Raw genomic sequence first — 72,089 nt, 5'->3', positions numbered from 1 at the left:
TCTTGCTGCTTACAATTATCTCTATCTATAATGAACTTGGCCCAGTAGTTTCAGTTGAAAATGCTAGTGAAAATTTACAAATTTTATGAAAATTGTTAAAACTTGACTATAAAGGGCAATAACTCCTTAGGAGGTCAATTGTCCATTTTAGTCATGTTGACTTATTTGTGAATCTTACTTTGCTGTACATTATTGCTGTTTACACTTTATCTCTATCTATAATAATATTCAAGATAATAACAAAAAACGGCAAAATTTCCTTAAAATTACCAATTGAGTGGCAGCAACCTAACAACCGGTTATCCGATTCATCTGAAAATTGCAGGGCAGATAGATCTTGACACTGGTAAACAATTTCGCCTCCTGTTAGATTTGCTCTTAATGCTTTGGTTTTTGATTTATAAGCCAAAAACTGCATTTTACCCCTATGTTCTATTTTTAGCTGTGGCGGCCATCTTGATTTGATGGCCAGGTCACCGGACACATTTTTTAAACTAGATACCCCAAAGATGATTGTGGCCAAGTTTGGATTAATTTGGCCCAGTAGTTTCCGAAAAGAAGATTTTTGTAAATGATAACCAAGATTTACGAAAAATTGTTAAAAATTGACAATAAAGGGCAATAACTCCTAAAGGGGTCATCTAACCATTTCGGTCACTTGACTTATTTGTAAATCTTACTTTGCTGAACATTATTGCTGTTTACAGTTTATCTCTATCTATAATTATATTCAAGATAATAACCAAAAACAGCAAAATTTCCTTAAAATTACCAATTCAGGGGCAGCAACCCAACAACGGGTTGTCCGATTCAACTGAAAATTTAAGGGTAGATAGATCTTCACCTGATGAACAATTTTACCCGGTCAGATTTGCTCAAAATGCTTTGGTTTTTGAGTTATAAGCCAAAAACTGCATTTTACCCCTATGTTCTATTTTTAGCCGTGGCGGCCATCTTGATTTGATGGTCGGGTCACCGGACACATTTTTTTAACTAAATACCCCAAAGATGATTGTGGCTAAGTTTGGAATAATTTGGCCCAGTAGTTTCAGAGGAGAAGATTTTTGTAAAAGATGACTAAGATTTACGAAAAATGGTCTAAAATTGACTACAAAGGGCAATAACTCCTAAAGCGATAAACTGACCATTTCGGTCACTTGACTTATTTGTAAATCTTACTTTGCTGAACATTATTGCTTTTTACAGTTTATCTCTATCTATAATAATATTCAAGATAATAACCAAAAACAGCAAAATTTCGTTAAAATTACCAATTCAGGGGCAGCAACCCAACAACGGGTTCTGTGATTCATCTGAAAATTTCAGGGCAGATAGATCTTGACCTGATAAACAATTTTACCCCTTGTTAGATTTGCTCTAAATGCTTTGGTTTTTGAGTTATAAGCCAAAAACTGCATTTTACCCCTATGTTCTATTTTTAGCCATGGCGGCCATCTTGGTTGGTTGGCAGGGTCACGCCACACATTTTTTAAACTAGATACCCCAATGATGATTGTGGCCAAGTTTGGTTTAATTTGGCCCAGTAGTTTCAGAGTAGAAGATTTTTGTAAAAGTTAATAACGACGACGGACGACGACGGACGACGGACGACGACGGACGCAAGGTGATGGGAAATCTCACTTGGCCCTTCGGGCCAGGTGAGCTAAAAAGGGGACGAAGTCTGTATAAATTATTATTGGAATTCAAACTTGACATTCAAACTTTGGAATCTGTTGAAAAGAAACCAAAACACTGAAAAATTTTTGATGTTAGGGATTATAGTTGTCACATCATTTTCAATGTAAACAAAGGAACGCTATCATTAGGAATAAATGTTTGTTTTTCTTCAAGTATATGTTCATAAGTGAGGGGGCAGGACCTTTTTCGGGACTACTGCAGTTTCAGAGGAGAAGCATTTGGTAAAAGTTTACAAAAAAATACAAATCAATTGTTAAAATTGACTATGAATATGACTTTGTGGATAGTTGTCTCATTGGCAATCATACCACATCTTCTTTTTTATATGAAGGGCAGTAACTCCCTTAAAGGGTCACTTGAAAATTTTGGCTATATCCACTTATTTGTAGCTTGTACTTTGCTAAACATTATTGCTGTTTACACTTTATCTCTATCTATAACAATATTCAAGATAATAACCAAAACTCTAAAATTTTCTGAAAATTACCAATTCCGGGGCAGCAACCAAACAACGGGTTGCCTGATTGGTCTGAAAATTTAAGGGCAGATAAACTTTGACCTATCAAACAAATTTATCCTTGTCAGATTTGCATTAAATGCTTTGGTGTCTGAGATTTTAGCCAAGAATTGCATTTTACCCTATGTACTATTATTAGTCATGTTGGCCATCTTGGTTGGCAGACAGGGTCGTCGAACACATTTTTTAAACTAGAAACCCTAATGATGATTGTGGACAAGTTTGGTTAAATTTGTCTCAGTAGTTTCAGAGGAGAAGATTTGTGTACAAGATAACAAAACTTTACAAAAATTGACAAAAAAATACTATAAAGGGCAATTACTCCTTAAGGGGTCAACTGACCATTTTGGTAATGTTGACTTTTTTGTAGATCTTACTTTGCTAAACATTATTGCTATTTAAAGTTTATCTCTATCTATAATGATATTCAAGATAATAACCAAAAACGGTGAAATTTCCTTAAAATGACCAATTCTTGGGCAGCAACCTTATAAACTAATAGAGATATCTTATAAACTTTTAGAGATATCTTATTAACTTATAGAGATATCTTATTTACTTGGTTATAAAGATATCTTATTTAATATATTAATATATAAGATATCTCCATAAGTTTATAAGATACCTCTATTAGTTTATAAGATATCTCTATTAATTAATAAGATATCTTATAAAGTATGTAAGATATCTCTATAAGTTTATAAGATATCTCTATAAGTTTATAAGATATCTCTATAAGTTAATAAGATATCTCTAAAAGTTTAAAATATATCTCTATAAGTTAATAAGATATCTCTATAAGGTAATAATATATCTCTATTAATTAACAAGATATCTTATTAAGTATTAAGATATCTTTAATGTTTATAAGATATCTTATTTAATTTGAAAGTAAATAAGATATCTCTATTAGTTTATAAGATATCTCTATTATTTTTAGAGATATCTTATTAAGTAAATAAGATATCTCTATTAGTTTATAAAAGATCTCTATTATTTTTTAAGATATCTTATTAAGTAAATAAGATATCTCTATTATTAACTATATAGATAGCACTGTTCACACTGATTCCAAAAATATATGGTTTCTATATACTTTAAATAAGGGAGATATTAGGTACCTCCGGTTTATTTAAGGTCACGTCCGGTCTCAAAAAATAGGTTTATGTTTGCATAGTTAAAAACATAAATACTATCTAGGTACTTTTCTAGGAAATTAGTGCAAAAATGGCTACTTCCGGTCTACTCAAGTTCACTTTCGATTGATATTTTCCAGGTCATATGTCAACCATTAGTTTGCATAGATCCTATGGCTTTATCATGTACCAAGTCGGAGAAATAATCAATTTACCTTAAAATGGATCATTCCAGGGACAATAACTCCTATAAGATGTCATTGAATTATTTCAGACTAAATGTATCATATCTTAATCACATTTAAACAAACGTTTTGCACTATTTCTTTTTATATATTTCCTCAAAAGTGACAGAGGAGATCAAATAACAAGGAAAAGTCAAAATTTAGAATATGACCTTGACCTTTGACCTTAGCTCAATTCCATCTAAATATATGAAGAACCTCAAATCAATATACCTTAGATCTCTATCACTTACCGTTCATGCTATGAGTTTATATATCCCTTATGTTTAATACATAGGGGAAATAACTCTCATATGGAGGGTTTATATCGCTTCGTTCAAAATAAAATAAATCATGCCCTTCGCATGATTTATAACGAGCTATTTTGTAAAATAAATTTGTCGCTTTCTTTTACGGTTACAAAGGAGATGCAGTCACAAGGAAATCAGTGTTAAGGGAGAAAACTCCCACAAAAGAAAAGTATTCGGTTACGCAGGGTGAATTTCAAAGGTGCATAAACTATTCAATATCATATACCAAACATCTAAGCGACATCTTTCGAATCAAAATTCATACGCAAGAAATCAAAGTGGAGGAAGAAGAAAAAAAAATAAACAAAAACAATATTTAATGATTATTTTGAAACACAAATGTATCAAAATCAAGGCTATACAAGTCTATAATTGACATCTTACATGTAAAATTAATGCAAATAACAAATTGTTTCTTCTATCCATATTAAATTTGGACCTACAAACTAATAAAAAAATTAAAAATTAAATATAGTTAAAAGAGAATGCCATTTTCCAATTTGAGAACAAAAGATAAGGACTAAAAACCTCTTATAGTACATCAATATACCATCAAAATATCATATAACATACTTCAATGTTCATCTTGTTTTAATTGCAACAGTTTAAAAAATGTACCCGTGTTATTTTCATTTGTGTTGTATTTAAAAAAAATAATGCTATGTATCCTATTCACCAACATGACATTCAATTTAAAAATTGCATGTGATGCACCAATACAATAATAAACTTTGAACAGCTATATATTAGTTATCAAATTTCTTATTGAATACAATACATGTATTCAGAGGTATGATGGCGCGCGCCATCTTTCTCATATACATTTACGTAAATGAAATGACTGTTTTAAGCAATAAAGATAAAATTTGATAAAACTATTTATTGTCAATTCTAAAAATCTGATTGTAACTCCGACATATCAGATAAAATGTTTTTGTTTGTTTGGATAATAAGAAATTACATGACTTTTTAACAGGTGTCAATTAAAAATAAGATGATAACAAATAAAGAAAACAAACACACATGACGCTTTTCGCCATTTTTATTTTAACGTGTAATACACAGTTTCCATAATTATCCTTTATTTATGTAATACATAAAACATACATTATATTTATTCGAATTACGGCTTTGTAAAAATAATATTTAATTTCCTTTTCCTTTCTGTTTGCTTTGCAAAGGCAAGTGATCAAGTTAATCTTTTTGACCTATGGTGGGTAAAAACGTGTTATACCTTCTAGTAGGTAAACCTCCAATACGTACAACAGTTGTTTAAAGTTCCGTTATATTGAAAAATCGGATGAGCAACCAAAACAAAATAATAGGAATTATGCAGTCGCTGTCAATTGAAGAGTGTTTTATTTATCGCCAAAGATATAGATCTTATCCTGAAACTAATTCCGACCTCTGAGGCATTACAATGACGTCATGAATTGGTTAACGGGTATCCACAGTTACCTGACGACAGACCTTATTTGATGTGTAAACTTCGGAATTTCTGTTAAATTTTATTACAACTCTTTACTTCAGCGAAGTGCAATCATGTTGGAGACCGTATGGTAATTTCAATTTGAGGTTACAATGTACGTAATATTTCCATAACTAATTATGTTTGCACGCCTGGTAAACCATCTAATCTCAACCAAAATGTTGAGACGGAAAAAAGTTTTCTGGCACTTCCTGTTGAGTCTTTCTGGTTCAAAATATCCAAAATAAACACATGGTAGGTCGACTTTTCGTCATTATACTGAAAATCGATGAGTTTTTTTGTAAAATAGGAGAATGTCATGCCATAGATAATTGAATTAGGATTCGTTTCGTGTATAACAAGGACCAATATGATTTAAAATGACATCGGAATGACTTTTCTCCTGCAGGTAAATGTGGCCAGTGCAGTCAGCTATTGACAAAATGACAGTGAAATCATCGAGAAACTACGTATATATCAGTAAATTAGTATTTTTCTAAAACCTTATAAACATAAAATTACAGTTTGCCCCTTTTCTTTACTAATATAATGTAATTAAGCTAAATATGTTATGAAGTAGATCATGTTGAGATTTTCTGGTATCGGTTGAGATATTCTGGAACAATGTTGAGATCTTCTGGTGATTGAAATTTTCAACTACATTGTGTAGCTTAGTATCAATTATACATACAAATGTACAACCGCCAAAATTCATAAACTTGCCGTATATTGTTTGAAATTTCAACTGTCATTTTAATCTTATCTTTTTCAACCGTCATTTTATTCGTGTCTGTATAGTTATGACAGGCAGCTTCTAAAGAGACCTTTGGTTGTAATAAAGTGAATAGACAATAGTGAATAGCTGTGTTTTTTCTGGCGCTGGAGATTACTAGTCTAGCGTTGAAGATTAATAGTCTAGCGCTGGAGATTAATAGTCTAGCGTTTAAGAAGCAGTTTTAGACAGAAGCTATAAAGTCAATAATGTTGTGATTCATATCTCCAGCGCTAGAATTTATTCCTACATCGCTTAACTTTACATCGCAATAGCTAGCTTTTCGAAATCTACATTGCTATACTTTACATTTGCAGTGCTGACGGGTTAACATCATAGTCGGATTTAGGGAGGGCCCAGGGGGCCCGGCCCCCCCTTTTTGGGAACAAAATTTGGTTGCTTATATAGGGAATCACTGAAGCGGGCCCCCTCTTAGGTCAGTCAGTGGGCCCCCACTTATGAAAATTCCTGGATCCGCCACTGAACATCAGCACTAAACTTTATCTATACATAGCTACTTTTGCATAGGTACTATTTCTAGCAATTTCACAAAGTAAAATTTTTAATCTCTGTGTCATTTTGGTATCTTGTGAAGAGTTGTCTCATTGGCAATCATACTTCATTTATATATATATTTATAGTATACAAGGTATTATCCCACAGTTAAGATTTGTCACTCTTTAAGAACGCATGCACATCCATAAAAAAAAACGGACGACTACCGGATGTACAACGGACACTTCATCCGTTGAATGTCCGTTAATTCAAAGTTTTGAACATGCTCAAAATTCTCCACCGGACAGAAGGGACATTGATGGATATCACGGATGTTGAACGGACATGAAACGAAAATTAACGGACGTCTTACGGACATGAACGGATTGTAAAAAGTAATCCGTTTGCGCTATCCGTTAAGGTGTAACATGCAATAAAATATTTGTTATCGTTAAAAAAGAAAAGAAAAAAGTTGTAACATGTGCTTTAATCTCCGGTCACACCTTACCCGATAACGCGAACGGACGCCGCACGAATTCGTTCGTTCCGTGAAACGAGTGTTGTTATCCGTTAGACGTCCGTCCATATCTGTTTCATTCCGTTCAGTATCAACTTTATCAGTCGACGTCCGGTTGGTCCGGTGGAAAAAAATTAGCATGTTAAAAACCTTTAAACGGACGTTCAACGGATGAAGTGTCCAGTAGGCGTCTGGTTTTTTTTGACAATACTCGTCCGTTTTGTGTTCGTTTTATATATGTTACTTGTCCGTTAAACATCCGTTGGAGGTCCGGTAGACAGGTTCACTAACGATCTTTACCGGACATATAAAGGATAAAACGGATGTGAGACGGACATGAACAGAAGGATAACAGAACGATAATTGATTATAAAACGGATACACACCAATTGAAAATCGCGTCAAGAAAAAACAATTATTGGTATGTTGGTTTTCTTTAGTATCATGCATATTTACGGCTTTACGACTACATATATGCGGTATGGGCTTTGATCATTAATGAAGGTCGTATGGTTACCTATATTTGTTAATTTCTGTGTCATGTTGGTCTCTTTTGGAGAGTTATCTCATCAGCAATCATACCACATCTTCTTTTTTATATGATCTTCTAAATCATGATCAGGCAAAGTTATTGGCTTTTTATTCTGACATTTGTTTTCTAATTCTTTTCCACCCCTACCATTTCTCGGCATACTACACGTCCGTTTTATTTGTTCATTACATAACGGACTCCTAACGGATGAACATGGTGTAAATAGAAAAGTTTTGTCCATCCTTTTGGCGTCCGTTCGAGCTATCTGGTAAAGTGTGACCACAGTTTTAAGCAGAACTTGCATGCTAAGCATAGACACACACACATATGTTTATGTTGACCTGCCAGAGACCAAACTAACCATCTCCCACACTTTAGCTAAGTCGATACCTTCATACATTTCACCCAAAGTTATACTCATTTAAAATAGATATGTATAAAGGAGATATTCATTAAACGGAGATCACCTCTACCTGTAATAATCAGAAGGAGAACTGTTCTAGGACAGAATGTAGAACTTATTACCACAGATCAACCTGGAACTGCTCCTGACAGTTCCACCCTAGAAAAGTTTTAGACAGTTCTACCTAGATCTTTGGTCAGTTCAATGACTAGGACAGTTCTACGACTATTCTACATCATTAAGCTAGATGCATAGAGGGAGGGTCGAAATCTCACAAAATATATTTAACCTAGCCGCATTTTTGCGCTTGTCTGAAGTCAGGAACCCATAGTTAGTCTTCGATATCATTATGCTTTTCGGTGATTGTGTGTGTGTCTGTCCGTTCGTTCTTTCTTCCGTCGATCCCGCTTCAGTTTAAAGTTTTAGGTCAATAAAGGTTTCATGAAGTTCAAGTCCAACCAATTTGAAACTTAGTACATATATATCTTTCTTATCTTAATGCCAACATTAGGTTTTTTACTCCAATTAAATGGTCCTCTGAACATAGGGAATGATAGTGCTCGCTTCAGATTAAAACCGTTTGTCACTGTAACGTTTGATAAAGTTAAAGTCCGATCATCTTAAAACTTTGAAAACATTTTCTTATCGATATGATCATTCTAATTGTAATGTCAAATTTGAATAAGGATCCCAATTTGACTTTCCATTGAAGAAATAAGTTCTAGTGGTAGAGGAGCATCTGCGTACTTGTACATTCTTGAGGTTTTTTTTTTTGTTATTTTATTTATTATTTCGATTCGTTTATACTAGAATATGTTTTGGAGTTTTGTGTGACGTCAATTTTGTAAACATTTTTGTTTAGGGTCAAGCTGAACCCCGCCTCAGGGTTTTGGATTTTCGCGCTGTGTTGAAAGCCTATTAGTGGGCTTTAGACTGTTTTCTGGTTTTTGATCGGGTTGCTGTCTCTTTTACATCTTCCCGGTTCCATTCTACATTGTATGTAAACGAAACAGTAACTAATCAAAACAACAGTACCTGTAGAGGGGACCATTAAGTATTCAACAATGAAAAGGTTTATGTACACATCAACCTCCAATTTCTAAAGTGTCCCTAAATTTGATAACATGTGTAATTACATTGAACACAAATAATCACATTACCGCCATCATGACTAATTAAAAAAAAGATGTGATATAATTGCCAATGAAACAACTCTCCGCAAGAGACCAAAATGACACAGAAATTAACACTATAGGTCACAGTACGGCATTCAACAATGAGCAAAGCTCATACCATATAGTCGGCTATAACAGGCCCGAAATGCCAATGTAAACAATTCAAACGAGAAAACAAACGGCTTAATTTATGTCAAAAAACGAACGATAAACCAACTATGTAACACAGAAACAAACGACAACTACTGAATTACAGACTCCTGACTTCGGACAGACACAGCTGTTCAGCAAAGGTTATCAAAAGGTTTGACAAATATTTCAATATAAGAAGTAAGGTCCATGAGTTTTTCATGTTGTCAGGATAACATCCTAACCATTTTCATTTATATTTCTTCACAGGTATTTTGTTGATATGGGTATTTTCAAAGGAAAGCGCAAAAAAGGCTTAAAGCTTGCTTCTGATAAGAAAAGAAAAATTTACAATGTACGACAAAAAAGAAGACGCATTGAACAAGGAAACTTTGTAAAAAAGCATCCATCCGCAAATTACCCGCTGCATACAAATATTAATTCATCTACGTTTACATATGACATTTGGTCAATTGATTGCATGGACACACTATTTACTAGTAATATTCCTTCAACTACATGTAATAAGAACAATTGTTTAGAGGAAGATGAAATCTTGTCAAGCCTTGACTGTTCATTTGAATCGTTGGACATCACAGACGAGGATATAGAAGGACATTCTCGTTACGATGATATTTCATCATTATTGCCAGTTGTATTGGAACAAATGGAAAAAGTTGGAAAGGGTGATATTTTGTTAAAATTTGTAAACCTTATGAATGAGGGTCATTTCCCAACCAACAATATCGCCTTTTCGTTGTTTTGCGATGTAGTCGAATGGTTTTCCAAGGACGATTCTCGGCATAAGAGATATTCTGACAGTACACTTCAGTTTTTTTGGATTGGTCGCAAATTGTTTGGAGGCAGATTTCTTCGTTTTATGTCTGGTATGAAAAATGAAACAGATCAGCTGACAAATGCTACAACTTATTTCGACCCACTTAAATCTCGTATAAATTTTGCATGTCCATCTGAAAGCATTCTTCGGGATTTAAATCCATTTGGAAATGATTTGCCTGTAACATTTGAATCTGGTATTATGGAGAAAATGATTGAATATAAAGCTATTCGTAATGAGGATTCAAAGACGTATGTTCTTATGTTTGATGGGAAAAAAATCAAAAGAGGCGCCGATGTCGATCTGTTTGGGTTTGAAAAAGGCATGACGTTACAACATAGACAAGAGTTGAGAGACCAAGATATAGAAGCTTTACGTTCACTTGAAATATGTATTAACCAAATACAAGAAACAACAAATGATGTGTCCTTGACACCTGAAGATATGAAAGCTAATGTCTTAAATCAGCTAAAGGCTACAAACATTATATTGTCAAGACATCTACACGAGCTGAGAAACCTAAAATGTAAAAAAGAATACGCACTGAGCAAACTGATGGAAAAAGTCGATGGAGTTGATTGGAGAAAATCAAAATTTGCATTTTCTATTGACTTGTGCAAAACAAACTTCTGGAAGATAGAAAACGTAATTGAACAAATAACAAATTTTCAAAAATGCCTTTGCAAAACTGGTGCTTTCGTTAACGGTGTCGGTCATTTATATGCTAAATCGAACATCATCAATCTTGAAAATCAACAAAACTTGAGAATTCTAAAATCACCCGAAAAGCTGCCAAGTAGTGTGAACGTTTCTGATTTAGCCACTGTCAAGCAAAGGTCAGAGAAATGGTTCAAAGAGAGGTCAAAAATGAAAGTGACTGGTAGTACAATATATAGAGCTCTGGGCTGTGATGGTTTGAAGTTTCAAAAAGAACATTTCGACTCTGTTGTAAATGGTATATCACCCCCCGAAGTTTCGCCAACGCAAGCTGCAGCCATGAAGCATGGTACTGACAGTGAGATTCACCAAATTGCAACAATGTGCAGTATAATAATGCCATTTTCCTTTTCAAAACTAGTTTTTTATGAGGAAGGATCTTACATCACGAATAATGTACTGGTTTCCCCAGATGGAAGTCTTCGACTAAAGTGAAAATGAAAATGTTAAAAGTTTTGCTTTTGAGGGAAAGGCTCCGACTGGCAATACTTTCAAACCAGCTTTACACAATGTTGTTCCAGAAAGGTACATTGCACAAACACTTTTTGAACAGAAGGCATTAGATGCAACAGATGGAACTCTATACATGTCTTGGACATCAACTTCATGTACCCTTTTCAAAGTTTTATCAAATGAAGAAGCTATAAATACAATATTACGGGAACTTACAGAAATCTACTTTTGCTACAAACTAAAACGACCAACACGCTCATCACCCGCAGCAAAGCAAATAAAACAGTACATGCAAGAAATAAGCAGAACTGGTTGTATGTTTCTTGGAGAATTTCCAACTGTTCAAGGAAAGCTAGATAATGATGAAACTACCAACGGTACATCTGCACACATAGATCCTATACCTAGCGATGATTATAGAGACAAACTTACTTACGATGAAGTGCATCGGCACATACTTCAAGGCAAAGACACAATCTTAAGTTCTTACGAGATTTTGAGAATCATTGCTTCACAAGTAGTAGTTTACTTGTTGGCCGACCTTGATCGCTTGTGGAAGGAAGAAGAGCCGCATGCCATTCCTATAGCATACTTTTTTCGGGGATACAGCTTATCCATGGATGTTTTTCGTAGCATTACAGAAGAGTGTAAAGATAAATGCTTAGAAAAGGGCATTTACGTAATTGTATCAGCTGCAGACGGTGAATTCCTACCCTTAATAGTTAGGGGCCGAAAAGGAAACCCTTTAACACAACATCAACTATCTAAGGATGTGTGGACGGAAGTATCAAAGCTGTCAAAACATCAGATTCTTCAAAAGCTCAAAGATGCCACAAAGGAATATGTTTTCAAAACGAACCCAATTGCGCAATGAAACCTATCTCATTGCAAAGTAAAAACAAAACCCTTTCCAGAATATGCACCCCCATTAAAGGATGGCAACGCGAACAAAAACCACAAAATAACAAAGTAACTACAGAGGAAAATTGTGAAATCGAACAAATGCTAGAATCAGAAGCTAGACAAACTGAGTTAGAAGAAGAGCAACAAATAGAAAGCAACATCTTCCAAATGAATCATATCAGCATCGATTGTGTTGAAGAGGAGAATCCAGATGTTGAAGTTTCAACAAGTGGTATCCAGGAAAATAAGCCTGAAACCTTGGGTTCAATTCTGTCTTTATTTCCCGATGCAATCAACGAATTTCTAGAATCTCTGCGTGCATCAAACGAAACAAAATGGGGCCGAGTTATTATATCTGATTTAATTCAGATTCTTGAAAACAGCGATTCACTTAAACAGTTTACTGTGAAGGAACTTATTATTTTAACAAATGTTATCAATGCTTATAATACAGGACTAGGAAAATTGAAAACATCAGGAAAGAAAAAAGGTAAACTAATTTCACAACTAATGAACCCACCTGTGAACGAAGATCTGCCTACGAAAAAACGAAAAAAGACGGTTCCAAGCTTACAGATATTATCAAGCAGAGTAATTACAAAAAGAACGTATCCAAAGAAAGTTATGAACTTAGCATTCTGCAATTTTCTATGGGAGAACCAAGTTCATGAATGGAAGAAAAATGCAAGAGTAGATGACAAAGTACCAATATTTGGAGTAGACTGATGATGAATTCGATCCTTATTATGTTCCAGACACTGTCGAGTCAACAGGTAACTTCGAACTTGGGGTATACGACAAAACTCATCTTGGAAGCAACTTAAGGAAAGCGCTATGTCTCGATAAAATAGAAGGAATTTCCAAACATGCATGGGAGAGAGTTTCACATTCATATCCATCAATTTTGAACTCAGTTTTATTAGATGTATCTGAAGAAGGTAAAATTCTAGACCAAATGAAGGAAAAAATTACGAGAAGTTTGTTTACCATCGAAATTGAAGAACAAATGAAAAGAAATCTGGCGACAAGGAAGCGACTTTTTGTCGAATTATTCGTGAGAGTTTATATGTAGCCGATGATAAACCTGGTATACCAGCAATAGAAAGATGTAAAAAACGAATACACCTAATAAACTGGCTAAAACAGGACGTTGACTTTGGAGATTTTCCCCCATACTGTGCTCGGATAAAGGAGTTGTCGCATATACTCTACGAAGGACTTCGAAGCAGCAATGAAGCAAAGATGTTCCTTTATGCACTGTCTAAGAAAGGAACATACTGTGTTCGAGCGCCAAATACTCTTTGTTCTGAATCTTTTTTCAGCACTATGCAAGAGATGGATCCCTGGGGACAGGGTGTGCTTACTAAAGAAGGAGTGGAAAAACATATTTCTGATTTCACAAGCATCACTGCAATGAAGATGAAAAATGATAAGTAGGTACAATTTTCAATTAAATATGGTTTTTTTTGGTTCATTTTAAATTGATAGAGGCACAAATTATCCCTGGGTATGAAAAGCATGGGTGCTTACATATATGTTTAACCTCGTCGTATTCTTTGCATTTCTGCCAAGTGTTGCAGGATCGTAGTCAATGAATTGGTGCCTGTCTTGCATTTTTGGTTTCCTTTTACATAAGCGGCCGTCATTTTTCTCTATGCATTTGATTGCCACGTTTAATTCAGTTTTTTAGGCTTCATTTAAATAAAGTATGGATTTTGTCATTTATTGGAGGCTGCATAAGCACCTGTTCTGAATTGAGAAGTTGAGTTTTATTTTTTTTCTGGATAGAAGGTGATTTGAAATTATACCACATCCAAAAACTTTAACACCTTACCTCATTTTATTGCAGACCTCTGAGACTACACATCGTTACATGTACTAAAAGACGGTTCTTTAAAGAGAATTATCATACATTTTACATTTATTCATTACTTCTTATTTGACCTTTCTTCCACAGACCATTTTATATAAGAACTAAAAAAGATGCAGCATATCCGTCTGTTTCAACTGAGAATGACATAAGTGTAGACGACCCAAATATGGAAGATGACGACCCTTTAAGTTGCTTCTGTAGAACAAATGGTTGGATTCGTTGTATAATTCCAAAGTAAGTTGTTTGTCTTTTTTTTTTTTTATTATTTTAACTCAAATGCAACATTGTCCCCTTTTGTTTTAAAGTGTTGACTAGCAAACCATAATAAGGAAACATTGATCGGTTTGATTTTTTTTAAATTCAATGAGATAACTTCTTTTATTGAATAAACCAGAAGCAGCAAATAAAAGTAAATGCAGGATATTACAAGCCCTATTTGTTTTCTTTTCTGAAAATGTAAAACAAAGATGTCTTATCAAATTCAAAATTATTATCTGCCCTTGATTTGATAGGGTATGATTTTTTATGGAACTGTTAACTAAACTTTATCTTTTTTTTTATAGTTTAGTTCTTAAATTTCAAATTTTATGTATCTATGTCGTACAATGTATATTAAATAAGTCTTGGTAAGATATTGTTAAAGCCTAAAAGTATTTTGAAACATGTCCAGAAGAGATTATCTGTAAAAGATCACACCGGCCAGATCTACCCAAATAAGAAAATACGCACCTGTTGGATTATCATAAAAGATTATATAAAATAATTTCGCCAAAACATGGAAAAAATTGCAATGCCTAATGACTGGATTTCAAGAGATAATTGGTACATTTTTATTGAATTTGAAGAGGAAAGATATCTATGTTCGTATTGGTGCTACGTTTGTAACGTCAGAAATGTTCATCGACGGAACGTTGAGAGAACGTTATTGAAGCCTAAAAAAGTATGTTAACGTTTGCATCTAAATCTTAGCATCCCGCTTTTTGTTCTCTTCTTCTTTTTTCCTTTCTTTCTTTATTTAATCTTATTATTTCAGTGGTGGTTAAATTTGTTTTGGCCTACAAGAACGTAATTTATGCAAACAAAATAACCGTTACGTTGAAAATCACGGAAAAACGTTACAAGATTGCACGGTAACAAATCAGACTAGACATTTCTATTTTCTTATTATTTTTTTGTCTTTCATTTTTTATTCAAAATTCTTTTTATATGAGAAAGACTTCTAAAACCACATCACGAAAACCATACATAAATTAAAGAATAAGATACACAATTGATTTATATTTAAGTTCGAATGTACAACATCTTTACGGAAACGTACATAATTTGTGCAATGATCACACGGTAACAAAATGGACTAGACAAGCAAAAAGTTAAAATTCGATTAGAAAATTCCACTTCCAAACCATATTTTTGTACTATTTGTAAATGGTATTGAAAGCACATTAAGAATATATGTTTTTTTCCGTTTACATATAACGGCATTCTATAAAATTTCTTACCGTAGAATCAATTGTAATTTTAATCCCCTATTTCATATGTCTTTTTACATGTGTCTTTTGAACATTTCAATTCATCTTCTTACTCACATATTTGAAAAAAATGCCCAAAACGTCGGATGCGACGTCGTAGCGAATTGTGCTAAAATTTCGCATAGCATTTCCCACTAATTTGCGTGCAAAAATAAGATATTCTGATTCAAATTACTAAAAAAACTTAATTTCCATGTTACAAGTTACGCTCATATTTTTTGACGTTTTTTTCCCTTTAGGATTATTTGATTTAATTTTATGTTATAATTTGATTATTTCAAAGATATTACTATAAAACTATAGTCTTTAAGACATTACATATCATACCAGTTTTCATTTATTCTAACAGACATGCTCAAATTAGGAAGAAAAAAACGCGGAACTAGTAGGGTTCACCAATACTGTGCGTACCGTCACGTCAAATAAAAAATGTAATACTAGAAACTATAATTCTCTTGCGATGTCATTGTTATCATCATTCTACAATAAAATCTATTTCCATTTCAGAGACCATTTTTTTTACACTAAAGCAAGAACAAGACGAACAAGAAAAGTCAAACCATTCAAGTTCACCAATCTAAATGATCCAGCTAAAGGATATTTACCCATAAGAACACAATATTCGTATCGCATAAATGAGACAAAGATCCTTCCTTCAAAACGCTTAGGATTGAATAGTGTTTAGGTTTTGTGTTTTATTCTGAATTTCAAGTATCAATAAAATTTGTACATTTGTGATATTTTATGACATAATGCCTTGTCCTCATTTCAATACTCGAATGGATGTATAGGTGTTTTGATTTATCTTTGATAGTTTAACTTGTTTAAAGAATATGAATTTTCTTTTAAAAATTATCAAAATAAGAAGCAAGAATTAAGTCAAAGAGATCGTAAGCAAGCAATATAAGTTCGTTTTTTTTTCCATTTTGCAACTACCATATATTGAATATTTAAATGCGGTATATGAAAAAATTTCTATGTTTGATGATAAAAAAAATAACTTGTAGATATTTTCATGCTAATGATTTTTCTATTAAAACTATTGTTTATATAATGATGATTTTGGCCAATTTTAGTTCAAATGGGTTCAGTCGTTTCAAATGAGTAGATTTTGAAAAATGTCGACGGACGAAAAACGGCGACGGAATCCAAATGATGAGATTGTTTGCTATCACTAGCTCATTGAATACCAAAACTATACTGTGTTTTAGAAAAGCATTGACATACTGTTAAGTGTTGATATTCGGTGCAGATGCTTGTATTTTTCAGATTGACTTTAGACGATTTTACTGAAATTGATTGACAAGAAGTTCTGATTAGTTCCAGTTGTTTCTTTTCTTTCTATTCATCTAAATAGGCATCTATTAATATTTCATTTAATAATCATACATCCAGTGTGTCTTTCTATGATTTGATTTACGCTATTGTGTCAGATAAGGTTGAAGATTGGTATCTTTTAAAAACTTTAAACCCGCTGTATTTGTTTGCAATTGTCCTACATGAGAATAATCATGTTTTAAGTAGTTGTCTCTTTTTATGTGGCACATAAATGTTTCTCGTTTTTTTATAAAGATTATTTCGTTGGAATGATTTTACACTAGAAACTTTTGGAACCCTTTTTGTAGGTTGGTGTTCAATGTTGAAGACCGTCCTTCGATCTGTAATTGTTTACTTTTACAAATTGTGATCTGTATTGAGAGTTGTCTCCTTGGCGCGCATACCACATCTTCTAATCTTAAATATATATAAGCGTGGTAGATTTTTTGTGAATTAAAGATTGATTTTTTATATAAGCCGAAAAATCTTTTACTGACGATTTTGTAGAGTGGTATTACCACAAAACATCAGCAATATGGGCTATGTAGATATTTCAGTTTGCGTGTAAAAAAAAAACTGAAAGAAAACAAAACAAAACAGAACAAAAACATCATGTATTCGCTCGTAAATAATGTAATGTAGGTAAATAAAACAATACATAAAATACCAAAAAAAAAACAGTCTCAGTTAAGAAGTATGTAAATACATTTCAAAAATAACAAAAACAAAAATATCTATAAAATAGAATAGGACAACACATGTAAAATAGTAATACAGTAAGAAAATCAAAAGAGATGGAATGTAAAAACAATAACAAATGTAAAATAAAATTGGAAGATGAAAAAAATCTAAAATATTATAACAAATGATAAACAAACAAAGAAAACAAATGCATCTAACACTAGCAAAAAATGGCCGGGGTGCAGTAAAAGCCGTTATCAATATGAGATAAACTATAAAAGGAGTTTTAAAATATTACAATAAAATTTGATAACGAATTTTCACTTGTTCAAAAGGTATGCTATACTTCTAAGAGGTTTGAAATCTGTAAACTGAGTTTGGTACAAATGAAAACAATACTGATACAATATTTTTGTAAAAATAGTATGCAAAGACTTGAAAATGAAGTAAAATGAAAGTTTTTGAAATTCAAGTTATACATTTTTCCTAGAAAAAAATTGTGAATCCAGATTGAAATCTATTATTATGGTTCATTATACAGTATGGGCTTCCTCGACCGACTATATAAGCCGGTTTTGCATTTTGTGCAACCCGGCCATAAACTGACAAAACGATCAAACTAAATAAAGCTTACACTAACTGGACAAAATGTTTATTTCCAATGACTAACTTCCTTCATCAAGCAAGAAATCAAGCAAAATTGCTTATTAATCTCTTTGATATACTAGTATAAATGTCAGTCATTCCTTAAATTCATTTATGTATTCAAAACACGGGCATACATTTGTAGTCACCATCATGCACCACTAGCATAGTTGTATTATAAAGACCTATAAAGGTTAGTACCATGAAAAGCATCCTTGAAGTAATCAGTAGAAAAATACATTTTGTCTCACTTAATATACTATCAGAAATCAAGATCCTACCTAGTAAGTGTAAATTTCATTTTTTACTTGGTATTTTTATGTTACGTGAGAAATACTAAATCTATGTACTTTCTTTGTGTTTGGTTGACATGTGTCTAATAAGAGAGGACTCGTATTTGTACTCTTTTCCACATACAGTACACAGACGTGTTTGTTGTACATTGTGTTTAATTTGTTCATGTCTATACAAATTTCTCTGATGTGTATATTCAGATGTGCATTTTGAACACTTGAAGTTTTTTTCTTGTGTGTTTCCACAGCCTAGTATGTGTTCCTGGTAAGTCCTAACCCAAATAAATGTTTTACAACAATTATCACACTTTAATTGATTACCAAGCTCGATGTGTAATCTTCTACTATGAGCGTTTAGCTGTACTTTTGTTTTAAATTTCAAAAACAATACTGACACTCGTGTCTGGTTTCCCTCATATGTTGTGTGTTTTCGTGGTGAATTCTGGACTCCCTTCTCGTAAAGATTTTATCACAAAAATTGCACGCGACTCCAGTGGTTTGTCCTAAATGTGTAATAGTAATATGTGATTTCAGCCTGGGAGCTTATTCACGAAGCATCCGTTAACTAACGGACCCGTTAACTTAACGGAGACGTTAACGGGTACGTCCGTTAAAATTTAACGTGGTATTCACAAACGTGTCCGTTAACATTGAGATAACGGGTGCGCTATTAACGGATGCGTTAGTATGCACATTAGACGTAATTGATATGTCGGGTGTTTTCATTGGTTTATAAATCGACTCGACACTACAATAATCAAAGAGTTTGTTTACATTTTTATAATAATGGTGTCAACTTTTTCCAGCAGTTGTGCATTCAAGACAATATGCTACAATACGTCGAAAATCTCAATCAAAACAAACTTGTTTAGGTTTAATTCGTTCATTTTACTATTTTTTATATGTTTTATTTGATTTAATAGGCTTGTGATATAAGTAGCGTACACATCCAGCACGAGTGGAATGTCTATTACAAAAAAAAATGTCTCCTCTTATCCACGTGGATACGCTTTTAGGAAGTTCACTGTTTCGCCCTTTATACCGTTCGGTCAACTCTGATGCAAAACCTACCAACGGTATAATGTTTTTCTTATTTTGTTGTCGATTTAACGAATATGAACAACATACCGGTATGCCATTGAGCAATAAGAAAACCACAAAAAAGGACACTCAAGTAAATGGTGCGAATAGTACTTTAAAGTAAAATCAATTTTTACATCGAATGACCGTGAGGACATTTCAGTGTATTCTCGCCACCGACATTTCTATCAACGTGGCTTTCGTTTTTAACTGATAACTAAACGCAAAATAACATTCCTTATCGTTTGTTATACAACAATTTCACAAAAAATAAGCATGAACATTATTTTTGAGAACATCGATAAATAATTTGAAAATGTTTTAATTGTCGTGGAAAATATACATATCAATTTATAACAAATCTAAATTACCGAAAATTTGTGTTTACGCATGATGAAGAATATCACAGGAAAGTTTTCGAGAAAATATGAATGCCTACTCAGATCCAATCTATAAGAAAAATTGAATTATTACAGAAGGGTGTCCACCATGTGCTTACACTGCCCTAATATTAGAGTAGTAAAAATAGAAAGATATACAAATAGATGAAATTATATAAACATGTAACTGTTTTATCCAAATATCTCGATATACTATATAACAAAAAAAAACAGAGTATACTAATTTGTATCACTACAATGTAATAGTTATTACGGTAAGGTTGAAATCCCTCTTATTTATTCATCATCAAAGCACGAACTTGTCTCAGAAAAAAATATATATATGTACCTTCACCTCACTTTCAGGTATAGACATGTTATTTTTTTTAACCATCCAAAAGAACTTGCGGTCATCTATATTAGTACTTCAGTTCTTTGATTTTGTTTTGACCCCGTGATAATCTTGTCTATAGTTCGCATTATTCCGACAGCATTGGTCAAGGATTATATGAAATGCGATTAAAGGTTTAACTTAGCATGCTTACTAATTTAAATGTATCTAATCAGAAGAAAACCCCAAATACATATTATTCAATCATTTTGAACTCTAGGGGTAAATAAAAAAAACTGCATTGACAACTCTAAATATTGTACGTGTCATTAATTCAAGCTTAACCTATCACTGGCATTAGCTATGAATCTTTTGTATATATGTAGATGTATATGTATAAGGATGTTGAAGGGCATTAGATGGACTTCAAACGTATCCACTTGGAGTATCCGTCAGGTGTATTCAAACCATCCAAGTGTCTCTATGCTGGGTATGAACCCCCCCCCCCCCTTACATACAAAGAAATGTAAGTATGTCATCCGTTTGGCGTAGTTTGATGTATACATACACTCACACAAAATATCCTGTCAAAATTTGGGCAGTAAACCTGATGCTTCATGTATGAAAGTGTTATGCTCTATGCAAGTTAGAGAGACAGTTATTTTATTCTCTGAAAACTAAGTTCAAGTTTACAGAGAAACATATGTAATATGAATACAAATAAAATCAATTTCTAGCTCTTCATCCTTGACGAAGTACTACTTTGACTGCGTTTTTATTAGATATATTTGTTCTCATTCATTGGATATTTATTAAATATTTGCCACTGGACGTGAAGCAAACAACAAGCTCCTTCCTACATCGACGAAGATAATAAAAAGTGTTAGTTTCTAAAGTCAAACTAGATAATTATGCTTGTAATCTTTGAAAAATGTTGTGTGCAATATATATAAATGATAATGATCAAGGTGTTTTATGGCCCATTTTCGTTCGTCTGTTGTAAATTTAATGCCAAATTACAGTTGTTATTCTAATTTCACGGCAAATTTAAGAGATACAACGACAGCGCAAGTACACATTCTCGTTTATAATATTTAGTCCTGTTCATGGCCTTTTTCTGGAACTGAATTTAATTAGGATAAAAAAATAAGAAGATGCTGTATAATTGCAAATAAAACAACTCTCCACCGGAAACCAAATAAAAAGCATATTTTGCCTAAACCATTAAGATAAATATTTTCATTTGAGTGAAACATGTCTTCAAATTTGATAGCTGAATGCACTTGAAATATAATGGATGGTGTTTAAAAAATTAAAAAACAAAATATTACGTTTTTTTGTTTTTCTTTTACTTTGTCCAACAAGTTTGAAGTCATCCCTCCTTTGCACATTTTTTGACAGAAAAAAAAAGCTTTGGAGCTAGTTTCCATTACCCTTTTGGTTAATATTTTTAGTGATCCTATTTTAAACAGAATATTAAAGGGAATTTAAAGTTTATGAATAATATGAGATAAGGAGTATACGCCAATGATGCATCAACTCAACAGCAAAAAATAACTAAAGGGACATATTTAAGCAATGAGAATCGAAATAGGGAATATGTCAAGGGGACAATAACCCGACAAAAGACCAATACGGGGAAATGAGAATAAATATTCTAAAGGTTTTGATCTGCATGGATTTTATATTTTTATATTTTGATTATAATAGATATAGGAAGATGTGGTGTGAGTGCCAATGAGACAACTCTACATCCAAATAACAATTTAAAAAAGTAAACCATTATAGGTCAATGTACGGCCTTCAACACAGAGCCTTGGCTCACGCCGAACAACAAGCTATAAAGGGCCCCAAAATTACTAGTGTAAAATGCTTATTTCTAATGCAACAACGTTTGTAACGATGCTAACGCGTCGCCAGTAAACTTAATTTCCGACCATCAAATCCCCAATTGATGCCGTCGGAGCTGCAAATACAACACAGTTATCTCCTAAATGCATGTCTATTTTTTTCTAAAACCATGCGATATGGGCTTTGCTCAATGTTGAAGGCTGTACGGTGACCTATAGTTGTTAATTTCGTTGTCATTATGATCTTTTGTGGAGAGTTTTCTCATTGGCAATCATACCACATCTTCTTTTTTTTTATATTAGCCTATATAAAAAGTAGATGTACAACGTTGTATAAAACTTAGGAGAAAAAAGTAAAATCACAAAAATACTGAACTCAGAGGAAAATCAATACGGAAAGTCCATAATCACATGGCAAAATCAAATAACAAAACGCATCAAAAACGAATAGACAAGAACTGTCATATTCCTGACTTGGTACAGGCATTTTCAAATGTAGAAAATGGTGGATTATGAGGAGACTATGATTCCTTTGTAAATTAACTGTAGCTGGACTCAAATTACTACATGAGTTACCCTCGTGGTATGCTGGTATCTCCCAAATTTTTGATAAAAGAACATAAAATGTAACCATTGCTGTTTAGCTTCTCCGATCAATTATAACTATAAAAAAATTATACAAAAACATATATCAGTACTACGAGGATCAGTGGGGTCGCCAAATGGACGTCCGTACAGATAGAAAGGCTTATAACTACAGAGAGTGGCCATAAGTATTCGTCACTTGAAATTTTTCCCTAGATATTGTATATTCAAAAAAATATTTTAGGGTCATTTTGGTTTGGTTTTAAGCAACTTGGTACGAATAGAAGCAGAATGGTCACAATTTTATTTGGTTATATGTTTCTTTTGTGGATCATTTTTTATTTTTTCACAAGATAAACACAATAAAAAAATTCTCAGAAATTCGCTATATATTCACCCAAATGAAATTATAAAAATTCAATGTATGTGTTCATATCAAGAGAAAAAAAACCACCTGAAGACAAAGTTATAACCAAATAAACAAAAATACGTTAGACAATTCTACGTCTTTTAAGGCCTTGTTTAAAAAAATAATACAACCATAAATGCCCCCAGAACAATTTTTTGAAAAATGTGTTTTTATATGAATAGATAGCAAACAAAATGAAGGTGACGAATACTTTTGGCCAGGTACAGTATATTACTTTCAAGACACATTTTGATCCTAAAACAAAGCGTTTCCCTGAGCGAAGGATAAATTTCACTCGATGCGAATTTCGTCACATGGACAATGTCGTTGCCATAGGGGGAAACACACACACAATGTATGTCTCAGGTGCACCTATAAAAAAATTATGAAAAAAAATTTCCCCACAAATATATGTATTAATATCTATTTGTTAAAACCTTTAAAAAAATGCTGTTAAGTGACAATTGGTGTATTAAATATATTACCAACCATATATTCTATTACTGTAAACAAAAATAGAATTGTAATTCATTTGATCAATGATTAGAGCAAGGGGTTTGAGAAAAAAAGGTCACAGTGCAGCTTTACCTAAAGCCAGGTTCACATTACCGATCATATCAACTCGATTATCCCGATTGTCAAAATTTCCACGACCAAGAGCGACCAAAATCTTGAACGGGCCTGTTTACGACTTCTACCAGACTGCTATCCGACTGTACACGAGCTTAACTCGACCATTCACGACTCCTTGATGATTCCATTACGACTTCAACCCGGCACTTATATTATTGAATACATATTCGATTATTCCGACCAATTCAAGATCCCTACACGATCTTTACTCGACTACCTAGACCAAATAATCTATACTCGATCTCAGTCTGATCTCTGCTAGACCAGATCGACTTGATCGTATAGGGGTCGTAGGGATAGTCGGGCATTGATCGGGTATGTACAATTTCAGTTTAAAAACAAATGATTTTTGTATATCACCCGCTGCAGTGGAAGAGTCATTTTAAAGTGTTACCCTTGTCCGTGCGTAAGTACGTCTACGTACGTCCAAACAATTAGTTTCCGTTCCCTAATTTTATTTTGCCTCAACCAAATTTTATGAAACGTAACACAACAAAACACAGATCAAGTGCGAATATTGGGTTGTGTCACATTATCCGTTCTTGGGTAATGACTATCCATAACGTTATAGACAAGCCGGGGCATTAGCTGTGTCCAATGAACACGTTCCCCATTTATTTGGTTAGACTCGGTAGTTCACAGACGGTCTGAGTAAAATTGTATATTTAAAATATCTACATGGAAATACAGCAGTTGGATTGTTTTGCAATGTGGTAGAGCGCAGACAGACAGCTGTGACGGAACTTGCAGAGAGCGTAGAAGACGAACAAAAAGGGGAAGACAGCAAAGGGTGCCGAGAATTTTAGGTGATGCAGTCGCTGATAAGGCTACCACTGTGTGTGTAGTTTAAATTTCAATCACAAAAATGCTGAACTCAAAAGGAAAAATTCAAAACGGAAAGTCCCTAATTAAATGGCAAAATCTAAAGTACGAGATGCTTAAGTTTGCAGGAGCTGAACAAAGAGGACCCCAATGGTTATGGGAGTTTAACTGCACTTTTCTTAAAAATGAGATTTGTTACTGGATTATTACTGATGTTAGATAGCATCATTCATTCGTTTTGCCATCTACTTTTCCTTGCTTTCCTACAAATTAAGCCTACTGTTTGTGTCATATATGTGAATATGTATGCAATCGAAGATGAGGCTCATTTTCTATTTGATTGTAACAAATTTGAGGATGATAGAAATTGTATGTTAGCTAGTATTGCACAATATAATTCTTATTTTAATCATATGAACAGTCAAAGCAAAATTATCTGGTTATTTAGTGTAGAAAATGTTGAGTTACTTAAAATAATATGTAATTTTATATACAAACATCTTCCTTAGTGAAGATTAGTTAAAGGAGATCTATGTGTGTATATACATTTGATTGGACATAGAAAATTATATTCATCTGAATATCACAAACATACTAGCCGATTAAAAAAAATAAAAAATTGTTAAGATATATTATTTATTCAAATGTTCTCTTATATCCTTGAGGCATCGTCCCCTGGTATCAACTGCATTCAAGTTACCTATGATGCTTCCTTGTTTGCTTTTGATACAGGTAGGAAAGAGACATTTACACACATTTTACATGCCTATGGCACATAAGGTATCGCCCCCTGGTGTCAGCTGCCTTTAGGAAACCATAATGCTTTCCTATTTGCTGCTGACACAGGATGAGTCATGGACATGTTTAATTTCTACTTTCTTTTTGGCTAATTATTATATATTTAATTGATCCAACTTTTTGTGTACTATACATATGTGGATATCTATTTTTCTTTTTTTCTTTTTGGGCTACTTGTTTGTTATCTATATCAACCACACTTGCAATAAAATGCATTAGTATTAAAAAAAAAAACATACTATAGATTCTTTATCTACGTATTCTTTAAGAACTTAAATAGTTCTCGTTTAACTTTTTTTTTTATCTCAATTTTTGTATTGTATTATGAAAAAAATGATTGATGTTGTGATGTTTATGCCCTTTGGGGCCCATAATTGGAAAATAAAATATCTTATCTTATCTGTATGCAATCAGTATTTTCTATAGATTTGATACAAAGTAGTTGAATGGTTCAAGATGTTTCTTCTTGGTGTATCCATGGCAACAAACTGCTTGTTTTTACTAATAATATGGCAAAAGGGGGTAAAGTTGTCACATATTTTCAAATTTGGCCAAAATTAGAATTCCAATCCCCTGGAGAATACCTTTTTTGAAACTGTTATCTATCACGAACACAAAATAAAATAAAAATCATTTGTCTTTCGTGTTATATTCTTTTATAAAACTGTGTCAAAAAGCAAAAGAAAAAAGTGGGTAAATATTCGTCCGTACGGTGACATATAGTTGTTAATTTTTGTGTCATTCGGTTTCATGTGGAGATTTGTCTTGTTGGCAATAATACTACACCTTTTTTTATACTGCCAAAAAATCTCTACATATGAAAAATTTGGGCAGTCAAACTAAAAAAGACCATTTAAAACAGGTAAAATATAATATTCATGTTCTTAAAAACTAACTTTGAAGGCTCAATTAGTCATCAGCTGTCTAAACGTGAATTCAATGAACAATTACCTTCATATTTGAAAGATCCCTTGGGCCTAAATGCAGGATCTACTCCCCTTCCGAGACACCTCAGATCATCCAAGGTTTTATTGGGTATTGTGTTGCTAAATTTTTAGTTTTCTATGTTGTGTTATGTAGACTTCTGTTTGTTTTCTCGTCAGCTTTCGTTTTTCGCTATGGCTGTGTTGATTTGTTTTCGACCTTTGAGTTTGAATGTTCCTTTTGTATCTTTGTTATCTCTTTTAGAATTTTACACCTCCTTGCAAAATAACAGACGCGTACTGTACATGGAGGAATTTGTGTACAGTTTAAAATGAATAGTGACAATATATTTTTTGCAGAAGTAAAGTCATGAGAGGTAATCATAGCTGCACACATTTTAAAGGGAATCGTATAGCAGTCATGTATACTCGTGTATGGCCAAGAAGAGATCGAAGAGTTGTCGAATGTGGTCGCGTAGAGATCGGGTATTGGTCGAGTTAGTCTGGAATGAAAAAATACAGAAGTCGCAGTGATCTTGATGCGATCGGACATTGGTCGAATCAAGTTGGACCACAATTCGTACAGGTTGTCGGTGATCGGGAAATGATCGGATATTAGTCCACCAAATATCGAAATAATCGAATACAGATCGGTAAACTATTTATATTCCGATCAAACTCGGTCTCTTTACGATCCTTTCCCGATCAATTCGATCCATACTCGACGAATTCTCGAGTGTCTGGCTTCTCGATCCTTACTCGAATGTTTTTGACATGTCAAAAAATCTCGGATAGAAAGTCAGATCGATGATGAGCAAGGTAGACTATCCCGAACATTCTTGTCGATTGAGTCAGACCAGTCTCCCGATCGCTTAATTTGTCTTGATCGAGATTGATCAAGCTTGTCTGATCGGCAGTGTGAATCTAGCTGAACGTGTAAAAATTAATTGTTAGGGTCTTGACGAATTGCCATATGCATTCAACTAACAGTTTTGCTTTATACATAACAAAAGAAATTGATAACGCCTGGGATTTTTTCCCTGATCAATATTGAATTTTCTACATATTTTATGGTAACTCTTCACTGAGATTTAATTGAAATAATCCATGTTCATATGCATAGTGCTCGTTTAACGGATACGTTGACGTACCCGTTAGTTATCGGGTTTAACGGAACATTTAACGGAGACGTTAACGGGTGCGTTAATTAACGGAGGCTTTGTGAATACGAAATAAAATTAGCGGAAATTTAACGGAAATGTTAACGGGTCCGTTAGCTAACGGATGCTTTGTGATTTGCCACAAGTATCACAATCAAACCGTTGCCTGTTCATTTTGGGTTTATCTAAAATAAATATTAACTACTAAATCTTAAAAAATGAATCGGAATTGACAATAAGCATCATGGTAGAATGATTAAGTTATTGCAAAGACGGTTGTTTGGTAAAACGAGGTGGACATCCACGAATAATTAACCTATGTTTCGCCCTTTAAGGTGGTATGGGAGTCTAAAATAAAAATGATAGAATTTGTTCAGACTTTGCCAAAACGTAGTATCTATTGATATGTGTTGAAAAATATAATAAAAATGATAGGTCACCGTGCATTTTCTCAAGCTACAGGACGTGACAAAATGACACATTTTGTATGGATTATACAGGAAAAAAATACCATTTTGGGATTAGAAACTAAACAAAATGATAGAATTGTTAAATACTTAAGAAAAAGATAGCTTTCAGACAATGCTTTAAGAATTTCAAAAGAAAAGATAAGGTCACCGTACGTTTTTCCCAGCTAAAATACAAAATAGGAAAATTCCATGTAGACTGCTTCAGAAAGTATACTGTTTAGAGTTACCTCCCCTTTAAATGCCAATTTTTTTTTTAAAACAACCAGAAATAATCAACAATTGCAAAAATATCAATAATTATAAGTTAAAGTCTTATAAACTAGTTCTTTTAAATGAAAATTCACATTAAATATCTGCATTCCTGCATCAAATTTTGCTGACTTGATAGAAAGTCTGGACCTTTGGTTCTCTGTTTTTTACGATCCAATTGGAGGAAGACACCCATGCAACCTTAAAATCGTATTGAGTTACTCTTAAATTTCCCAGCTATTTGTTCCCATTTTAAATAAATGGGGGGGGGGGGGGGGGGCGGATATTGATAATACCCTCGGCACACTAGACTACGATCGCACAACGCTCACTGCGATCTAAAATAAATTCAAATCGTATTGAGGTCGTGGTATAAGTGGCATAAAATGTCACGGAAAATTCGTTATTTTCATGTTTTTTTTTCTGCTACAACGTCCTCATTACGCTTCTATATAACGATCCTGCTACGATTATACCATGTTCTCTTCTCACCACATTTTGCGCATAAGATCTTGTGGACAGGCCCCCTTTTTTCAACCAAAAATCGGTATTTTTTTCGTTTTGTATTGATTTCAATAATTTTATAGTTTTTCTGTATCATTGGAACAAAAACATACTAGTAGAAGTAGTAGTAATATATATATATATAGGTAGAGACAGAGGTCCTCAGACGTTATCCTGATCCAGTAAAAATGTTGGACCGACCAATCCAACCTGAATCACAACATATTGCTGGTCAATGTAGATCAATAACGATGTTTTAATGAAAGATAGTGGGAATGACACAATGAAATGTGTCATTCATGGTTGGGCCCGTTGGAAAAAAGAGACATGAGGTCCAAAATACATACATACAAAACCTAGAGAGCTTTTATATCTTTATGTGAAAATGACAATGAGCACGACTATAGAGCTGGAAATCGTCGTAGTAATATGATCGTAGTCAGGTCTTAAGAAGAGCGTGATGAGGACACCGGGCTTGATCGTACTAGAATCGACTTTGTAAAGGATACGGTCTTGAACTGCTAAGCATAACAGTAGAATAGTCGTAGTAGTTGGGTCGCATTAATACGGTATAGTCTAGACTAAGTGGTTGTATTAAGGTAGTAGTAACATCGACGTTAGATCGTATAGCGCAGTAAATGTATCTGCGACTTGAATCGCGCTCAAGATACGATGGCACAGCGATCTTTGTGGACTACGACCTTAACGTGTTCCTAGACATGATTTCGCAACGACATATCACGATTGAACATGTTGGATACTCTCAATACGATCTTCAAGACCTCAAGACCGTACCACGACAATACTGCGATCTACACAATCGTAGTACAATCGTCAAAAGCATTATTTTTTTTAGAGATCGTAGTGCGATCATGGCATAGTGTGTCAAGGCCTGGATAAATGTTGCTGAATAATACCAAATATTAAGGATGTGCCCTGAATACAGTTGTAAACAAACAATCTAAGTTATAATCATTTCAATACAACACGTGTTATCACGCTGAGTTGGACTGCATAAAGCAGTTTCAAAATCGTTATTTTTTTTGTTATAAGTAATATAATGACAAAAATGACGACATATTTTATTAACAAATAGATTATCACCACCATTAAGAAGTCATCCTGTATGAACAATTTAACCTAGAAAAGGGGGTCTGTTCGATTGAATAGTTTTTAACTATTTTATTTCTTTATAATTCTTATCTCATTTGCATATCTATAAATACTTGAATTGGATTGGTCAATTGGAATTTGTCTCTTGGTTTACACTTCGATAAACCATGTTTCCGAAACTACTTTTGTAATCTAGTCATGCGCGATTTACATTCTTGCAGGGATACTGGGATTTTCAGCAAGTTGAAATTATAAAACGATTGCATAACAGTTGTTTATATTCTAATGTATATTTAATCCAATAAAAGAAATAAAATAAATGCACTAAAGCTTCGAAAATGTATAAAAATAAAATTACGGCAAAATTCACGAATGATTTGGCGAATTTTCGTCAAAGCAAAACACGACGTCATACGATTGAAAACTTTCAGACGGAAGATTATTTCGTTACTTGTATTCTTCAAATTCGGATAGTATATAATTTAAATGAAGTTTTTGAGGAAGGTGCTAGTTCATTTAAGATTATGTTGCATTTATCGAACATTTAAGTTTTTTAGAAAGTCAAGATGGCGACGTACTCCTTAGTTACGACATGCCATTGTGCTTCTGATGGTGCATATAGTAGCCATCAAAGTATCAAATAATGTCAATTAATAATCGCGTATGGTCGGCTGAAGAATTATAAGTATTAAACACATTATTTCTAGAGGTTATTGATGTGTAAACCGGGGCTCTTACTTACAAGCTTTACATAAAAGTCCTTCGGACACACTAGACTACGATCGCACAACGCTCACTGCGATCTAAAATAAATTCAAATCGTATTGAGGTCGTGGTATAAGTGGCATAAAATGTCACGGAAAATTCGTTATTTTCATGTTTTTTTTTCTGCTACAACGTCCTCATTACGCTTCTATATAACGATCCTGCTACGATTATACCATGTTCTCTTCTCACCACATTTTGCGCATAAGATCTTGTGGACAGGCCCCCTTTTTTCAACCAAAAATCGGTATTTTTTTCGTTTTGTATTGATTTCAATAATTTTATAGTTTTTCTGTATCATTGGAACAAAAACATACTAGTAGAAGTAGTAGTAATATATATATATATAGGTAGAGACAGAGGTCCTCAGACGTTATCCTGATCCAGTAAAAATGTTGGACCGACCAATCCAACCTGAATCACAACATATTGCTGGTCAATGTAGATCAATAACGATGTTTTAATGAAAGATAGTGGGAATGACACAATGAAATGTGTCATTCATGGTTGGGCCCGTTGGAAAAAAGAGACATGAGGTCCTTAATACATACATACAAAACCTAGAGAGCTTTTATATCTTTATGTGAAAATGACAATGAGCACGACTATAGAGCTGGAAATCGTCGTAGTAATATGATCGTAGTCAGGTCTTAAGAAGAGCGTGATGAGGACACCGGGCTTGATCGTACTAGAATCGACTTTGTAAAGGATACGGTCTTGAACTGCTAAGCATAACAGTAGAATAGTCGTAGTAGTTGGGTCGCATTAATACGGTATAGTCTAGACTAAGTGGTTGTATTAAGGTAGTAGTAACATCGACGTTAGATCGTATAGCGCAGTAAATGTATCTGCGACTTGAATCGCGCTCAAGATACGATGGCACAGCGATCTTTGTGGACTACGACCTTAACGTGTTCCTAGACATGATTTCGCAACGACATATCACGATTGAACATGTTGGATACTCTCAATACGATCTTCAAGACCTCAAGACCGTACCACGACAATACTGCGATCTACACAATCGTAGTACAATCGTCAAAAGCATTATTTTTTTTAGAGATCGTAGTGCGATCATGGCATAGTGTGTCAAGGCCTGGATAAATGTTGCTGAATAATACCAAATATTAAGGATGTGCCCTGAATACAGTTGTAAACAAACAATCTAAGTTATAATCATTTCAATACAACACGTGTTATCACGCTGAGTTGGACTGCATAAAGCAGTTTCAAAATCGTTATTTTTTTTGTTATAAGTAATATAATGACAAAAATGACGACATATTTTATTAACAAATAGATTATCACCACCATTAAGAAGTCATCCTGTATGAACAATTTAACCTAGAAAAGGGGGTCTGTTCGATTGAATAGTTTTTAACTATTTTATTTCTTTATAATTCTTATCTCATTTGCATATCTATAAATACTTGAATTGGATTGGTCAATTGGAATTTGTCTCTTGGTTTACACTTCGATAAACCATGTTTCCGAAACTACTTTTGTAATCTAGTCATGCGCGATTTACATTCTTGCAGGGATACTGGGATTTTCAGCAAGTTGAAATTATAAAACGATTGCATAACAGTTGTTTATATTCTAATGTATATTTAATCCAATAAAAGAAATAAAATAAATGCACTAAAGCTTCGAAAATGTATAAAAATAAAATTACGGCAAAATTCACGAATGATTTGGCGAATTTTCGTCAAAGCAAAACACGACGTCATACGATTGAAAACTTTCAGACGGAAGATTATTTCGTTACTTGTATTCTTCAAATTCGGATAGTATATAATTTAAATGAAGTTTTTGAGGAAGGTGCTAGTTCATTTAAGATTATGTTGCATTTATCGAACATTTAAGTTTTTTAGAAAGTCAAGATGGCGACGTACTCCTTAGTTACGACATGCCATTGTGCTTCTGATGGTGCATATAGTAGCCATCAAAGTATCAAATAATGTCAATTAATAATCGCGTATGGTCGGCTGAAGAATTATAAGTATTAAACACATTATTTCTAGAGGTTATTGATGTGTAAACCGGGGCTCTTACTTACAAGCTTTACATAAAAGTCCTTCGGACACACTAGACTACGATCGCACAACGCTCACTGCGATCTAAAATAAATTCAAATCGTATTGAGGTCGTGGTATAAGTGGCATAAAATGTCACGGAAAATTCGTTATTTTCATGTTTTTTTTTCTGCTACAACGTCCTCATTACGCTTCTATATAACGATCCTGCTACGATTATACCATGTTCTCTTCTCACCACATTTTGCGCATAAGATCTTGTGGACAGGCCCCCTTTTTTCAACCAAAAATCGGTATTTTTTTCGTTTTGTATTGATTTCAATAATTTTATAGTTTTTCTGTATCATTGGAACAAAAACATACTAGTAGAAGTAGTAGTAATATATATATATATAGGTAGAGACAGAGGTCCTCAGACGTTATCCTGATCCAGTAAAAATGTTGGACCGACCAATCCAACCTGAATCACAACATATTGCTGGTCAATGTAGATCAATAACGATGTTTTAATGAAAGATAGTGGGAATGACACAATGAAATGTGTCATTCATGGTTGGGCCCGTTGGAAAAAAGAGACATGAGGTCCTTAATACATACATACAAAACCTAGAGAGCTTTTATATCTTTATTTTTTTTAGAGATCGTAGTGCGATCATGGCATAGTGTGTCAAGGCCTGGATAAATGTTGCTGAATAATACCAAATATTAAGGATGTGCCCTGAATACAGTTGTAAACAAACAATCTAAGTTATAATCATTTCAATACAACACGTGTTATCACGCTGAGTTGGACTGCATAAAGCAGTTTCAAAATCGTTATTTTTTTTGTTATAAGTAATATAATGACAAAAATGACGACATATTTTATTAACAAATAGATTATCACCACCATTAAGAAGTCATCCTGTATGAACAATTTAACCTAGAAAAGGGGGTCTGTTCGATTGAATAGTTTTTAACTATTTTATTTCTTTATAATTCTTATCTCATTTGCATATCTATAAATACTTGAATTGGATTGGTCAATTGGAATTTGTCTCTTGGTTTACACTTCGATAAACCATGTTTCCGAAACTACTTTTGTAATCTAGTCATGCGCGATTTACATTCTTGCAGGGATACTGGGATTTTCAGCAAGTTGAAATTATAAAACGATTGCATAACAGTTGTTTATATTCTAATGTATATTTAATCCAATAAAAGAAATAAAATAAATGCACTAAAGCTTCGAAAATGTATAAAAATAAAATTACGGCAAAATTCACGAATGATTTGGCGAATTTTCGTCAAAGCAAAACACGACGTCATACGATTGAAAACTTTCAGACGGAAGATTATTTCGTTACTTGTATTCTTCAAATTCGGATAGTATATAATTTAAATGAAGTTTTTGAGGAAGGTGCTAGTTCATTTAAGATTATGTTGCATTTATCGAACATTTAAGTTTTTTATAAAGATATAAAATTATAAGTATTAAGCACATTATTTCTAGAGGTTATTGATGTGTAAACCGGGGCTCTTACTTACAAGCTTTACATAAAAGTCCTTCGGACTTTTTTTCAGTCTGTGAGTTAATCGCCCCGGTTTACACATCAATAACCTCTAGAAAAAATGTGTTTAATCCTATAATAAATGTAAGCATTTTCGACATTAAATAAAGTCTTTTAGGAATCGAAATCATCTAAAACATAATAATTAATGAATATTATAAAATAAACTTATTTATACTTGTAAAGCATGCATTTTTCTATCGGCAATTCTTGAAATTGTATCAGTATTTAGATTTTAACTTAACACAGACAGAAAACATATATCAGGTTAACCGCAAAAAGGTAAACTCGAATAGTACCGCTCACTGATAAAGTTTCGTTGTTCATTTTGGGAAATAACTTTATTTTTACAACAGAAATTACATTTAATTATTTAAATTAAACTTAAGCATAGCTATTTTAGAAGCTTTTGTCTTTATATAGTAATATTGCATGCGTTTAGGATTGCTAGTCGTAGTTAATTTGAACTTTGAAACCTCAGTGCCAATATTTTAACAATAATATATTTTATGACACAACAAAACCAGAAAGACTCAACATTGTGACAGAAAGACTCAACCAGTACCTTTATATCTCAACCATTTAGAATTTTTCATTTTTCTGCTTAGAATAGGCTTGACAAAAAATATTTTTGCAATTTACAGACGTGGTTATCGTAAAGCATAAAAAAGCAACACAAATAATTGAATATGTTCTTGCTAGATCATTAATATCATAGCAGTTTTATCGGATTCAAAGAAAGAAAAAATGATAATCCGTAGGAGAAAAGTGATTGTGACTTCAATTTCAGGTATTTTGAATCCAACAGAGACATATTAGCTACAATTTTCATTTATCTATGGCATGACATTCTCCTATTTTACAAAAAAGTCATTGATTTTCAGTAAATTGACGAAAAGTCGACCCACCCTGTGTTTATTTTGGATATTTTGAACCAGAAAGACTCAACAGGAATTGCCAGAATACTTTTTTCCGTCTCAACATTTGGTTGAGATTAGATGGTTTACCAGGCGTGGTTTGAAGATTGAACCACGAGATACTGTGTATTTCATCATAAACTTACGAGAGAGAACATTCTGGTTAAAATATTAATATTAGATCGGAAAACAGAAAGATAATATTCTTATCAAATTTATTTAATTCAATCCGAATCAAAGAAGTAAATATAAAATATAAACTGTATTTATGTTTCTATAGAAACTAACAATGATTGAAATCAGAATGTTTTCAGAGTTGCAATTAAGAAATAAGTATTTTATAGGACAAGATAAGATGCTTTGGTATTTTAAAATATTTATTTTTACAGGAAGCATAAAAAATAAATCTTAGTAAATTCTTTAATTCTACAAAAAAATAGGTTTATACACAATGATCCTACGTTAATTATTTCATACCATTTTGTTATTTGGGTTTTATGAGAATTTTTTTGTATTATAATATATGGAGAATACGGAAAGTAAGATACATTTATTAAATATTAAAATTTAAACAGTCGTGAATAAAAAATACTTTTCAATTCATAAAGCATGATTTTAAAGGAGTAGGTCCGGTTAGGACCGATTTTGGCCTCAATTTTCAGTTTCATCTGACGAAAGATTTTGACCACTTTTTGAACACTTAAATGTCTATTTCATATGATTCAATTAATTTATGTGAAAGATTTTAACTTATTTCGTCATTAAAAACGATCCGATTCAAGCTCAAATATGAAAAATCTACCAAATATGCGAAAAAATGTCATTTTTCAGATGTTTTTTTGTCAAAAACAAAAGTGGCCGCATCCGAGTTCATCCTCCATCTTTATATATGTTATGTATTATCATTAAATACAACTTCCATTTCAATATTTTGGATGAACACGAATGCAGCCACTTTCGTCTTACACGGAAACCGTCTAAAATTTAAGTAAAATGCTGGAATTGTTAAGATTTCAGTAATTTAGCATGAGTTAATGGTGCTAGTACCCAACATATGTACATTGTATTGTTAAAAACAGCCCATATTTATGTAGCAGAACCATTCTACTAACCAATAAAAAAACTAAAAGTTTACATTTTAACAATTTTGTAAAACTGCCATATTTTGGGGCCAAAAACGGGTCTTACTTGACCTACTCCTTTGTATTCATTGTATTGACCAACCATCCTACACGTCATGCATGATTCATTCACATTATACTCAGTTTGCTTTATAATTCAGAATTATGGATACATTTATTCTATCTATCATATCTTTATATTTTGTTCTAGTAACAAATGTTGTATGCGGTGAAACCTGTGGCATGCAATTGATTGGGACCTCTTATAAAGAGACTTATTTTGGTCTGATGTAAACATCTCCAATTTTAAGGATTTCCTGATCTAACTGGTGACATCCCATTAGTCCGACAACCATTATACCGACATCCCATTACTCCGACAGCCCACTATTCCGACAGCCCATTACTTCGACAGTCATTATTCCGACAACCCATTAATCCGACAGCCCATTATTCCGACAATGCATTCTCTGATATGTGTGGGTGTCTTGATTACAATTATTCTTTCTATGCGGGATATTTGTCTCAGTATATTGGAGTAAATACACAAGCTTATGGCAACTGCTCATTCCTTACCCTCGTCCCATATTCATTTTACGTGTAAAGGTACTTTATCTATCTTTATATTTCGTTGTTTGTGTGTCCGCTATCAGTATGAGCTGTTCTAGTTCGCTATTTTTCGCATGTGTGTCTTGATCTACCTTCTTTATAAAAAAGAAGATGTTGTATGATTGCCAATGACACAACCATCCACAAGAGACCAACATGACACAAACATTAACAACTATAGGTCACCGTACGGCCTTCAACAATGAGCAAAGCCCATTCCGCATAGTCAGCTATAAAAGGCCCCGATATGACAATGTAAAACAATTCAAACGAGAAAACTAACGGCCTTATTTGTATAAAAATGAACGAAAAACAAATATGTAATACATAAACAAACGACAACCACTGAAATACAGGCTCCTGACTTGGGACAGGCAGATACATAAATAATGGGGCGGGGTTAAACATGTTTAGCGGAATCCCAACCCTTCCCCTAACCTGGGACAGTGGTATAACAGTACAACATAAGAACGAACTATAAAAATCAGTTGAAAAAGGCTTAACTCATCAGATTAACAAAAATACAAGTGAACGTGGCCGGGTACTGTACTTCCCGACAACTAAAAGACACTAGGAACAGATCTGAGAGTACTCGCAGTTATTTGAAAGCTAGTTCAAAGCCACTCACAACTAATAAAAAATCATACATCTAAGACTTAACTTAGTCTAGATCTTCGATTCCCTTTTTTCGCGTATCAGAGGAGTGAGGTTCCCCCACTATTAACTCACTACATAAATAGATATATCGGAGTTTGATAACACTAACCGCCCTCTTTGGTCGCACTATTTTCTCTCCTTATATCACTCATCCGAGTTTTATTTAAATTAATTTTGTTGCAGAAATATAAAGTCAACGCATTTTGACTGCTCAAATAGAATGAGTGCAATATGAAAGCCAATAACAAACTAATAAAAAATCTAAGACAATGTGTGACATTCTTGTCTTGTTTGTGTCTTTGTCAAATTGTCTAACTTTAAAAACTTAGTAAATCATGTGTTTTGTTGGAAACTTGACATTTATTTTTCATTTAAAGAATGTTTTTAAGAAGAAGACAAATATTTAGATATTATTGATTTTAAGATAGGTAGTTCATATCTTAATTCACAATCGGTGCTCTTCCATTACAGTAAGAATTGAAAATGCTAGATACTAAAAAAAACGTATTGTACAGCTGATAAAGTTGAGGATGAGAGTAATTTTTTAGTCGAATGCTCACTTCATAATAATTTGAGGGAGGAACTCTTTCACCATATATATAATATATTTCTAGCACATGTAAGAACTTTAAAAAGTAAGATAAATATGATAATTTTTACTATTATGGGGGGGGGTCATGATTTACATTGTTAGTTCTGAATTATGGAGTACATGTCTTGACGGTTATTTGATATCAATGTGTTAGTTGTTTTTTTCTATTTTGTCTTGGCTCCGATTGAGACTGAGGCTTATAGTGCTATAAAGATAAAATTATATCATATTAGTATTGTAATGTCTTAATAGCATGAATGTTGACCCGATCATAAGACCGCCGCTTTGAAAAATTGGGGGTAGACTGTTTTACCTCTGTCTGTCCCGGTCCGTCTAACCGTCCATCCGTCAGTTCATCCGTCCGTCCAATAAATATTTTAGTTGCATCTTTTTCATGAACTACATTACAAGGATTTCTGAAAGGTTTAATAAAGTTGGCTATGTCCTGTGATGCGTTTTCAAATTCAATACTCATTACATGTGACAGCCAAATTGAAAATTGTCGTCACATTTTTCTCAGAAATTACAAGAAATTATTTCTAAAATTTGATTTCAAGATTTATATAAGTTAGTTATACTGTGTGGTGCTTTTTCAGATTCACAACTCAAACACTAAGTCTTCCCGTCTACCGAGATGTTTGGGCGGGGTTTCATCAGTAGCTCGTACCATCAATGGTTGTTCTTGATTTATATGCTCTTTAAAGATCCTTTAATTTGGAAAATGACATATTCTTTTCTGTTATATTCTATATACCGATTTCGAATTGAGTATAAGATAAGATAAGATAAGATAAGATAAGATAAGATAAGATAAGATATTTTTATTTCCAATTATGGGCCCCAAAGGGCATAAACATTACAACATCAATAATTTTTTCATAATACAATACAAACAATGAGATAATAAAAAAATAAAAAAAGTTAAACGAGAACTATTTAAGTTCTTAAAAAATACGTAGATAAAGAATCTATAGTATGGTTTTTTTTAATACTAATGCATTTTATTGCAAGTGTGGTTGATATAGATAACAAACAAGCAGCCCAAAAAGAAAAAAAGAAAAAATAGATATCCACATATGTATAGTACACAAAAAGTTGGATCAATTAAATATATAATAATTAGCCAAAAAGAAAGTAGAAACTAAACATGTCCATGACTCATCCTGTGTCAGCAGCAAATAGGAAAGCATTATGGTTTCCTAAAGGCAGCTGACACCAGGGGGCGATACCTTATGGGCCATAGGCATGTAAAATGTGTGTAAATGTCTCTTTCCTACCTGTACCAAAAGCAAACAAGGAAGCATCATAGGTAACTTGAATGCAGCTGATACCAGGGGACGATGCCTCAAGGATATAAGAGAACATTTGAATAAATAATATATCTTAACAATTTTTTTATTTTTTTTAATCGGCTAGTATGTTTGTGATATTCAGATGAATATAATTTTCTATGTCCAATCAAATGTATATACACACATAGATTTCCTTTAACTAATCTTCACTAAGGAAGATGTTTGTATATAAAATTACATATTATTTTAAGTAACTCAACATTTTCTACACTAAATAACCAGATAATTTTGTTTTGACTGTTCATATGATTAAAATAAGAATTATATTGTGCACTACTAGCTAACATACAATTTCTATCATCCTCAAATTTGTTACAATCAAATAGAAAATGAGCGTCATCTTCGACAGTATTGGAAGAACATTTATTACATATTCTGTTAATTCGGGGAATACCCTGATATCTACCTAATTCTATTTGTAATCTATGAGAAGATACACGTAATTTAGTAAAACTTCTTCTAAGTTCAAAATTCTTGATCAATGTTAGATATTTTTCAAAACCAAAATTTGTTTTATATAAAAGGTAGGTTTTCAGTTTACTGTCTGAAAATTTATCTATTTGTTTTTTCCAACAGCTAATAAACAATATTGATAGCTTGGTTTGTATATATTTCTTAAATTTGTATAAGGATTCACAAAATGGAGCATTAACAGCATTTGTAAAGTCAATACCAAGTATTTTAAAAACAAGATTTATTGAACCATACCATGATGTTATATTCATGTGATGTAGTGTCTTTGATTGTGTATATGCCTCTTTTAATAGAGGAAAATCATTACCTAAATTCTCTAATCTATACCAGTACAATAACATTCCTTTTATAATATTAAAATATATTGGAAATCTTCCAAGTTCAGATAACACTGCAGCATTTGTTGTTTTCTTGTGTACCCCAAGTATAAATTTACAAAATTTTATATGAAGTTTCTCACAGGGTAAACCTGAATATAGTTTTTCAAAAGATATATCTTCCTTCTTACATTTAGAGGAAAGAGAATTAAACATCCCCCATATTTCGCTACCATATAATAAAATAGGTTTTACAGTGTGGTCAAAAACATGAATACTTGTTTTTACATCAGGATTAAGTGATAAAAGATCTTTCCTTAATTTGAAATGAGCTTTCAGGGATTTTTTGTATAGTTTATTTTGAGCATAACTGAATGAACCAGATGAGCTTAAATATAAACCTAGGTATTTGTATTTTGAAACACATTCCAGATTTATATTCTGAAATGTGAATATCTGTTTTACATGTCTGCCTGCCTTGTTGAAAATCAGCACCTTTGTCTTATTAGTATTCACATTGAGACACCAATCTTTGCAAAATTTATCAAACATTCCCAGCTTTTCTCGTAGTCCTTCAGCTGATGTAGACAATAAAACAATATCATCAGCATACATTAAACAATGTAGATCTTTGTCATTGACATTAACTGGGTCTCTAGTATCTGACAAATATCTGGGCAAATCATTTATGAATATCTTGAATAAATTCGGACTGAGGTTGTCACCTTGTTTGACTCCAATATCTAATGGGAAAAAATCACTTACTTGATTTTGAATTTTGACACATGATTTGCTAATTTCATACATACTTTTAATAATGTTATAAAAATAAGACCCAGCCCCAATATCTAGTAGTTTAATCTTGATCCCTGTATGTATAACAGTATCAAAAGCCTTCTGAAAATCAACAAAACAGGCAAACAGTCTACCTTCTTTTGAATTACAGTATTTGTTAATAAGACAGTTTAAAATAAACATATGATCTGCAGTTCTGGCTTTCCTTGTGAATCCAATTTGACTATCATGTATAATATTATGTTCCTGAAGAAATTTGTCCAGTCTTAGACTTAATATTCTATTAAAAAGCTTTCCAATTGCACTTGTTATTGTTATTCCTCTATAATTGTTAGGGTCACTTGTATCGTTGCTTTTAAAAATTGGTGTAATATAACCTTCAGCCCAAGATGTTGGGTATATACCTGAAGACAGACAAGTATTAAACATCTGTTGAAAACTTTTTAAAAGGAAAGTCTGTCCATTCTTTATCATATTATTACTAATGTTATCCAAGCCTGATGATTTATTGCATTTTAAGTGTGAAATGGCTTTGGATATTTCAGACTCAGTGATAACGGAGTCCAACTCGTTGAAACATTTTGAGTTTTCGTATATATAGAAAGTATTCCAACTTCCTTAGCCTTATGCTATATATACGGAGTTATTTCTTAAAATATGTTATAATTACATATCTAAACGTAATAATACAGACAGACAAATTTTATTTTACCCTAATAACCTGATACTTGACTTGCTAAGTTTCGGATTTATGGGTTGTCGGAGTATTGGGCTGTCGGAGCAATGGGTTGTCGGACTAATGGGTTGTCGGACCAATGGGCTGTCGGACTAATGGGCTGTCGGAATAATGGCGTGTAATTCAAACATTATACAGGGAAACTTAGTTTTGCCGAAGAATTTCTTAATTCAGAAGTTAATGAATACCTTTACACACTTTCAAGAATAACCAATTTATATAAAAAGGTATGTAGATATAAAAAGATACCAGAATCAAAATGATGTTCGCTAGACACGAGTTAAGTCTACAAGAAAAGTATCAGTGACGCTCGAATGAAAAAAGTTAAAAGGATTAATACATTACACAGTTAAGGAATCTACTCTTTGGGTAGACAATCCTTAGCTTTTCGAACAGGTCAAAGTTTATGATAGGACAGTGACTCAAATAAAGAAACAAAATAGAAACAACTCGAGGTCAGAATACCGTTATTAATGATGACCGTGCTTGAAAGTCGCATGCAAAGCTCTTTCTACCGTGTCCCGTATTTAGATAACAAAGACGAACATAAGCTTTCACGAGTGAATTTAATAGTATTACATGCAAGTAGTATTTTAGCCCACGAAATGGTAAATAGAAAGCATCTCTCTGATATTCAGGAAAATCTAATAGTTGAATTCGAATGTCAAACGGCCTACATTAAATGTATTGACTCCGGAATCATTGACATTTTATCCGGAATTTTTGAGAACGCAAACCGATAGTGTGCTTTTGAAATGTGATCTATAAGCATTAATTTATATTGCGAAAGGTTTGTGCAATTTGCATAAATCGTCCGGTTAGTAGAAATTAGGATTTGCCAACATTGGCCAAAGGGTTATAATCGGAAAAATTATGTACATTCCCAAATAATAAATAAAACAGTCGAGCTTTAAAATAGTCATTCAAATAGAAGCTGTAAATATATACTTTCATCTGGCTTCTTCTATTCACAGTCAATTATTTCAATTCAAAAGCAAACGCAAATTCAGCAACAATCTTTTGGTGACCCGGCAGTCAGCGGTCTAAGGTTCATGTATTGCTTTTCTTTTCTTTTTAAAGAAAGCAACTTGTTTTTGTAATGTGCTTATTATATGCAGAACTAGTAAATGAACGGATTCATGAATACTAACACAACTAGTAGGAAATTAATTAAAGTAATAAATTGACATTTAAGCTATAGCTTGCCTACAATTTTAGTACACTATTTGTAATGTTAAAAAGTTAAAAAGTATAGAAAAACGAAAGGGCTGTTTTTCCTCGGGTAGAGGGTATGTGTGCATCGGGTGAGGGTGGGGGTGGGGGTATACTGGAACGCCTCGCTTTCATATGCTTATGCATCTATTTCATAAAGGGAACCCTATCACTATAAAGCAAATCCTTAAAGTGTGTTTTTTTCAAAAGTGGTTGTGTAATTTACTTATGCAGACTAACAAATAAACGGATAAAAATGTAACAACTAACTTATATCCCTTTCAATTATATCAAATTTAAAGAGTGCCAAGTAAGCAATGTCACGGCTAAAATTATCGACGTATATTCATAATGTGAAAAAGTATAGAAACAAAATTAGAAGCAATGTATCGGAGTTTGCTTTTTTTGCAGTTTAAAAGCAGGGCACGATTTGACCCGAAGTCTATCAACAACAATAGCGTTCACGTGACCATGCAAATTCTTTAAAAATACGAATGAGACAAATCCCATTGTTAATCACTAAATACAACTGTCGTGATAAAAACTTAGTGATCCAATTAATCTTTGATATACATAGTTTTAACTCGTTAAAACTTGCGGATCATCTCAAGGTCCTTTATTCTTTCTATTATCTTCAAACATGAAGTTTGTGTGAAAATGGTCAAGTATCCTGAACAAAAAATGATGTGCTGAATTTAAATTTAATAAAGCATTGGGAATTTCTATTGAGACAAACACTCGATATGAATATATTGCCTATACAATTTTAAATACACAGACGTCAAGTTATTTTCAACACGAGGCAGTGTTATTTTTTTGCCGATTCGTGCAAGTTATTATTTCTCCATAATTACATTAGATGTATGTTTCATTATAATACGTTATTCTGATTGGCTAACTAGCAATCTCGTGATATTCCTTAATCATTTGCATTTAATATAGCAACTTTTCATTCATGTTGACACGAGGTCCTACAATAAAGTGCACAGGTAATGATCCTATAGGTAAAAATGTTATTTTTTAAGTATTGAATGCTTTTTTTTGTAACTTTATAGGATTGTTAAAGCGTTGACCGTGCACACATTTTTTGTATGAAGCGTTTTCACGCTTCATACAAAATGGACTTCGGTCAACGCTTTTACACCCCAATAAATTTACAAAAGGAGCATTCAATTCTCAATTGATATCACGTGTCAAAAACAAAAACCCAGCAAAATGAATAAAAAGGAATTTACTTTACAAACAGGAAAAAAAAAGAATTAATAAAATTCGATTAACAACTACGTTATTATGAAATTAGGAAGAAATACTTTCCTACTTTTCAAGGAAGGATTAGAAAACTTAAAGGCAAAATATAAGTAAAAATTATGAAACGTAATCTAAACGTTTTTTCAGCTATATTGATATAAATTAGCAGATCAAATTTATTTTGTACTTTTTATGATAGTTTATGGGATCACTACCTGTCGAATATCTTTTTACACACTACTAAAATTGAGAATTGAAATGCGGAATGTGTCAAAGAGAAAACAACCCGACCAAATAAAAAAACCAACAGCAGAAGTCACCAACAGGTCTTCAATGTAGCGAGAAATTCCCGCACCCGGAGGCGTATTAATAATGTTTAATGCAAAAACATATATGTATGACTCTTAACCGCGATGGTGCTCCGAACCGCGATGGTCACGCTGAGATGCGATGGTTTGACGCGGAAGAGCGTTTTTGATCACGCTGAAGTGTGACGGTGGCGTTGTGATGCTATCTTGTTTATAATTACGCCAAAGTGCGGTGGTGGTAACGCTGAAGTGCGATGGTTTATTCAAACTACATTTTCAATGCTTTTTACCTAAGACTTTCTATACAAACAGCAGTTTGCTATATAGTTATGAAGAATAATTCGTAAATATTAAAAATATCGCTATAAAATCACGTGACATCAGCGACGGCACAATTCTGTCTGCAAATGTGTATTGACATTGTTTTAATCCACCAGTCCTTAGAAAGTCCCCGTTTTCATGTCGATGTACAAGTCAATGTGTATGCTAAAGCCCTCTTCCAATTTTTAAGATAATAAGAGGTTTATAAACTTCAAATACTACGAAATAAGGGGAGAATTGGTGGAAAGAGGAATCATGTTAACCTTCTGTTGCGATTTTTTATTTCGAAATCTACAAAAGGTTCCTTTTCACGTAGGATGGAGCGTGACATTCTTTAAAAACACGTGGGTCCGCATACAGATTCTTAGTATCATAATATAACGGTGAACGAGAAAATAATGAGAGAAACGATGAAAAGATAAAATATTATAAATAATGCAGAATTATGTCCAAATTTAAGAAATTAAGGATGACGATCTCTCACTTAGTATGCAACCTTAGTTAATAATGAATATTAATTTGTATTTTAACTATTAAAAATCCACTTATATGATAATTGCACGCATTTAGCTTTTAAACTAGCAATCATGCGTCAAATAGACCACTGCGGCGTAGACCATCGCATCATAGCGTCCCCATCGTACCTCCGAGTCCTACTCATATTCTATACAATTTGAATAATACAGACTTTTTTTTTAATCAAACATTACAGTTCTGACTAGAAAACATCCTACAGAAAAAGAATAAGTTTACTAAAAATGTTGACAGAAATTCTGTGAAAATTAATATTATTTATTTATTTCATTACTTGAATCTAACACAACGTATGTGTTATGTTTTTGTCACATATTTGTTTTAATTACCACGTTTAATGTACAGCGCCTTCGAGTACTTTTTATTTTCTATATAGGACATTTTCTACCTTTTCAATTGTTATATTATTATTATTAAAAGAATCATATCAATTAAAAAATGATTAATTTGAAAACAAAAATATTAGCAAGATAAAATTTATAATACAAATAAATATAAAAAATACAGGGTGTTAGTTCCATCGGAAACCAACATTCCCTACCAACAGTTCACATTGTGGTGAATATCAAGTGACCAACTAATGGTGTAAATATCAAACTGTCTTATAACATGTATAATGATAAAGAAAACACACTCAAATAAATACATTTTTTTTTATCGTAATGGTGTTATTTCCAAACGTATCAAACACATTTCCAATAATTATAACAAAAAAATATCAGTTATTATAAATTATATGTAATAAAATCCTCTGCATTGAAACCGTAAATCTAGGGTAATGTATACATGGCGACACTTTTTTGATTATCGTTGACAACCATAAGTTGTTTTGTTTCCCTATTGTGGCATACACCCCACGGTCTAGTTATTCCATCATCCTTTGTTAGTATGATTTGATGATCCTTTCCATCAGATGATATTCTGTGTATATTGTCAGACCCCATTTCACATACATAAACATTTCCCTTGTCATCTACGTCGATATCATAAGGATAAATGCGATCAGAATGACTACATAATATACTCTCCTGTCCGTCAGGTTTTATACGGGATACGTTATTGTCGTCGGAATTGCTTGTTGAATAGTAAATGTTGCCATTGTTGTCCATACAAAAGTCCCGTACATCATTCTTTGCTGTTACACTACGTAGTATATTACCACTGATATCAATCTGACTAATAGTGTAGATTCTATCAGACGTCCATATCTGATCATTACTACATGACACAGCATAGCATCCTTTTCCTCCAGGTTTGATACATCTCCCTAAAGTAAGTGTTGTTAGATCTAAGATCTGGAATCCTTTCAGTAATAAAGTAACTATTGCCTGGTTATCGTCGATCATAGCGACATCAAGTGGTTCATGTTCTAATGTTATCATGTGAACATCATTCCCGTCATATCCACATACAGAGATGTGTGGTGACTCGTAATGTACCAAGACTAGTCTCTTTCCGGACACAAAACAACCCTTACTAATTTGAACTTTTGATCCTAATACTGATGTTAGAAACGAATGAGTTCGTTGTATTTCGCCTTCCATTGACTTAACTGGTTCTTGTATTTGTTTTGAATTGTGCTGTAATGCGGGTATATGCATTTGATTTTCTGTAAGTGAAATCTTTCCTATAGACTTAAGTACAACGGGAAGATCGTTTGTATCAAATGGATCAAATTCTATTTTGTGTTGCTTATTGAGCTCGTTGATATTGGTTTCTTCTATGTGTGTTTTATTATTCATCAATTTGATTGTCTGAAATAAAAGTACTTCATTACTGATGGTTTCTATCGATGACAATTCGTCTATCCATGTCGCTACTGCCGCAAGTCCTTTCTGTGTTTTATGTTTCGCCTCATCCATTTTGTGTTTGATTTTTTTGAACTGTTTATTCAATTCGTCTATGGTTTCCTTTTCAATTTGATCTAGATGATTGTTAATCTGTTGTCTGGTGGTAGATATCTGTTGGAGGAATTTATCTCTTTGCCTATCAAACTCTTTTTCATCTTTAGTTTGACACTTCAACAATTCAGGAAACATTTCGTTTAAATGATTGATTCTACTCTTAAGATCTGCAAGGGCGGTCCCACTTTTAACGCCTTTTGCTGCTCGATCTATGGAAATGATGGAATCACAGTTTTTATGGGTGTCGGACAAACAAAGATCACAGATGACCTTGTCATGCTGGGTACAGAACTGAGTGGTTCTTTGGTCGGTATGGACATCACAGTCTTTACTGATTTTCAGAATAGAAGAACTAAGATTACTGACCTGGTGAAGTGGTATTACTTTATGCGGCGGATTAAATTTTCTGTGTACCTTTGCGCATGTCTTACAAACTTCTTCTAGGCAGTCATTACACCATGCTTCAGCCTCGATTTTTTCGTCATCTCGTAAACATCCAGAACACAATTTTTTGTCTGTCATTCTAAAAAATAAAAAAAAGACTACTGAATATATTTCGAATGATTTTTATTGTTGGAAAGAAAAGTGCAAACGGGATTTCGTTTTGAATTGTTATACGTTATGTCTTTTTCGAGCCTTTTGATAGGGGTGTGTTTTTTCTCAGTGGTGAATGTTTTACGCTTTGAATTTTCCTAACATCTACTTTATGTGGTGTCTGGTGGACAGTTGTCTTATTGACATTTATATAACACTGCTGTATTTCATATTGATAAATGTAAGTCTTGTTTCAGCCTTTTGTAGCTTTCTATGCAGTATGGATTTTGCTCATTAGTAAAGGTCTTACGGTGAAATTTGCTTTATAGCGAAACTTATATAAACTATTCAATCGGTTTCAACTCGATTAGTGAAATTGTTTGGAGCTGTTAAGTATAAGATTTAAGTCTTTTCTGGGTATGTCGGCCATGCTGACGACTAAACAAAAGAAAGCTTTATATAGTATACAGAATTACTTCAAGTTGTCCAAATATTTTGAATCAAAAAATTTGGGGAAGTAAGGGACAACGGTTATCAAGCAATAATGCCTGGTCGTGCTTCTTGAAAGTTCTGGTCAAAGATTTTGATCCATTTTTTCTTTTTCTTTTTCTTTTGCATTATCTATTAGCTTCTTTCAATAAATATTAGTTCTTAATAATATTACAAAAAATCAATTTAAAGATCATATTATAAACTGAATATTTTGTACAAATAGTTCATGACAGTCATATGTAACCTCAAATTAAACAAAAATAATGCATATGATATTCATAACTAAACGCATAGTTTTCATTATAAAACTTATGAACATATACTTGTTTCTGAAGAAAATTAATTGATTTGTCTACATTAAGATACAAAATGCACATGTTATTCAATATCCATGCTTCTTTGTAGATTGTTTTCTATAAGGTGACACTCGGTAAACTACGGTTTTAACACACGACAATTGATTACCTGCTATATTTTCACATCATAACAGACAGAAAAAACTAAAAAATGACGACTTTACGATACGTTTGCGTAAAAAATGATAAAATCGTGCACAGAAGATTAAGTTTCACTGGGGTAAAGCTGACGACCGTAACTGCATTCACGGTCATCCCAAGATGTCGGATGAAAAATTAGTTCAGTTTTTATATTGTCTGTTAAGGTGTTTCTTCATCATTTTCTTTACAAAGCATACTTTGATACGATGTAAATTTATAAAAGATTCACACGGAAGTCACAAATCTCTACCGAGGAACGTGTATAAAACGGGAATTTGAATTTGAAAAATTCGCTAGGATGACCGTAAATCGTAATCGAGATGACCGTAACCGGATTAGTGATTCATAACAAGGCTGACCGTAATTGGTTAAAAGATGACCGTAAATTGTTAAGGATGACCGTAACTTTTAAAGGATGACCGTCAATTCTAAGAAATATTCATATTTGTATTCATAACTGTTTGTCGAGTTTGTCTCAATAGGGGTTCTTTTATCAGTTATAAATATGTTTTATCAATTTCTTTTCAACTATTTGCCGTATTTAGAGTTTATGACAATGATAATAGTAAATTGCATATTTCTCGTAAATAATTAGATATTTAAAGAATGACTGTAATATTTTGTTTCTGTCTATGAAGAAAAAACATAAAAAAAATAAATTATTTATTGATAACAACGTTAAAATTGGAATACAAATCAAATATTTTATTTTTCCAATCAGGGTCCCAAAGCGGGCATTTATACAATTACCAATAATGAAAGTATATGCAACAAACATTGAAAATTATATAACGTGACAGATATTATAATAGACAAATGACAATAAATTTGTTCATCTGTATAGGAGACACCAATTCAAGGGACGGTGCTGTAAGATATACTGTTGATTGCGATAGGCAATAACAGCAATCCTCCTCGTGTCAGAAGCAGATGAACACAAATAAACAGAGAAACTGAATCCTGTCACTTAAATTTTTTTTTTTTTAAATAACAACACTAACTAATTTTGCGAAACATGGAATATAAATCTGCTATTTGCAGTGTTTAACCAAGAATATACACAACTCTTTTCATACAGTTGAGTTCTCACAAGACAGCAGCCGTAGCAATTTCTCTTGGGAATTTAAGTTAATGAAATTGGAACACGATTCAGATGTGATATAAATAGTTTCTGTCTTCGTTATATTTTGTGCAATAAAAGAGAAAATGAACTTCATTTTCAATATTACCAGAATTACATTGCTGACATACGGTCTAAGGTTTGGAGGAGTATCCTGGTATCGTTCTATTTTAATCTGCAAATGGTAAGATGACACCCTCAATTTTGTTAATGATATCCTACGCTAAAATTTTGTTAAGATATTTATAAAGATACTTTTCGAAACCATAATTATCCTTAACTGTCACAAAAGTGCAGAGCTCTCCTTCTGATTTCTGGATCAGTTGATCCTTCCAAAATTTGTATGCACGTCTCTTTCAATATTTTCCTAATGGTATTATTTGAAATATTTTTCCCATCATTTAGATTTGCAAAACCAGGAAGAGTTTTTTAAATGTGTTGGAGAAAGCTATACCATGACGATTTATACTGAGAATATAGAGCTTTGAATGCTGGTATGCATCTTGTTATAAAGGAAATTATTCTTATTTTTTAGTCTAAGCCAATAATTCAAAACAGACCTCACTAATAAAAAGTACAGTGGAAACCGACCAAGTTAAAATAAGGCTGCACAATTTGTGTTTTTATTTGTGCCGACCAGAATGAATTTAAAAAATTTACTGTGTAGCTTTTCACAAGTTAAATTTGAATACATTTTATTCATGCAAATTAGTTGGTTTCCATATCTAAATTTTGCTATCAAGGGATTGAATGAGCTCCAAATTTCACTTCCATATAGAGGAATAAGCTTAATAGCATGCTCAAAAACATGCATACAGTACTAGTTTATTTAGAGATAATATGCCTATTAATATTTACATGGTCTAGATATTTTTCCAAATAGTTGGGAAGGTCATTGATGAAAATCTTAAACAGGTTAGGACTTGTGTTATCTCCTTGTATAACTCCAAACTGTGTAGGGAAGAATATAATACAAATTGACAGCGATGCGACGAAAAGTTGAAGAAAAAAACCCATTGATCTAGCATAAGATTATCCAGCGGAATCAGATTAAAATCTTAACAGCTGCCTTGAAATATACAAACAGTCCATTGACAACACCGGATCCGATGGAACTGCAAAATTTATTCGGCATTCAGATGGTTTGACTGAGATTAAACCTTCCGTAACAAATGAAAAGCAATATGTTCAGTATAAAATATTCCATTAGATAAGGATTTCAATACGGAAATGAAGTCTTCGTATCGCCCTATCTCTTTTAGTTTTGCTTCAATATTTGGCAATAGTTCATAAATATAAAAAAAGATGTGGTATAATTGCTAATTAGACAACTCTCCAAAAGACAATTCTCCACTGGAGACCAAAATGACACAAAAATCAACAACTATAGGTCACCGGACGGTCTTCATCAATGAGCAAACTTTACATACCGCATAGTCAGTATAAAAGGCCCCCTAAATAGCAATGTAAAAGAAATTCAAACGAGAAAACTAACGACCTAATAAAGTTAATTTTTAATTCCGTTGGACACCCTTCTTGGACATAATCGCCACTGACTTTAAAATTGGAGGAACATCTTTTGAATGCTATAGTTAGTTCTTCTAAATTTATAATTTGGTTTTCACTTGTATAATTTAGATTTTTTACGGGTGCCCAATAATATATATGCAACACTATCGTGCAAAGCAGGTGCAACATATATACACCTGTTTCCTTTGGTTATAAGTTACAGGCAGGTTAAAATGTTTACATAGTAAGCACATTGTTTACAAGATAGCTCATGTTCAAAGCTAGCAAGATTCCTCTTTCATTCGGATACGATTTAATACAGTTGGTGAACTATGTATTTGAAGCAAGTCTTATTATTACCTATAGGATAATGTAGTCTTATAAATACGTTTTATACCAACACAATTAATTATTTGATACAAAAAAGGTAATACAAATACGGATATCTGTTAGAATCGATGGTCATCATTTATAAATTACGGTCATCCTTTACAAATTACGGTCATCTTTTTACCAATCACGGTCATCCTTGTTTTATGTTACGGTCATCTTGAAAATATTTTACTTACGATTTACGGTCATCTTAGCGATTTTTTTAAATCCAATTTCCTGTTTCGTACACATTTCTCGGTAGTAATATGTGATTTCCGTGTGATTCTTTTATACATTTACATCGTACCAATGTATGTTTTGTGAAGAAAATGCTTTAGAAAAACTTAAACAGACAATGCAAATACTGACCTAATTTTTCATCCGACATCTTGGGATGACCGTGAATGCAGTTACGGTCATCAGCTTTACCCCAGTGAAGTTTGTTATATATATGTTACAGTACAGGCATTTTCTATATTCAGGCAATAGGTAAAATAACTAAATTTTCAGGCAATTTATAAAATGCCTTACTTTGACAGGCATTATACAAAATGACTAAAATACCTAGTCATTTTGTAAAATGACAGAAATTTTTAAACAAAATTCAACAAATTGCCTGTTCAGTTTCAGGTAATTTGTAGAAGATTTCATTGAGACATATGACAAAAGTAGACACAAACACAATATCTTGCAAATAAGATAAGTAATGGATATCAGATAGTGAATTTATGATTATTTCTTAAAATGACAGGAGGCCAAACTGTTCTTTAATAGAACTTTCCAAACGATTCTTTAGAACGTCCAGAGCAAAGGAGGTTTGTTTATACAAATGACTGATTGTTTGCGTTCAGTAGCAAATATTGCATTTCTAAGACGAGAATGATTTGGATATAATGCATTTGGGTTATTTCTGCAGTGGATTAATTTGGATAAAGGACAGAAATTACGGGCAGATCTGATTCAGTAAGTTAAAAGCTACAAACCAAAAAATACAAGTCAAACTAACAGTTGTACGTTTTCGTTTGTTTGTGTGTTACATATTTGCTGTTCATTCATTTTTAATTCATAAACTAGGCCGTTAGTTTTCTCGTTTGAATCGTTTTATATTTGTCATTTGGGGGTCTTTTATAGCTGATTCTGCGGTATATGCTTTGCTCATTGTTGAAGGCCGTACGGTGATCTATAGTTGTTAATTTCTGTGTCATTTGGTCCCTTGTGGAGAGTTGTTTCATTGGTAATCATACCACATCTTCTTTTTTATAACCATGATAATGTATTTTGAATCTTCTTAATTGAAGCATACGAAAAAGAATATGTTCATGTGTGACGTGTGTGCTAATTGCGCAACCCAATGTTGTTGAATGTTAAGTGTTTTGTCAGAAATGGTAATGAAATTGCTTAATAAAGGATAATCCAGGTTTCTCCAAATTTGATCGAAGTGCCAAAAAAAGATTTTTGCGTTGATCAATGTATTTGACAATTATGTGATGTTTTGTTATTCAAACATTTTCAGAAATAATTCATAATTGTCGATTCTGTGCTTGTGTGAATTTGGAATACATTAGTAAAATGTATTCTTGATATTTTTACTCTTCTTTTTTTAATTCAGCATAATAAAACTGCTCCAGTGTCAGTGTTCAAAGCATTTAATTTTTTTTTAACAGTTCATTCTTTAAGTTAATTTCAGGCATTCTGTAAAATCTCTATTACAAAATGCCTATCATTTTTTCCAGAGAAAAAATAGTCACTTTAGAAAATGTCTAAAGTTTTCAGGCATTTTACAAAATGCATCAATTTAGAAAATGCCTGTAACATCTACATGCATTGGTTCATGAATTGGATAAAAGTGATTTTTTACCAGTCACTGGTTTTATATGACTTTAAACAAGATCATACTTATCAAATTATGTTGACAACGATACAATATATAGTTGATATTTTATCAGCAGTATCCTTCTAGAGAGAAAACGGTACTATTTATTCTGCCATAGGCGACAATACTACAATTTTTTAAATATACCACTTTTTATAATATAAACTTGGATAAAACAGTTATGTGTGGTGTTAGTACTTTATTATTTTGTTTTAAAAATTGACTAGAACACACCGCGAAATCGCGGGCATATACAGCGTGTGAACGTAGGATGATTTTTTGTAAAATATATTATGTATGAAGAATTTCATAAATGGTATCAAAAGCCCTCTCCCTGGACAATCCATCAGTGCTTTTTTCTTTTGAGAGCATTAACATGCCAATGGTAGGATATAAATCTTGTCAGACTAAGACCGACTAAGGCTAATTTGAGGGTTGGTTGGAGGGGTTCTAATCCTGAAATCCCCGGCTTAAAAACATGAAATCCCGAGATGCAGAATTAATATTCCGAAATCCCAAATATATTCCGAGATCCCGTAAGGATCAATCCCCAAATCTCGAGCTTAAAAACACCCGATCCCGACGTCGAGAAAAAAAATCATGCCTCCCTCTAATCTGTACCCTACTTTACAATATTTTTTCATTCCCCATTTATGGGCATTATGTTTTCTAGTTTATCCGTGCGTGTCTTCGTTCGTTTTTTCGTCCGTCCGTCTGTCCCGCTTCAGGTTAAGTTTTTGGTCGAGGTAGATTAAGTGTTTGATGAAGGCATCCGTTTACTATGCCGGGACACATTCTTGTTTCCACATGTTTAACTTATTTGAATATATATGCAATTGGTATGACCCCTTAAATAGTAAACATTTCAAATAAAACTGACAGAATACAGAGGGTCTCTATATATTAAAGTAACTTAGTAGTATTATCTTAGTTAACATGTAGATAAACGCGAAAAATAATTGTGGTATAATAGTTGTAATTCTTGCGATCTAAACACCAAGATATGGAGAACGCTCTGATTGGCTTATTTATTTTTTATTTTTTATTAACTATCATACGATTGGTTGTACTTGTGCATGTTCCAAATAGAAAGTCTCGTCTGACTAAAAGTCAGTCTGACGATGGAATCAATATCCGGACTCTTTCTTTGTCGTTTTTCTCCAAAAATAACTCAATCTGAATAATTATAAGAATGGATGTCAAATGCGACTTTGCATGTTACCTATAGAACATAGAAACATGAGGATAAAATCGTGGAAGGAAGAGAAGCGACACACAAAATGAGGTCTTCTCGTTTAATAGTATAGAAGCCAAATAGTCTCATGACCAACTTCCGACGGAACTTGTTTATTTTATCCATGCCAACCGTCATTTTACTAAAAAAAAAATGAAATTTTAGAAGTCTTTTCGAATGATTTTCTAGAAAATATTTCAATAGGTTTCAAAATTTATATTGTAAATTTACACACTGCAGTTATTCATAGATAAATGAAAAAATATATTGTACCCTTACACCCAATCACAGCGCTCCTAGGTTGACTTCCTTTACCTGTCTTGGATACACAAAAGGCCAACCTAATACTGGGAAAATGTAATAGTACCGTTTTCCCTAGAACAGAAACCATATATATCTGGTCTCATTTAAAATATAAAATATTTCTTACGTTGACTTTACTTCTTCATATATCAGTGATGATTTCCTTCTAGGTTAACGTGTATCTTACACATCTGTAAAAGTAGAGTATAGAATATTGATCGTTAATGTAACTGGAGACTCTAGAGAGCTAGTGTCACTCACATGTATGTGTGCATCATTAATAATATATATTGTACCCCGAGGCAAGGACAACTTCCCTGTGATAAGCAGAGGGAAGTAGTACCATCGATGGTTTACAATGAACTTGCTATTGTCCGAACAAACAGTAACTACTTGTTTTATTTTTCAGAAAGAAACTTCCATATATTTCATGACAATATTTAGATAATCTTTTTGTTTTGTCATATTTACAACTGTTCCAAATGATATATTTTTGTTAACCCATCATTTTTTTAATTTGAAGCGCACGTTAAATTTTTTTACTAATCTATATTCCATATTGACGTCATGACCATTTGACGGTGTCAATGCAAATATGAAAAAAAAGTCAGACGATTTCCCGAAAAAGACTATTTTAAAACTTGATATTTTTTTTTAAAACTTTTAACTGGTTAGTAATATTTTTTTGCAGGCAATGTAGTCCAAATAGTAAATATATTCTGCTTTGTTTTTTTATACAGAAAATGAATAATGAGATATAATAATAGGACTTATATTCTGTTTATTTTTTATTTATTTGAGTGACTATCTGTGTTAAAAAACTTCGCCAAAAAATGGTAAAAAAATCGTCATTAAGGAGAAGCCACATCAATCAAACAGTCATCAGACGATTTAAGTCATGTTGAATGATTTGTTGATTTCATTGTTTTAGTCAATTCTAAGTCTCTCTGTCTTTAACAGTTTTCAAAATAAAGACAATTACACACACACTGGTTAAAAGAGTCATTACAGACCAATTACTCCATTACGGAGACGATTGGTGATTTCAGCCTTAAATTGAATTGTAGATCTTGTTTTCCTGTTTTTTTGTTTTGTTTATTTAAGTTTTGTCTTTCTATTACAGTTTAAAGATAAAAGACAAAAACGAAAAAATGGGCAACAAAAACATTTAAGGGAACTAAGAGTTTATTTACTCCAATAAATTTCGAATTTGAATATAATTGCAGATCTTGTCTTGCTAGTCATGTTTTGCTTGTTAAAGTTTTAACTGTTTATTGTACAAGTAGTTTTAAGGTAAAGACTAAAAACACAAAATATCATGGACAAGAAACACACCAATGAAAATTAACTCTAAAAGGAGTCGACAAAATATCGGGTTTTTAATTTAATTGCAGATCTTGTCTTTCTTGTCATATTTTGCTTATTAAAGTCGTTTAAGGGCAATAACTCATTTTAAGGGCAACAACTCATGATTGATACCTAGGTATCATCAATTCAAATATATTTTCTAGTCAAGAAGTTTCAAGATAAACTTGCATTTTACTCCTAGGTTTTATCCTAAACCAAATCTGAAGTATTGGTTGACACGTGGGGTCATTGGATACAACTTCCCTAATAACCATTTTTGCAAAGTTTGACAAATTAGCCTTTTCTGATCCAGAGGTGAAGATTCTGTTAAAAAAAAAAAGAACAACGACCACAGACGAGGGACATTTTCTATGGATTTGGTCAGAAGTTTAAATAAAAACGAAAAAACTTTTAAAAAATTAAGTTTTAAAACAGTTTCAAAGTATGGTTTGTTTAACAAGAGTGCACACACTGAAATGTCTCGCCTTCTTTACTAATCATTGTTATTATGTTGATAGTCCTAAATTTAAAGCTTTATTACAACCGTCACATACACTTACAAATGTAACATTAACCAAGAAACTAAACATTGACCCATGAACCATAAAAATTAGGTCATGGTCAGATGAACCATGCCAGAAGACATGTACAGCTAACAATTTTTCCTTACAATATATAGTTTAATTATTGCTTATAGATTAAGAAAAACAGACCAAAACACAAAAACTTAACACTTAGCAATGAACCGTGAAAATGAGGTCAAGATCAAATTAATCCTGTGCGACTAACATATACATGATATAGGTCATAAAATATTTCCATACACCAAATATAGTTGACCTATTGCATACAGTGTTAGATAAAAAATAAAAAAAAAGACTCAAAAACATAATTTGACCACTGAACCATGAAAATGAGGTCAAGGTCAGATGATACCTGCCAGCTAGACATGTGCACCCTACAATCATTCCATAAACCAAATATAGAAGACTAATTGCATACAGTATAAGAAAAAAAGACCAAAACACAAAACTTTACTATAACCGCTGAACCATGAAAATGAGGTGAAGGTCAAATGACACCTGCCAGTTGGACATGTACACCTTACAGTGCTTCCATACACCAAATATACTAGACCTATTGCTTATAGTATCTGAGATATGGACATAACTACCAAAACTTAACCTTGTTCACTGATCCATGAAATGAGGTCGAGGTCAAGTGTAAAAATGTCTGACGGGCATAAGGACCGTGCAAGGAACGCACATACCAAATATAGTTATCCTATTACTTATAATAAGAGAGAATTTAACATTACAAAACATCCTTAACTTTTTTTTCAAGTAAGTCACTGAACCATGAAAATGAGGTCAAGGACATTGGACAAGTGACTTAAGGAAACTTCGTAACATGAGGCATTCGTATACAAAGTATGATGCATCCAGGTCTTCCACCTCCTAAAATATAAAGCTTTTAAGTTGTAAGCTAACATCGCTGCCGCCGCCGCCGCCGGATCACTATCCCTATGTCGAGCTTTCTGCGACAAAAGTTGCAGGCTCAACAAAAAACTACACTTAGTGAAGACAAGAAATCAACCAAAACTCAGTAGGTGCATACCAACTATTAATTGTGTTGACTGGAAGAGATTTGATTCTTCAGGTCATCGTATATTCAATGTGTACTAGTATATTTCCTTAGCAACGACTAAATACTTCAATAGGTTGTTGTTTTAAAGCCAGTGTGAGGGTATAAAATCACGTGAATATTTTTTCTATTGTTAAAAAGTCATGTTATGAATTAAAAAAGGGATTAATGTATTCTTACCGTTATTGTTCAACCCAAATTACAAAATGTCGAACGTGGAAGTTATGTATAACGTACCGAATCGATTGAGTTCTTTAAATAGCAGCATGGATATACAATGGACACAGGTAGTTTAACACGTATGTTTAATTTTAGTTTCAGAAAACTGGTATTAAATCATTTGACCTACTTTATACTCTAAATCAGATTGATTACCTTCTCCCTCGTTTCACTCCTCCGAAAATAAAAATAATCTTAATTAAATTTCGTAGAAACAAACAAACACAATTTAGTATTGTGCAATCGTTACAAGATCGTTTTTAGTTATAACAACTTATTAATAAATATATACGATCATCCAAAAATAAATAATGAAATTTAACCATACACAAGTTAATTCTAAACGAAAAGGTTTCATAAAAGAGGGACGAAAGATATCAAAGGGACAGTCAAACTCATAAATCGAAAATACACTGACAACGCCATGGCTAAAGATGAAAAAGTCAATCAGACAAACTAGAAAACTAAAGAATAAACAACACGAACCCCACCATAAATGATCATAAGTGACGGTTACACGGGATATAGCATAAACACAAGACTTTGTCCTTACAATCTCGCAACGTACGTTTTGGTCAAACGTACATTAAAATTTCTTTATATATTGACACTAAAATTGTTCGTGCAGATAGGAATTCAAAGAGTTTTACCCTATATCATTTAAATATTGAAAGAGCATTAAGTGAGTATATCGTGTACAACGTATGACCGTAAAGAAATATAAATCTTTGAGACCGTGGAGACTGATTAAAGAGCGAAGTCCAGGGTGTTAAAAATGATCAATCAAATATTGAACAAGATGCTCCGCAGGGCGCAGCTATATACGACCACAGAGGTTGAACCCTGAACGGTTGGGGCAAGTATGGACACAACATTCAAGCTGGATACAGCTCTAAATTTGGATTGTGATTAAATAGTTGACACAGCATAGGTTTCTGACACAGAATGAATGTGGTCTAATGAACTTAAAATTTTTGTTTTGCCTTTGAGCAATTCACTATGCTGTTGAATATTAATCCTCTCAAAAAAATGTTTGATGAAATTTCTTTTTATTTATGAAATTTAAATGAGAAAAATTGATATAATAATTTTAGATCCTGATTTAGACCAACTTGAAAACTGGGCCCATAATAAAAAAATCTAAGTACATGTTTGGATTCAGCATATCAAAGAACCCCAAGAATTCATTTTTTGTCAAAATCAAACTAAGTTTGATTTTGGACCCGTTGGACTTTAATGTAGACCAATTTGAAAACGGGACCTAAAATTAGGAATCTACATACACAATTAGATTTGGCATATCAAAGAACCCCATTTTGACCAGCTTGAAAACTGGACCAATAATCAAAAATCTAAGTACATTTTTAGATTCAGCATATCAAAGAACCTCAAGGATTCATTTTTTTGTCAAAATCAAACTAAGTTTAATTTTGGACCCTTTGGACCTTAATGTAGACCAATTTGAAAACGATACCAAAAAATTAAGAATCTCCAAACACAGTTAGATTCGGCATATCAAAGAACCCCAATTATTCAATTTTTGATGAAATTAAACAAAGTTTAATTTTCGGTACTTTTGGGCCACTTATTCCTAAACTGTTAGGACCAAAGCTTCCAAAATCAATACCAACCTTCCCTTTGTGGTCATAAACCTTGTGCTAAAATTTCATAGATTTCTATTTACTTATTACTAAAGTTATGGTGCAAAAACAAAAAAAAATGCTTATTTGGACCCCTTTATGGCCCCTAATTCCTAAAATGTTGGGATCAAAACTCCCAAAATCAATACCAATCTTTCCTTTTGAGGTCATACACCTTCTGATTAAATTTCAAAGATTTCCATTCACTTATACTAAAGTTATGGTGCAAAAAAGTTGATTCAACTACTATTCTATACAAAGAAAAATAACTCCAATTAATTTCTATTTACTTAAAAACCAAGAAAAATGTTTATTTGGACCTCTTTTGGCCCCTAATTCCTAAACTGTTAAAACCAAAACTCACAAAATCAATCCCAACCTTCCTTTTGAGGTTATAAACCTTGTGTCAAAATTTCATAGATTTCTATTCACTTAAACTAAAGTTACTGTGCGAAAAAAAAGAATATGCTTATTTTGGCCCTTTTTGGCCCCTAATCCTTAAATTTTGGGATCAAAAATTTTTGGTCATAAACTTTGTGTTAAAATTTCATAGATTTCTATTCACTTTTACTAAAGTTAGAGTGCGAAAACTAAAAGTATTCGGACGACGACGACGCCAACGTGATAGCAATATACGACGAAAATTTTTCAAATTTTGCGGTCGTATAAAAACCATAATGTAAAACGTTGGACCATTCAGAAATGTAAATCTATGAGACTGAATAACAAGAGGCTGTCACAACGACAGCAAACCGGATTTATTAGCATTTATTTGTGTCCTGGCAATATCACAAGAACCATTACTGATGATTGGTGAAAGTGAAAATCGTCAATATCAAATTTGATCTCTATTTTGTCATCAGTATCAACATATTAAAATTTGAAAAGCTTAGATTGAATGGTTTGTGAGTAAATGCAACAACATGAATGGAAACACCATTTTAGGATCTTTCAAGAACCATAACTCCTGAACGGTAAAAGTCAAAATCGTCATTATTGAACTTGACCTCTATTTTGTCATCAGTTACAACATATTAAAATTTGAAAAAAGCTTTGGTTGAATGGTTCATGAGAAAATGCACGGACACGACTGGAAACACTATTTTTCAATCTTTCAAGAACCATAACTCCTGAACGGTAAAAGTCAAAATGGCCATTATTGAACTTGACCTTCATTTAGTTGTCAGTAACAACATATTAAAATTTAAAAAGCTTTGGTTGAACGGTTCATGAGTTAATGAACGGACAACATTTGATTGCCACCCGCCCGACCGCCCGCCCGCCCGCCCTGCCGCCCGCCCGCCGAGCATCCCCAATTTAATAACCGACATTTTTGTCACAAAAATCCGGTTAAAAAGTCCAGGGTGCTGAAATGATAACACATCATCAAATATTTCATTGCTATATGAATTTCTTTAAACAGCCTTTGCTTACAAAAATCTGTTTTATGCAATCCTGATGAAGATGACGTAATATGATTACGTGCATGTCCCAAGTTAGAAGCCTGTAATTCAATTGCCGTTTATTGCTGTATATTATATTTTCTTTCTTTTGTTGTTTTATTTATATATTAGAAATAGGCAGATGTGGTGTGAGTGCCAATGAGACAACTCTACGTCCAAACAAGAGGCCCATTTGCCACGTTTAAAATGGTTTATATTTGTCATTTTTGGGGGTCTTTATAGCTGCTAAAGATGTATGAATTTTAGCTCATTGCTTATGACCATACGGTTATCTTAAGTTGTTAATTTCTACGTCATTTGATTTCTGGAGGATTTTTTCTCATTGACAATCATACCATTTCTTTTTTTTTTATATGTAAAACAATGATGTGAACAACAGCTCATATATATATAAAATAATCTTAAGGTACAAATTGTAAGTTGATAAGAAACATTTTGAAAAACGAAATGCATTCGAATATCAATAATCCGATCATTGATATCAGTCCTCAAAGGTTTAAAACTACACAAATTGAAGTGAAGAAAGTGACTATGCTTCACCCGAGTAGGTGAAATCTATAAAGTACATAACATGACAGGACTACAAAACAAATAAATAGGAGAACATATAGGACAGAGAAACACACGAATAATAGCTAACATAAGGCACAAGGTTTAAAATTTAATACGCCAGACGTGCGTTTCGTCCACACAAATCTAACCAGTGACGCTCAGATGAAAAAAGTTCGAAAACCAAAACAAGTACAAAGTTGAACAGCAAACAAAAACTCAGGTTCATAAAAGTGTGTTGACTAGAAGAAATTTTGTTTCTTCAGGTCATCGAATATTCAATGTGTACTAATATTTCCTTAGCAACGACTAAATACTTCAATACATGTTGTTGGTTTTGCAGCGAGCGTGAGAGTATACGACCACGTGAATATTTATTTTATTGTTAACAAGTCATTTTATGAATTAAAAAGGATATAAATGTATTCTTACCGTCGTAGTTCAACCCAAATTACAAAATGGCGGACGAGGAAGTTATTTCTAACTTACCGAATCGATCGTGTTCTTTAAATAGCGCTGCGGCGTGGATATACAACTGACATGGGTATTTTAACACGAATGTTTCAGAAAACCGATATTAAATCATTTGACCTACTTTATATTCTAAATCAGATTACTTATCTTCTCCCTCGTTTAACTCCTCCGAAAATAAAAAGATTTCTTAATTAAATTTCGTAGAAATAACCAAACACAATTTAGTGTTGTGCTTTTAATTATAACAACTTAATAAATATTATATGTATTCATACATACATAAATGCATCAAATTTTACCATGCATAAGTTGATACTAAACGAAAATATTACATAAATGACAGTTATATGGGATATAGCATACAAACAAGACTTTGTCCTTACAATCTTGTAACGAACGTCAAAAGTGCCTTAAAATTTCATTATATATTGACCACAAAAATCGTCCAGGCAGAAAGGAATCCAATGGATATTACCCTATCAAATATTGAAAAACATAATGTAAATAAAATTGAGAATGGAAATGGGGAAGGTGTCAAAGAGACAACAACCCGACCATAGAGAAGACAACAGTAGAAGGTCACCAACAGGTCTTCAATGCAGCGGGAAATTCCCGCACCTGGAGGCGTCCTTCAGGTGGCCCCTAAACAAATATATATACAATTTCAGTGATAATGAACTCCATACTAAACTCCAAATTGTATTCAAGAAACTAAAATCAAAAATAATACGAGACTAACAAAGGCCAGAGGCTTCTGACTTGGGACAGGCGGAAAAATGCGGCGGGGTTAAACATGTTTATGAGCTCTCAACCCTCCCCCTATTACTCTAGCCAATGCAGAAAAGTAAACGCATAACAATACGCACATTAAAATTGAGTTCAAGAGAAGTCCGAGTCTGATGTCAGAAGATGTAACCAAAGACCAAGAAAAATCTGTTTTGGAGCGTTCCTGAAGTAGATAAATAAAAAAGTGCTTCAGACGCATATAATTTATAAAGTGTTGATTTTTATTTTCAAAGCCTTCTTCTCTAATAAGCTTAGACAGGTTCATTTGCCAGATTTACTTACTGGAGTTGTGACGCCATGATTGAAGCTGTTACTGATCTCCATGTATATACGTTTTGGAAATAAGAACGTACTCTATGTATTAATGGTAAAGTATACCTTCAGAGATTTCGTTTACCCTAATTACTTGAAACCTTTGGTAAATTGTTCATAGATACCAAGATTTGGTGTGGAAGTTTGGCTGTACCTGTTAAACTTATTTAAAACAGAATATCACATTTGTTGTCCAGAAATTTCGATACGATCCGGATAAATTTTAATGATTTTAAAAGCTTATCAACACTGGAATTAGATCTTTGAGTATGGATTTATAGGTATAACTGTTGTCTTTGAAATTAGCGAATTAATATAAAATTAAGTATTATTGTATACGAATAAGCACATTCAAAGCTCTACAATATATCTGTACCTGTATCTTGGTATTACACAAACTCTTGTTTTTTCTCGAACTGTAAATGACGTCTGTGTGCTAAACCTCTTGAAAGTTTGATTTGTACATGTTGTACTGATTGATATTTTACTAAGATGCATGATGTACTAAGTGTCTTTTTTGTTTGGATGTATAGATATCCGTGCACGTCTGGTTAGTCCGAGATTACTCTGATTTCTGACGGCTGTTTTGCCAGACAAGCTGGGTCTCTGTGAAAACTTTTAAAATAAAGAAAAATAAAGGTTGGCAGGTAGGTGAAACTTACATAAATAAAGAGATAAATGAAAAATGAAGAGATTGATGAAAAATAAAAAATGAAGAGATTGATACTCGATTGATATATTTCCAAGGCCCTCAGTCGGCTCCAGAAGCGACGAAAAAGAGCATCGTTTTGGGGTGGGCAAATATCCACTTTTTGATATGGGACGAGCTCTGACGTCCCACGGCCACAGCTTGTCTGGCAAAACAGAACAGCCGTCGGACGTCAGAGTAATCTCAGATTAGTCTGGTATGTGTTTGTCATAGTTTTGGTCTCATGAGTTATGCGAATTTCAACTGATTATATACTGTGTTACTATGTTGTATTCTTAAACCACTATCCCAGGGTAGGGAAAGAGTTATGGCGCCAGCAAACTTTTTTTAACCATTCCACATTCTGTACGTGCATGTCCCAAGTCATAAGCCTGTAATTCAATTGCTGTATATTATATTTGTTTTTCTTTCATTGTTTTGTTAATAGATATAGGAAGATGTGGTATGAGTGCCAATGGGACAACTCTCCATTCAAATAACGGGCCTTTTTTCAACGTTTAAAATGGTTTACATTTGTCATTTTTTGGGGTCTTTATAGCTGCTTAAGATGCATAAATTTTAGCTCATTGCTTATGGCCATACGGTTTTCTTAAGTTGTTAATTTCTACGTCATTTGATTTCTGGAGTATTTTTTTTCTCATTGGCAGTCATACCATTTCTTCCTTTTTGTATAAAACAATGATGTGAACAACAACATATTTATATAAAATAATCTTCAGGTACAAATTGTACGTTGGATAAGAAACAATTTGAAAAACGAAATGCATTGGAGTATCAATAAAACAATCATTGATATCAGTCTTCTACGGTTTGAAATAACACAAATTGAAGTGATGAAAGTAACTATGCTTAACCCGAGTAGGTTTAATCTATACAGTACTACAGGTATAAATATAATGGTTTGTGATATACAATGTTGTCTACGTGTATATGTTGCAGAAAAAATATATCATATCCTTAAAATGCACAATTTGTCCTATAAATAGATGAATTGGGTCCACTAGTGTAATTTATCTCTCCAAATTGATTAAAGAAAAAAATGAACTTCTCACTGTTAAATCTAAAATATATATCAACAAATGTAAATGTAATCAGGAATACAATCGTCAATTAACTTAGATTCTTCGTTCTAAAGACCGAGCAAATTAAAAAGTGCATCAATAGAAGTGCAAATTTTCAATATTAATATTATTATGAAAAACTTTGAAACCTCTGAGATTTGAAATTGAGAATGAACAGATTAAAAAGATACATGCAAACCCCGTGCCTTAACTTTTAGCAAGATATAAATCATGCTATTATGCAATTTAAACAAATTAAAGTTGTGGCATTTTTTAATAAATCTTTAAAAAAAAAAACTACAAAGTTTACTTATATCTTAACTACAATCCCTTTCCCTTTTCACGAATTAGACTATTAACCGTATTTGCCACAACTTTTTGGAATTTTGGGTCCTCAATGCTCTTCAACTTTGTATTTGTTTGGCTTTTTAACCATTTTGATATAAGCGTCACTGATGAGTCTTATGTAGACGAAACGCGCGTCTGGCGTTTTAATTATAATCCTGATACTTTTGATAACTATTTACACCACTGGGTCGATGCCACTGCTGGTGGACGTTTCGTCCCCGAGGGTATCACCAGCCCAGTAGTCATCACTTCGGTGTTGACATGAATATCAATTATATGGTCATTTTTATAAATTTTCTGTTTACAAAACTTTAAATTTTTCGAAAAACTAAGGATTTTCTTACCCCAGGAGTAGATTACCTTAGCCGTATTTGGCACAACTTTTTGGAATTTTGGGTCCTCAATGTTCTTCAAATTTGTATTTGTTTGGCTTTTTAACTTTTTTGATCTGAGCGTCACTGATGAGTCTTATATAGACGAAACGCGCGTCTGGCGTTAAAATTATAATCCTGGTACTTTTGATAACTATTAACACCACTCGGTCGATGCCACTGCTGGTGGACATTTCGCCCCCGAGAGTTTCACCAGCCCAGTAGTCAGCACTTCGGTGTTGACATGAATATCAATTATATGGTCATTTTTATAAATTTTCTGTTTACAAAACTTTAAATTTTTCGAAAAACTAAGGATTTCTTACCCCAGGAGTAGATTACCTTAGCCGTATTTGGCATAACGTTTTGGAATTTTGGGTCCTCAATGTTCTTAAAATTTGTATTTGTTTGGCTTTTTAACTATTTTGATCTGAGCGTCACTGATGAGTCTTATGTAGACAAAACGCACGTCTGGCTTTCAAATTATAATCCCAGTACTTTTGATAACTATTTTCACCACCGGGTCGATGCCACCGCTGGTGGACGTTTCGTCCCCGAGGGTTCCACCAGCCCAGTAGTCAGCACTTCGGTGTTGACATGAATATCAATTATATGGTAATTTTTATAAATTTTCTGTTTACAAAACTTTTAATTTTTCGAAAAACTAAGGATTTTCTTACCCAAGGAGTAGATTACCTTAGTCGTATTTGGCATAACTTTTTGGAATTTTGGGTCCTCAATGTTCTTCAAATTTGTATTTGCTTGTTTGGCTTTTAACTATTTTGATCTGAGCGTCACTGATGAGTCTTATGTAGACAAAACGCACGTCTGGGGTTTAAATTATAATCCTAGTACTTTTGATAACTATTTACACCAATGGGTCGATGCCACTGCTGGTGAACGTTTCGTCCCCGAGGGTATCACCAGCCCAGCAGTCAGCACTTCGGTGTTGACATGATTATCAATTATTAGTCATTTTAAAAAAAATTATATTTACAAAGCTTAAAATTTTTCGAAAAAACTAAGGATTTTCTTACCCCAGGAGTAGATTACCTTAGCCGTATTTGGCACAACTTTTTGGATTTTTGGGTCCTCAATGTTCTTCAACTTTGTATTTGTTTGGCTTTTAACTATTTTGATCTGTTATCTGATATGAGTCTTATGTAGCCGAAACGCGCTTCTGGCGTTTAAATTATAATCCTGGTACGTTTGATTACTATTTACACCACTGGTTCGATGCCACTGCTGGTGGATGTTTCGTCCCCGAGGGTATCACCAGCCCAGTAGTCATCACTTCGGTGTTGACATGAATATCAATTATATGGTCATTTTTATAAATTTTCTGTTTACAAAACTTTAAATTTTTGAAAAACAAAGGATTTCTTACCCAAGGAGTAGATTACCTTAGCCGTATTTGGCATAACTTTTTGGAATTTTGGGTCCTCAATGTTCTTCAAATTTGTATTTGTTTGGCCTTTTAACTATTTTGATCTGAGCGTCACTGATGAGTCTTATATAGACGAAATGCGCGTCTGGCGTTTAAATTATAGTCCTAGTACTTTTGATAACTATTTACACCACTGGGTCGATGCCACTGCTGGTGGACGTTTCGTCCCCGAGGGTATCACCAGCCCAGTAGTGAGCACTTTGGTGTTGACATGAATATCAATTATATGGTTATTTTTATAAAATTTCTGTTTACAAAACTTATTAAATTTTTCGAAAAACTAAGGATTTCTTACCCAAGGAGTAGATAACCTTAGCCGTATTTGGCATAACTTTTTGGAATTTTGGGTCCTCAATGTTCTTCAAATTTGTATTTGTTTGGCTTTTTAACTTTTTTGATCTGAGCGTCACTGATGAGTCTTATATAGACGAAACGCGCGTCTGGCGTTAAAATTATAATCCTGGTACTTTTGATAACTATTAACACCACTCGGTCGATGCCACTGCTGGTGGACATTTCGCCCCCGAGAGTTTCACCAGCCCAGTAGTCAGCACTTCGGTGTTGACATGAATATCAATTATATGGTCATTTTTATAAATTTTCTGTTTACAAAACTTTAAATTTTTCGAAAAACTAAGGATTTCTTACCCCAGGAGTAGATTACCTTAGTCGTATTTGGCATAACGTTTTGGAATTTTGGGTCCTCAATGTTCTTAAAATTTGTATTTGTTTGGCTTTTTAACTATTTTGATCTGAGCGTCACTGATGAGTCTTATGTAGACAAAACGCACGTCTGGCTTTCAAATTATAATCCCAGTACTTTTGATAACTATTTTCACCACCGGGTCGATGCCACCGCTGGTGGACGTTTCGTCCCCGAGGGTTTCACCAGCCCAGTAGTCAGCACTTCGGTGTTGACATGAATATCAATTATATGGTAATTTTTATAAATTTTCTGTTTACAAAACTTTTAATTTTTCGAAAAACTAAGGATTTTCTTACCCAAGGAGTAGATTACCTTAGTCGTATTTGGCATAACTTTTTGGAATTTTGGGTCCTCAATGTTCTTCAAATTTGTATTTGCTTGTTTGGCTTTTAACTATTTTGATCTGAGCGTCACTGATGAGTCTTATGTAGACAAAACGCACGTCTGGGGTTTAAATTATAATCCTAGTACTTTTGATAACTATTTACACCAATGGGTCGATGCAACTGCTGGTGAACGTTTCGTCCCCGAGGGTATCACCAGCCCAGCAGTCAGCACTTCGGTGTTGACATGATTATCAATTATTAGTCATTTAAAAAAAAATTATGTTTACAAAGCTTAAAATTTTTCGAAAAAACTAAGGATTTTCTTACCCCAGGAGTAGATTACCTTAGCCGTATTTGGCACAACTTTTTGGATTTTTGGGTCCTCAATGTTCTTCAACTTTGTATTTGTTTGGCTTTTAACTATTTTGATCTGTTATCTGATATGAGTCTTATGTAGCCGAAACGCGCTTCTGGCGTTTAAATTATAATCCTGGTACGTTTGATTACTATTTACACCACTGGTTCGATGCCACTGCTGGTGGATGTTTCGTCCCCGAGGGTATCACCAGCCCAGTAGTCATCACTTCGGTGTTGACATGAATATCAATTATATGGTCATTTTTATAAATTTTCTGTTTACAAAACTTTAAATTTTTGAAAAACAAAGGATTTCTTACCCAAGGAGTAGATTACCTTAGCCGTATTTGGCATAACTTTTTGGAATTTTGGGTCCTCAATGTTCTTCAAATTTGTATTTGTTTGGCCTTTTAACTATTTTGATCTGAGCGTCACTGATGAGTCTTATATAGACGAAATGCGCGTCTGGCGTTTAAAGTATAGTCCTAGTACTTTTGATAACTATTAACACCACTGGGTCGATGCCACTGCTGGTGGACGTTTCGTCCCCGAGGGTATCACCAGCCCAGTAGTCAGCACTTCGGTGTTGACATGAATATCAATTATTAGTCATTTTTATAAATTTTCTGTTTACAAAACTTTAAATTTTTCGAAAAAACTAAGGATTTTCTTACCCAAGGAGTAGATTACCTTAGCCGTATTTGCGGAACTTTTTGGAATTTTGGGTCCTCAATGTTCTTCAACTTTGTATTTGTTTGGCTTTTTTAGCTATTTTGATCTGTTATCTGATATGAGTATTATGTAGCCGAAACGCGCGTCTGGCGTTTAAATTATAATCCTGGTACTTTTGATAACTATTTACACCACTGGTTCTATGCAACTGCTGGTGGACGTTTCGTCCCCGAGGGTATCACTAGCCCAGTAGTGAGCACTTTGGTGTTGACATGAATATCAATTATATGGTTATTTTTATAAAATTTCTGTTTACAAAACTTTAAATTTTTCGAAAAACTAAGGATTTCTTACCCAAGGAGTAGATAACCTTAGCCGTATTTGGCATAACTTTTTGGAATTTTGGGTCCTCAATGTTCTTCAAATTTGTATTTGTTTGGCTTTTTAACTATTTTGATCTGAGCGTCACTGATGAGTCTTATATAGACGAAACGCGCGTCTGGCGTTTAAATTATAATCCTGGAACTTTTGATAACTATTTACACCACCGGGTCGATGCCACCGCTGGTGGACGTTTCGTTCCCGAGGGTATCACCAGCCCAGTAGTCAGCACCTCGTTGTTGGCATAAATATCAATTATTAGGTCATTTTTATAAATTTTCTGTTTACAAAACTTTATTTTTTTCGAAAAACTAAGGATTTTCTTACCCAAGGAGTAGATTACCTTAGCCGTATTTGGCGCAACTTTTTGGAATTTTGGGTCCTCAATGTTCTTTAACTTTGTATTTGTTTGGCTTCTTTAACTATTTTGATCTGTTATCTGATATGAGTCTTATGTATCCGAAACGCGCGTCTGGCGTTTAAATTATAATCCTGGTACTTTTGATAACTATTTACACCAGTGGGTCAATGCCACTGCTGGTGAACGTTTTGTCCCCGAGGGTACCACCAGCCCAGTAGTCAGCACTTCGGTGTTGACATGAATATCAATTATATGGTCATTTTTATAAATTTTCTGATTACAAAACTTTAAATTTTTCGAAAAACTAAGGATTTTCTTACTCAAGGAGTAGATTACCTTAGCCGTATTTGGCACAACTTTTAGAAATTTTGGGTCCCCAATGCTCTTCAACTTTGTATTTGTTTGGCGTTTTAACTATTATGATCTGAACGTCACTGATGAGTCTTATGTAGACGAAACGCGCGTCTGGCGTTTAAATTATATTCCTGGTACTTTTGTAATAACATAAGTAACACGAAGGGTGAAACATGTGAAGCAGAATTTGCTTACCTAGCCGGAGCACCTGGAATCACTCAAATTTTTGTGGGGTTCCTGTTGCTTAGTCTTTAGTTTTCTATGCTATGTCTTGTGTACTATTATTTGGGGCATTGGTAAACACTTGAATTATAATTTATAATGATAGTAATTGATATTAAGCGTAAAGATTTAACTAGATACATTAAAAGGATGTAAAAACAAGTAACATAGTTTATTGAGTTAAACTAATGCTCGTGACTAGAACAAAGCAGTGTGGACTTTTACACCAAAACAATGCAGATATCATCAAATGGACATTCATTCAGAACTTGTTAGAACTATTATTTAGGTATCGTCAATAGTAGGTATCCTCGTGGGTAATGCATATCAGCAATTGTCTGAGGCATGCAAGCTTCGCCAGGGGACGTCACTTTATAAATCATTATTTTTTCTTTCAGTTTCTGGTTGTGGTTTGCTGATCGATTTATGTCGTTATGTCTTTTATCTTTTGTTTTCTTCTCTCATGTGATAGAAAAGAAGTGGATTCTCATCATCTCCTAAGATCAATTCTCAAATTCATAAGCATTTAGGGGAGGATTTGGAAAATTATTGTTGGTACCAATTGCTTCAATATGTTCAGTTCTGATTTTTACTCTTCATTATTTGTAAACCATATTTCAAAACTTACTTACCCATACATGCGGCTTTAAATCTTCGTAAAAAATCAATTATTGTCTTACCTATAAATTGATATTATTGTTGAGAAATGTTTGCATACCTACTTCTTTCTATAAGTAAATGGTTAGCAGATATGTAAAACTAATTCACGCATTTCTCTCATCAAAACATTTTTAAATACCAAGATATTTCCACAAACAAAACAGGAATTAAAAGGACCACATGAACACAGTTTTTTATCTGAATAAGTATTTAATTATATCTGCCAATTATTAACGAAAAATCAGTTACAGGTCTACATGTATATGTTGTTTACTATTCAGAGAAAAATACACAATAGTCTATGTAATAGTAAGTGAAATAAGTTCTTAAGACGACATGCACCTGGATGGTTTATTTGCTTACTT

The 72,089-nt window shown here is 33.1% G+C and overlaps 1 protein-coding gene across 1 annotated transcript; it reads right to left on the bottom strand.

The window, feature by feature from the left end:
• Positions 1-46,247: 46,247 nt before the first annotated feature.
• LOC134684724 (uncharacterized) lies at positions 46,248-62,685 on the bottom strand. The gene is made up of 3 exons (XM_063544032.1): positions 62,610-62,685; positions 55,454-55,506; positions 46,248-47,904 (listed from the first exon to the last, which is right to left on the bottom strand). Exons 2-3 carry the CDS (start codon positions 55,459-55,461, stop codon positions 46,248-46,250), a joined length of 1,665 nt encoding a protein of 554 aa, XP_063400102.1. The 5' UTR covers positions 55,462-55,506; positions 62,610-62,685.
• Positions 62,686-72,089: the final 9,404 nt, after the last annotated feature.

The sequence above is a fragment of the Mytilus trossulus genome, chromosome 9 (genome assembly GCF_036588685.1).
Source record: "Mytilus trossulus isolate FHL-02 chromosome 9, PNRI_Mtr1.1.1.hap1, whole genome shotgun sequence".
NCBI lineage: Eukaryota > Metazoa > Mollusca > Bivalvia > Mytilida > Mytilidae > Mytilus > Mytilus trossulus.
This window is presented reverse-complemented; position numbering and strand designations above follow the sequence as displayed.